This window comes from Pantherophis guttatus, chromosome 2 (assembly GCF_059756535.1).
Source record: "Pantherophis guttatus breed Tessera chromosome 2, ASM5975653v1, whole genome shotgun sequence".
Classification (NCBI taxonomy): domain Eukaryota; kingdom Metazoa; phylum Chordata; class Lepidosauria; order Squamata; family Colubridae; genus Pantherophis; species Pantherophis guttatus.
Window position 1 is genome coordinate 180,708,456 of NC_142064.1, and position 72,089 is coordinate 180,780,544.

Genomic DNA, 72,089 nt, shown 5'->3' on the forward strand with positions numbered 1-72,089 from the left:
GAAACAAGTGAGAAAGAGAAAGAACATTCCCTAACATTTGTTTCCCATACTGTAGTTTTAAGGCGTGAGGTGGTTTACTTGGTATTGACAGAGCACGTGCCATGCCCAGCAGTGAGATAAAGAGTCTTTCCCCAATGCCAAGTCAAAATGCTCCCCTCCCTTCCTTGAATTGGCAGAAAACCATGGTGACAGTAGTCATAGGAACATAGCAGAAACACACAGAAGAGCATGTGTACGGGCTGTGGTTAGCTGCAAGTTGGAACATGGCCATCATTAGGCTTGCGAGATAAGATTAGCCATGGGAACAACAGGAAGAAGAGTCATATTTATTAATAAATATTTTATTATCAGATTTATAATCTCCTCTAGATTTTGTATAACTCAAGGTGGTGTCCATAATGCTTCCCTGCCTATTTTTCCCACAGCAACAAGCCTGTGATATGGGTTGGGCTGAGAGTGAATCACTGGCCCAAAGTCAGCACCATGGCTAAGGGAGGACTAGAACTCAGGCTCTTTTGGGTTTTTCTGGAGCATCTTAATCACTATGTTAAAGTGGCTGTGGTTCTTATAAGCGTATCTTTTATAAGAAGGAGATTGACATTAAAAACTGCCACTTCTACTGTAGGTAAGACCCGCTGCTACATCAAGATTTGGTTATATTCCACTGCAGGCCTACAATGACATCAAATTCATCCCCCAGGTTGTCCCAAATATGTTTTTTTTTTCAAAAGGCAACTGGACTTTCTTTGTTTTTGGTTTGAAGACATTTTGCTTCTCATCCAAGAATCATCTGAAGAACAGAACTGAAGAAGCTTCTTGGATGAGAAGCAAAATGTCTTCAAGCCAAAAACAAAGAAAGTCCAGTTGCCTTTTGGAAAAAAGCATCTTTGGGACAACCATGACCTGGATGACTGACACTCTCCATAATCGTCCTCAGGTTGTTGTTTGCCTCGAATGTACATGAGGCAAGTTAAATTATTCTCGTGATTTTAGACTACGGTGTCCAGAATACTTTGCCATTGGCCAAACTGGTTGTGAGTTATGGGAACTGAAATCTAAAACACTTGGAGGGCACATATGTTTATTCCTGTTGCAATTCTTGAATATCCATGTCCATTTGGCAATATGCAACTACAAATCCCACTTGAGGCACATACTTTTTGGGACAGTGTAAATATTTACCAAATTCAAACATTCTCAAAATATAAAGTAATGAAATGATGTCATTAGAAGCATCAAGAAAAGGTCTGGTGCCTGATCGCATTGCAAATCTCTCACTGAATCCAGACCAAATAAAATTATGTTTGGGCATAATGCAAAGTGTGAACTCAGCCATTATCTTTCAGCCTAGGCCAGTGATGGCGAACCTTTTCGGCACCGAGTGCTGAAAACGGAGTGTGTGCACGTGCTTTGTGCATGTCTGGCTGCAACCTGGAAGGGTTGCAGCCAGGGCGCATGCTCGAACCCAAAAATGAACTTCTGGTTTCAGCTACTGAACTTCCGGTTTCAGTCAGCTACTCTTCCAGGTTTCTGGCGCGCATGCGCACACGACAATCAGCTGGCCGGCACATATGCTCACACAGGAAAACGGAAGACCAGCTCTTCTGGTTTCCATCACTGCCACATGCAAAAAGGCCAGCTGATCGTTGTGCACGCATGCACGCCAGAAACCCAGAAGAGGAAATGGCAATGCCACATATGCCATAGGTTCACCATCATGGGCCTAGCCTGTCCTATAGGGCTCTTTGAGATATAAAATATAGGTTATCTTAAGTTTCTTGGAGGAAAAATGAGCCACAAATGAATAAACTGATGAAGATTCCTGAGTGACCATAATAACATCTGTAAATGGGCACATATTTTCAGCTGAAACCTGAAGCATATCTCAGATAAACTACTATTTCTTTTCACTGTTTTTATAAAAGAAAGAATCAAGCAATCAATTATTTCAAAGAACCCTCTCAGGATCATTGTGGTAGGTAGAACAACGTAAAGTCTTGATTCAAAAATTACGTTAAAAAGTTCCTGTGTATAATGGAATTTGGACAGAACGGAACAGGTTTAATTGTGATCCACTTTTAAGAAACTCAATGCTGAGAAGGGTTGCATAAGAGCTGTAGGCAAAACTAGGCAACTCGTACTGGCATGAATAAATGCATTTGGCAAGCCATGGGACTAGACAAGTTTACCTTAAAAAAATAATAAACAAAACCACTTTTGTTTATAGGAGGATAACGCAAAACTTTAAATGAAAAGTTTTTAAAGACTTTGCTTCAGCAATTGGGAAACCACTTCCTGCTTTCAAGCTGAGAGCAAGCCAATGTAGCTATTTCTGTACTGTTTCAATCACACATAGATTGATACTGTCACAGCTGCAAGTAAGAAGTTTGCTTTGAAGAAATGTCCTTTCCTATTGAAAAACTTGCGTGCCGGAAAAAAAGTGATGGAAAACAGGAAGGGTGGATTGTAGAAATCCTTTAGGGTGTAATCGTACACTGACGCTTTACTAGCTGTGGGAGTATAGGAATTGGCAGAAGCTTTGCTATGCTGGCCATACACCAGCTATTCCATAGCCATTACTGATAAGGTAGTGGAACACTCCAGATGCACCAGCCAAATAGCTGGATGATGAGTGGGATGCAGAGGAACATCCCTATGATCCTGTAATCTAGCCTCTCCAGTCTCTTGCCATAATTCCATCTCCTGTGTACTCTAGATCTGGCTCAGTAGCTAGGGTAATGATACACAAAGTCAGAGCAGGCTGTGCCATAAATGCCAGATAGAATCAAAGTAACAAAATAAAAGTGTTGGAAGAGAGCATTTAAATTATCAGATCTGAGTACGGGAATCCAAATTAAAGGATCCCCAACAAACAGAAAACGAGGTGGCTGGATGGAGTCACCGAAGCTGTAGGCATGAGCTTAAATGGACTCCAGAAGATGGTAGAGGACAGGAAGGCCTGGAGGAATGTTGTCCATGGGGTTGCGATGGGTCGGACACGATTTAGCAACTAACAACAACAGTAAACAGTCATCAAGATTTGATTTGAACTTATCTACCAGGCACCTTAAACTGCTCTTATTTTTCTCTGGTCCTCTCTGGAAAACATAAACTGGGCATCTGGGTCTAGAGCCACAGCAATTGATTGTTTCCAGTTGTTTGCTCTCTGAGAAGAGTTCACATATTATACTAGGGCTTGCTTTGCGTATAAGATTAGTAAAATGTGCTGTGCGAATGCAAATACTAGGGGTTCACAAACTATGATTTATAACTTAGCATACAGTTTACTTAGTTCTTATGGTTTATTCAATATCTATGGTTAGACAATTATGGTCTCCACTACATGAAGACAATCACAGTGTCTTATGTTGCTTTTCAGAGGCAAGTTTTCTTTTGATACAATATTTATTCCATATACTTTAGACTAAGAGGGAGACACCAACAGTGGAGAGAATATATACAATGACAAAACATCTAAATAGTCAATATAAGACACTTCTTACACCAGCAAAGCCATCATATACAGTTTGTCTTTGTTTAGTGACTACAATTAGGACTGGCAACTCAGTCATTAAGTGAAGGAGTCATTAAGTGCAACCACAACTGACTTTACAGTCTTACTTCAGCTTTCCTTTGCTTTACAGACCTGCAAAGACCATGAAGGCAAGGACTGATTCAGGGGTGGGTTCTACTTACCTTTACTACCGGTTTGCAACGGGGCTGCACACGTGCGCGCGCTTTGCTTGCACGCATGCGTGCTCTTCTGCGCATGCGCAGAAGCATTTTTGTGACATCGAGGTCGGTGGGTGGGGCCTCCCGCCGGGGGCAACCCACCACTGGACTGATTGCTAAATGAAAACAATCTGCAAATCCATATTGAATAATAACCCTGGACTTTATTTGGGATTTTCCCTGTTTCAGGCCAGCCCTTGAGCCACTTCAAGACTAAACTGTTTGAACAAACTTTTCTATATTATAAAGTTGAACCTTTAAAAAAGAAAGAGGGGGGACAAAATGAGGAAGGCAAATACTGCATTTATAAGAATGCCATTGCTTGAGAACACATTGTCCTAAAGGGGAAAACGTGTCTGTCAACACAATGCTGTGTTTTAGCAAGCAAAGTAAAATGATTGCTAAAGCTATAAATTACTCAAATGACATAATAGGCCACAGGCAGATGAGAAGAGATATTCTCAGATTAAGTAATATTCATTTTCAATAAAAGTTGTTTTGTGGTCTTTTTTTTTTTTTAAGCAGTCAACCGCTCTAAGCCAAGACAATTGAAAAGCCACCATCTGCTGCTAATCCAATTAGACAGTTCAAAGCCACTTTCACAAAGCACACTGTTACTGATTTATTCCATAAACGTATTTTTCAATTAAGCAACATGGAGGTCTGAATTCCTTCTAATTAGGCTTTACTCAGAAATTATAATGATCCATGGATCGAGAAATTGGAGTGCTACAAGAAACAAACAAACATAAAATGAATTTGCAGTAACATTCCCTCAGACCGCATCCAGTCACTTATCACGACATCCACCCTTTGTTCTCTGTATCTTGGTAATTTATCAGCTCTACCATGTTTTTCATAAAAAGAGAAGGTCATTCTTGAAAGGATGAATATAATCATTCTAGCCATTGTCTATCCACTGCATGATGAAGGCCTCTTCTGCATGTTTCCAACAAATGCAGCCTTAACCTTTCTTTTGCCAATTGGGCCTGCAATGCTTGCTGATGTCATTGCTCTATCTTGTTTTAGGTTAACCCAGGGATCAGCAACCCACAGCTCTGAAGCCGTATGTGGCTCTTTCATCCTTCTGCTGTGGCTCCCTGTTGCTGGTCAGGTCCACAATTGATAGGGCTTTTGGTTAGGTACAGGTAGAGGAAAAACGATGTCGTGCTAGGAGAAGACTCTGGTGGGGGAACCGACTTCCAGTCGGCAAAGGAAAAAGGACACCGTGCTAGGAGGAGACTCTCTGGTGAGGGAACTGGACTTCCGGTCAGCAGAGGAAAAAGGACACCGCACTAGGAGGAGACTATGATGGGGGAACCGGACTTCTGGTCAGCTCCAGAATTGAATGGGGGCTTCCGGTTAGGACCTTTGTGGCTCTTTGAGTGTTTAAAGTTGCTGACTCCTGGGTTAACCCTTCCTAGCATAAATATGCATTTTTTACCAGGAAGGGTTAACCTTTTGGAATGGGGAGAGTGCAACTCACCCACCAGAAGGTGAAACACAAAATATTGTGTTTGGCCCCAAACTTTGTGGGATTCTGTGGGATGGTTAAGGGAATATGAGACCAGCTCAGTTTCCAGAAGACTTTTGCTCCCACACTATCCCTTAACATGAAGGAACAAGAAAATGGGAAAAAATGAATTTTCTCCCAACCTCCATCAAATTTCATTAGTCCATTACAAACTCCGGGTGCTTCACAACTACAAATGTTGCTGAAATCACACACAGCTCATGAAATGTGGCTTCTCTATGCAACATTTGCATCCTTGTTTTCAAAGGGAAGAATTATGTAAATCAAAGATCCCCAACCTTTTTAACAGAGGTGGGAATATTTGGAAAACATGTTGTGGGCATCCTCACAAAATGAGTGTAAGTGACCTCAGCACGCAGCCATTGGCTACCGCCCATAATTATGATATTTCTTTTCCAGAAGGCAGATTTGTGGGTTGTATTCTTTCCAACTTCCTTCTTGCTTCCCTGCCTTTTTTCTATTTTTCTATCATTTCAGCATAGTGGTTTTATTTTTATGCACAAGTGGGCATTCTTCTAAACCACCCGTCCTTTCCTTTCAGTAAAACTGCAGTCTATATGGGGGTACAGAGACATTCTAGAAATATAAAATATGACTGACATGGATGCTTTGCTTTCCCTTTATAAAATGACAGGTTGTTTCTTTTAATGAAAGCATTCTTAAAACAATAACATCAGGTGATTAAGGAGTGCCAAGAGAGATATCCATGGGTACATTAATGGCTGCAGGTGATACATTAAGGGTCTAGGTTATAAAATCATTCAACTGAAAAGATGATATAGCACTGTTCATTGCAATGGAATTTTTAATGATTCACCATCATTATACTTAGTATGCTACTGCATATTGGTTTTGTAGACTTCTTTACAATGCTTTATTTCAAATATACTTCTACTAGCTGGATACCCATGCTTCACTACGAAACTGAGATCAGGCTTGATAAATCGACACTTACAGCTTGAAAATTAATGAGTAGTTATGATTGGCCTCTTCTCTCCCCTTCTCTCCCTCAGCCTTGCCCCACAGACCCCTATCCTATCCTATCCCCCTTCTCTCCCTCAGGCTTGCTGCACAGAAGCGTCCCCTATCCTACCCTTTTTCCGTCAACCTTGCCCCACAGAAGCCTCCCCTATCCTATCCCCTTCTCTCCCTCAGGCTTGCCCAACAGAAGCCTCCCCTATCCTATCCCCTTCTCTCCCTCAGGCTTGCCCCACAGAAGCGTCCCCTATCCTATCCACTGGTTGCTCTGTGAAAGTAAAACTGAAAGTGAAACTCTTCTCCTCTGCTTGTGTTTTGCATTTGGAACAGATTTTTTTCAGGTGGGGAGGGGGAGTAGAGCTCCTTAGCATCAGAGCGTGTTAATCATAATATAAGAAATACTAATGCTCTGATGGTCATTTCAAAAAATCCTTTCTTAGTGAGCACTTAGAAGCCAAGAGGAACATACGTGGCAAATTTCAAGTTTGTAGGCTTTACGGTTCTGGAGATTTTGTGATTATGACGTGAGTGGTTTTCACTTATATATATATATATATTGATTTTTTTCCCTGGTCCCAGTCTATTGACTGAACCCAGCATAAAGGAAGAGCTATGTCTATCTGTGAAGTCTGTGGATCCAATTGGAGAAATCTGTTGGCAGAAGTGGAGAAGACCTCTTCTGACAATTCCTGGGTCATTCTGCAATTCTCTATGATCTTCTTCTCTCCTACATCCACACATCTACTCCAGAGGTGGGTTTCAGCAGGTTCTGACCAGTTCTGGAGAACTGGTAGCAGAAATTTTGAGTAGTTTGGAGAACCGGTAGTAAAAATTCTGACTGGCCCTGCCCCCATCTATTCTCTGCCTCCCAAGTCCAAGCTGATCGGGAGGAAATGGAGATTTTGCAGTATCCTTCCCCTGGATTGGGGAAGAAATGGAGATTTTACAGTATCCTTCCCCTGCCACACCCACCAAGCCATGCCATGCCCACCAAGCAACACCCACAGAACCGGTAGTAAAAATTTTTGAAACCCACCACGGATCTACTCTTGTGCATTGGAATGTCCTCTATCTCTCCCATCTATCTGTCGAAAATATGTGATCCAACAGAACCCATCTTTCAAAATCTCTTGCTCTTTCTGCAATTTAGTATCCCCTATCTAAAATCCATTCCAAAATGTCCTGTTAAAGTCTGGAGTGAATTAGCTCTTTGATTCTAACTGTTTTAATTAGTTTAACTATAAATCAGCTAAGTAGGTAAACAGATGCTGATGATTGTATATCAAACAGAAGCTTACACACAATGTAACACTCCTGAGTCTTTGCTTGTAGACTGGAGCAGAACACAAGTTGGTTGGAGCTGATATCATTACTTCTCCACAGATTTCTACAGCTCAGCTATTTTTTTAACCCTTTTTTATTTTAGGCATTTATCCAAGAATGGGATCTAACTCCTCATTATCAGGGTCAGCTTCCTTCTGTGCAGATCCTAAGCCAGTGGTTTCAGGAACAACCTCAGATTGTTGACAACCCACAACTAACATTCCACAAGTTCTTTCAGAGTCTGATGAGTTTATAACATCAAGGGTTGGGGGAGATTGCATGGTAGTTTCAGAGGAAGAGAGTCCGATAAGGCTGCTGTAGATCATCTTCCTCTTCCATCACTGGGACCACTGAGAATTCCATTCCGATTTTTCCCTTTATGTGGAAAAACAGATGAGAAAAGTAGAACTTCATCTAGGCAGATGGTTTCGCAAGCCCAGAAGAAAGACCCAGCCACTCCATTTCCCAGGATTAGGTATGATTTTTCCAACACTGAATATATTTTCTTGAAACGTGGCCTACAATCTCTGAAAAAAAAGTTTGGCGTAGAAAGGGTGGTCGCTTGTTAAAATGGGAAGCCCCTGTGCCTTTGTCCACTTGTGTAAGGATTGTGACTGATGCAGAGGAAGTATATTTTGAAGGTACTATCAATTTCTCTAGCATATAGCTAGAATTTGCCAGCATTTTGCACTCTGTGATTCCAGACAGTCCCTTTTAAGCATCTGAGGGCTGTATTGTATTTTATCATGGGTATGCAGGTTTATTTATTTTGGGGGACGGAAACTCTGATAGTTAATAGCTTTGTTTGTCCAATGTTCTGAGCTATATATGCTCTGGCTGTACTCCTACAAAATGTAAGGCCTAACAGCATATTTTCAATTACTTCCTCCGGATTGTTATTCAGATACAGAGATCAAAAAAATAGTTTTGTTAAAAAATTTTTTTGTTAGGATAAGATCATGTGAAGAGAAATTTGTATTATATATCCATCAGAAACACCCTAAATCTAATTGGGAAATTAAAGGGCAAGTGCTGAGAGAGGAAGAGAGTAGAGCTGATTGATGTTAACTTAATATTTTCTCAGGATGAATACTGAGGGGAAAAAAAATTGCAATTCTGATAATCTAATGGGTTGTAGTCTAAGCTATATACACAATTCAGTTATAATCTTTTCAGAAAAATGTTTGTTTGTTTCCTCTGAGAAGGAACTTCCCTGTGGAAATGGAAGCAAACTTTATAGATACTAAATGACGGTGGATAGAGCTGTCACAAGGGTGTGTAGCCTGAAGTTTAAAATTCTATAAAGTGAGCTCCATTAACTTGTGCATGCGTGAGCCTGCTTAACATCAGGGAAGTGGATGAGATAGTTCAGGAATCCTGTCTCAGAAAAGAGGAGTACAAGTTACGTTGGCAATGCTTCACATGGTATTGCATAAAAGTGTGAAAAAATTGGATCAGGTTCTTGGCAACCCAGAACAATGAAGCAACCCACAGTGACAAGAATGTGCTGTAGCATCCTGTTCCAATAAGATGCATGGATGTCTTCCAAGATCCTGTGCTTTTGATCAGAAAGGGATTTACAGAAATGATACCCAAGCAGAAAGGATGATGAGATGGGAAAGATCGGAATAGCAGCAATGCTCTCTTGTGGCTGAGAGCTGCCAGAGCTGCTTCCATCATATGTTTACAACTACAATATACTGAATAGAATTCCTAATCTGGCTGTTGAGACTTCATCCCACATTCCCCCTCATTATCTTGCTTTCAAGTGAGAAAGCCTTAACCTATGAGTCATGAAATAGTGTTCCTGTTGTTCAGCCTTAAGTGCAAAAGTTTCCAAGGAATAGTGAATATTTCTGTTAATGTGTCCAGAATCAAGAAAGTCTGCAAAGACCTGGATCATTCAACAACATATTAAGCAATAATAATGCTAGCTTTACATGACACAATAAACCAGATAATTTAAGGATGTAGCATTTTATTCAAGTCTGGAACAAGGGAGAAAAAGCAATGAATGACACATCTGTCTGGCCCTTTGATTTAGTCCTATGTTCTTTCCCTACAATAGGTAGAATAGATTGAAGCATCAGAGTTGTCCATATTTTTCTGGCAAAATGCTACATATGTGGCAACAGATCAGGGAGAACTTCTGGTAAAGTTCTATTGCACACTTCTAGTAAGTTTTTTTTTTAAAATTTGGCATATGACATATACAAAAGTCATGCCATCACGGATATAAAAGTATAAGTTCAATTAAAGCATCCACAGATAGAAACCCTGTTTCTCCCAAAATAAGGCATCCCCTGATAATAAGCCCAATCAAGCTTTTGAGCGCATGGCAATAAGGCCAAGCACTTATTTCAGGGTTCAAAAAAAATATAAGACAGGGACTTCTTTGGGGGGATAGATAGATAGATGATAGATAGATGGATGGATGGATGGATGGATAGATAGATGAATAGATAGATAGATAGATAGATACAGTCAGGTCCATAAATATTGGGACATCGACACAATTCTAACATCTTTGGCTCTATACACCACCACAATGGAGTTGGAATGAAACAAACACAATGTGCGTTAACTGCAGACTGTCAGCTTTAATTTGAGGGTTTGTACATCCAACTCAGGTGAACGGTGTAGGACTTACAGCAGTTTGTATATGTGCCTCCCACTTGTTAAGGGACCAAAAGTAATGGGACAATTGGCTTCTCAGCTGTTCCATGGCCAGGTGTGTGATATTCCCTCATTACCCCAATTACAATGTGCAGATAAAAGGCCCAGAGTTCATTTCAAGTGTGCTATTTGCATTTGGAATCTGTTGCTGTCAATTCTCAAGATGAGATCCAAAGAGCTGTCACTATCAGTGAAGCAAGCCATCATTAGGCTGAAGAAACAAAACAAACCCATCAGAGAGATAGCAAGAACATTAGGCGTGGCCAAAACAACTGTTTGAAACATTCTCAAAAAGAAGGAATGCACCTGTGAGCTCAGCAACACCAAAAGACCTGGGAGACCATGGAAAACAAGTGTGGTGGATGACCGAAGAATTCTTTCCCTGGTGAAGAAAACACCCTTCACAACAGTTGGCCAGATCAAGAACACTCTCCAGGATGTAGGTGTACGTGTGTCAAAGTCAACAGTCAAGAGAAGACTTCACCAGAGTGAATACAGAGGGTTCACCACAAGATGTAAACCATTGGTGAGCCTCAAAAACAGGAAGGCCAGATTAGAGTTTGCCAAACAACATCTAACAAAGCCTTCACAGTTCTGGAACAAGATCCTATGGACAGATGAGACCAAGATCAACTTGTACCAGAGTGATGGGAAGAGAAGAGTATGGAGAAGGAAAGGAACTGCTCATGATTCTAAGCATACCATCTCATCAGTGAAGCATGGTGGTGGTAGTGTCATGGCATGGGCATGTATGGCTGCCAATGGAACTGGTTCTCTTGTATTTATTGATGATGTGACTGCTGACCAAAGCAGCAGGATGAATTCTGAAGTGTTTTGGGCAATATTATCTGCTCACATTCAGCCAAATGCTGCAGAACTCATTGGACGGCACTTCACAGTGCAGATGGACAATGACCCAAAGCATACTGCAAAAGCAACCAAAGAGTTTTTGAAGGGACAGAAGTGGAATGTTATGCAATGGCCAAGTCAATCACCTGACCTGAATCCCATTGAGCATGCATTTCACTTGCTGAAGACAAAACTGAAGGGAAAATGCCCCAAGAACAAGCAGGAACTGAAGACAGTTGCAGTAGAGGCCTGGCAGAGCATCACCAGGGATGAAACCCAGCGTCTGGTGATGTCTATGTGTTCCAGACTTCAGGCTGTGATTGACTGCAAAGGATTTGCAACCAAGTATTAAGAAGGGAAAGTTTGATTTATGATTATTATTCTCTCCCATTACTTTTGGTCCCTTAACAAGTGGGAGGCACATATGCAAACTGCTATAAGTCGTACACCGTTCACCTGAGTTGGATGTACATACCCTCAAATTAAAGCTGACAGTCTGCAGTTAACGCACATTGTGTTTGTTTCATTCCAACTCCATTGTGGTGGTGTATAGAGCCAAAGATATTAGAATTGTGTCGATGTCCCAATATTTATGGACCTGACTGTAGATAGATAGATAGATAGATAGGCAGGCAGGCAGGCAGGCAGGCAGGCAGGCAGGCAGGCAGGAAGACCAACAGACCAATATAGATGAAAGACAGACAGCAGACAGAATATAGAGAATACAATATGTGAGAGAAAATATTAAATTAAGATAAAACCATAATAAAATAAACTTAATATGGCACCATAGAGTCATAATGGAATAGATGTTCTACTGAGATAACAGTTTGAGAATGGAGACAGCTGCAGCTTGACAATTTTCAGGCACCTCCACATCCAGCAGTTCTTGGCTGATCTGATCTCACAAGGTCAGTTAATTGGTGAAATAAGTCCATTTATTTCTGGCTCTTACTAATTCATTTGAAAACAGAACAAAGCTAGGTTCACCACTTACAGTGTTCCATCTATGCAGTTATTGATCACTATGAGTTCTTGTCCTACCTCTTATCATTAGTTCCTTAACTCATGATAACTTTCCTTGGTGCCTGCCTTTAGGCATTATTTAGAACAGGGCTGTTAAACTCGTGACCCACAGGCCAGATGTGTAACGTGCTGGCCACGCCCATGCCCAATTTAGTGAAGGGGCAAAAAGTTCCCATTCATCACGTGACACCACTGTGCCAACATGAGTATGACACCCCTGATTTATAATATAGTTCACACTTATGCTTCCAGCTTTGAGGAAAATATCTTTTTGCCCTATTGATGCCACACTATCTTCATTATTTGTAAGAGATTTTTTTTTTAACCTGACAGAAGAATAGTGACTCTACAACGAGAAAATTATTTCAGACAACAATCCATCAGGTAATATTTTTATTGATGCTCAAGTAAAAACATGTAATGAAAATGGGTATGTGGGAGCTAGAGCTATCAGTTTCTTTTGTTTCTCTCTTTCATGGAATGATTTACTTCCTGTGGTAGGGATTTCTGTTTTTTTTTTTTTTAGAATTTCTAGTAACTTGGAGCTGGCTCTGACTGACTTTTTTGCATTGTTCTATTAGTCAGCTCGCGAGACAGCACTGATGGGGTTATGATGGGCTCAGCATTTCTAAGCACAAAGGATGATAATGACAAGTCAGTTTTAAACCCTCCTACTATTTTACAAGCCACAATAAATATGAAATTTCCACATGAACCGATGTGCACATGCAAAATAAGAATCATGACACACAATATTTATTGGCAGTCTTACAATCTCTGCTTAACTTACAAAGCCCAACAAGGTTAACTGGATCCTGCCACTTGCTGAGATATGACTCTCTATAGCCAATAAACAAGATTAAGATTTAATTTTAGCCAAAGTAACTTCTGAATTGCCTCTGAGAGGACTGCCTCCAGTAACTTGGATCTCAATTAAGAAAAGAGAAGCTCATAAAGACCCTATCCATGGCATTATAGCTTGTTTTATATATATTCCTTTTTATGAATAGAGATGACCATCTACAACCACAAAGGCAGCAGGGGTGGGTTCTACTTACCTTTACTACCGGTTCGCAGCGGGGCCGCGTGCTCTTCTGCGCATGCGCAGAAGCGTTTTGATGATGTCAGGGTCGGTGGGCGGAGCCTCCTGCCGGTTTTACTACCGCTTCTATAGAACCGATGCGAACTGGGGGCAACCCACCACTGAAAGGCAGATACAATTTTTAAACTGGATTAATACATACCAGTTTCTAGACTATAATATATCATACTTTGAAGCCATTCAATCAGAGATGTACAGCATTATGGTTGCCAGGGTACATACAGAAAGCCAAATGGATATGGCTGATGTGGCAATATTGTTCTCTCAGAGTTTAAGGGAAAGTTTATACAGTATGTTCAGCTTATTTTAGAATATAATCCAGTTTTGCATGTCTCATGCTGATTAACTGACATGCAGCGTCAAGTTGGCAACTCTTAGCAGCCACACAGATAACTTTTCTCCATGACAATCTATCTCTCACCATTCAGTTCTTCCAGTGATGCACTTGATTGCCACTGTAATCGAGTCCATCCACCAGGTATTGTTTGTCCTCTTGTTTGCTTTCCTTCCACCTTTCTCAAGTGGAAGCTTTTTTTTTTTTTTTTTAAAGATCTTGGCCTTCAGATAATATGTTCCAAAAAGGATAATCTGACCCTGGTCATTTGTGCCTTGGGTGAGAGAATTAAGTGTTGATTTGTTTGATGATCCTTTTGTTTGTAATCTTGGCTATCCATGATATTCTCAGGGGCTGTTCCACAACCCCAAAGTTTATAAACACACTTCTTATTTTGCTTTCTCAAAGTGTAACTTTCACTTCATAGAATGTCACAGGGAAAAATATGGTTTGCAAGACTGCTTCTTCTAATAGAGGAAATTGCTGATGTTCGGTGGGCTCTGAAAGATGTAAAATGGTGGCTTAGAAGATCCATATTACTTCTTATCTTATTTCAATAGCTCTGAAAAGTCTACAATTGGCTTACATGTTCTGTTCTTGTTCTGACAATGCAGCCCTTTCTCTTTAAGTTTCATCCAGCAAAAAAACATTCCTTTTTCTAGACCTCCATATGTGTATAATATATTTCCCATACCTTCACAGTTTTACAAAATCTCTGTTTTACCAAAGCTCATACTGCAGTAAATCATTTTGACTTTAAAATTCCATACAGCTCTTTTCTCTGTTGGAATTAACAAGTTTTCAAAACATCCTTTTTGTTTTTTGATTATATAGCATAACACGCCATTTGTCAATATGAATCAGCATAAACCTTAAAATAAATTATGTACAGACAGATTTCAATATATCTCGGTTCCAAATACAATTGAAAGATTTTCTTTTTTGAAAAAGAATAATACTATGCAACTAAAACCAAGAAACTGCACTCTGGAAAAATCAATTTAAAATAAACAAATCTTTGCTTCATCACAGTCTGGTCTGTGATCTGTTTCCATGCTTATATTGTAAATCACATGAGTGTTGCTGTTTGTTACCACTTTAATGATTGCTTTTGGGTCTTGATGGACTGAAGACTTCCATTCTTTTGCAAGCTTTCTTTTGGCGAGCTCCAAGAATGTAGAATTGCTGCCAGGAATGTCTCCCGTAGTTCCGAGCTTGCTTGCATAACTCACGCTTGTCACATGCAAGCACTACTCTGTGGGTGTTCATACTAGAGGGCAAAATGCCTTGTGTTCCAAAAGAATTCCTCCACTTCTTCTAAAGTAAGGCTGTAGAGCAATTGGTGATAAGGATCCATACCAAAACATTTGTGAGACCTCAGGCAAATTGGTAAATCGGTTTGCACTGGGCAGACAGTGAGACTGGAGATCCAGATTTTTGGAAGGAATCAAGGAAGCTTTTCTTCATTTTATGGAAAAAAAAAATTAGGGCAGGAAGTTGAAATTTAACAGTGGTGGGGGAAGGATTTGGGGAACTGCAAGAAAGAGTTTGGAGGCTCTAGTGCAGTGATGGCAAACCTTTTTGCCATCGCGTGCCAAAAGCGGGGGGAGCACAGGGAGGTAACATGTGTGCATGTCCACACCTATAATGCAATGCCCTCTGCACATACGCATGCAACCCTTTGCGCTGCCCCGCCCCCTGCGCATGCGCCCACACCCACTCCCCCAACGCCTCATTTTGTGCCTAGCAGGCCTCCTTGAAGCCTCTGGAGGCCGGAAACGGCCCATTTCCAGACTTCCAGTAGGCCCATTATTCGCCCTCCCCAGGCTCCGGAAGCTTTCCTGGAGCCTGGGGAGGGTGAAAACAGCCTCCTTCAGCCATCCAAAGGCCGGAAACGGCCTGTTTCTGGACTTCCAGTGGACCCATTTTTCGCTCTCCCAGAGACTCCGCGAGCTCTGTACTTACCTGGCATCCAAGACTCCTAAGAGGGGAGGGGTGGCATGCATGTGTGTCTCCTGCATGCGCCGCAGAGACCCAAAAATCAGCTGGCCAGTGGGAGGTGCACGTGCATGTGCGGTGGATCTGATCTAGGGCAACGGCTCACGTGCCCACATAAATGGCTCTGCGTGGCACAGCCATAGGTTTGCCATCATGGCTCTAGTGGCTATAGTAATTAAAGACATTAACTCTAGTGTTTTAGTGGTATAAGTTATAGTGTCAAGAACCCATGTATATGTGCACTGAGAACTTGGAGCTTTCTGTTACACCAAGGGGCACATCAATAGGCTTATCTTTACATGAATGGGGCTTTAGAGCAGCTCCTACTCCAGGAACCCAAAAGCTTCTCTGATCTTAAAAGATCAGTCTAAAATTTAGAACAGGTAGACTTTACCTGGATAGTAGTAATCTTATCCTGTGTAGTCCTTATAGCTCACCAATGAAAATAAAGAGTTCAATCCAGTTATAGCCCTTTTTAAAATGTCAACCTTTTTTTTTTTCTTCTGCAGACATATCATTTGACCCCTTTCCCATCTTGTTGGCTAAAAGGAGAAAGGATGACTACAGGAATAAGTAACACACAGGAATGAAAGGGATGGCATTCTGTTGCACTGCAAAACTTGACTTAAATGATACAAGTAGAACCTGCAGTAAAACACTAGCCAACTTTTCACTTTGTGTTAACTGAGTTTGCTTAAATATGGCTTGGTAAGGGAAAGTCATTTGGCTATGTTTACATAAAAACAAGGAGTGGTGATGGACATAGTTCAGGTCTGATATACGTTTTGTAAGAATTATACTTGTATTCATAAGACAAATTACATCCTAGAGTATTGAAACACCTGATAAAAGTAACGTTAAGTATGTTTTGAAAACTGGAGGAATAATAAGATACCAAAAGACTTGAGTAGAGTAAACCCAATATTCAGATAGGAAAAAGAAAAGGTTGGAATAAAGCCGCTAGCCATTAATCTATTCATGTATTTAAAAGCTATCCAAGTTGTAGTTATGAACATGCTACTGTGGTAATAGCACACATTAATATGAATTCCACATATTAAGTATGCTCTGTTGAAAAAGCACCTTCTATTTAAATTTCCCTCCAATCATCTCTTTCCAGTCTGCTTTAACCAGCATCTCATCAGGAGTGCTTATCAAATTAGCATAAGAATGATGCAAGATACGAGATTGAGAGGTGGATTTGGTTTACCAAATTGGGAACTATACTACCAGGCAGCAATACTGACATGGTTAAAGGAATGGGTGGAGGTAAGAAATATAAGGTTGTTAACATTGGAAGGTTATGACTTGCAACTGGGATGGCATGCTTTTTTATGGTATGGTAGAAATAAGATACACATATATTTTCATAGACACTATGTAAGAAATGCATTGTTATTGGTTTGGGAAAAAGTAAAAGATAAATACTATGTGAAAATACCAACATGTTATAGATTATGAATGTTGGCAATATTGTTAGATATAAAGATTTACTAACAGATGAGGGAGAATTGAGAGGGAAACAGGAATTAGAAAAACAGGGGATTGAGACAGACTGGTATATGTATATGCAGACACAAACAAAATATGAGAAAGACGCTAAATTATATGGTTTTTATAAAGAAAAGACTGAGTTGGATAGGATACTCATGGGAACAGATGATAATTTAGTAAAAAAAATATAATTTTTTGCTTAGTATTGAATTAGAGGAGGAGCAAGTAAAAGAAACAATGATAGCTTGGGGAAGAAACTTTGGATATTCAATTGATTTGGAAAAATGGCAACTATGGGAAAGGAATTATAAATTAACGATGTCCACTGCATATAAGGAAAATAAATATAAAATGTTTTATAGATGGCATATGCCACCTGAGAAATTAGCAAAAATGTTTAAAGAAAAATCAGCTAAATGTTGGAAGTGTCATCAATTACCAGGATCATATTATTATATGTGGTGGACATGTCCGGAAGCTAAAAACTATTGGATTAAATTTAAGACTTAGTTGGAGGAAATGATACATCAACATATTGAATTTAAACCAGAGCTGTTCCTACTGGGTATCCTACCTGAAAAAATTAGCAAGGAAAATGTTTATTTGCTAATACATGTAATAACAGCTGCAAGAATTGTTTATGCACAAAATTGGAAAGCAGAAAAAATACCTTTGGATGAAGTAATAATTTTTTTTTTAGATTGTGCAGAAATGAATACATTAACTCTGATGATTAAAGATAAAGAAGACTCAGAATATTTTAAAATATGGAATGATTTTTATTATTGTTGGAGAAGAGATATAAATGATTAATTATATAAATATGTATACATATGTGATGAGTAGAATATTATGTTAGTAACGAATTGATATTGTGGACAGGATAAGGATCAAGAGAGAAGAAATGACAGCTATACAGAAGAAGAAAGAACTTTGGAAGATAATACCAAGATGTCATAACTGATGTATTAAATGTTTGTTTAAAAAAGAAACAACTTTTTAAAAAAAGAATGCTTATCAGATTGAGATTTGGTCTGCTAGGACCTGGTGTTAGAAGGATTTCTTTTAGGGCTTCTAGTTGGCTACTATTCTACATGAGTAAATAATGTCATGCAGTAGCCAAACAGTTGCATCACCATCTTTGGAGGTTTCATTGCACCAATACTGTACTGTGCCCAGTTTTGGGCATCACACTTTAAAAGAAAGATGGAAAACGGCTTGGGTTATGAAGATGAAAAAAAGCCTGGAAACCAAGCCCTGTAAATAAAGTTTAAATGAGCTGGGCACATCTATGGCTTGAAAAATAGAAGAATGAAAGAGATCACTGGCACTTACAAATATTTAAATTTAATATTTTGATCTCATGAGATACTAATTTGAAATCTAACCTATAAGACAGCATTGAATTCATGTCATCCGGATGTTTTGTTTTTACAGTTCACATAATTCTTTTGTTTTATAGCAAGGACAAGGAAAGGAGATTGATTCATGGTACAGTGGGAATGCAAATAGGATGTCTTAATTCAGAGAAGATGCTGGCTGCTGAGAGAGATTAGATTATAAGAAGATAGTGAGGAATGCTTACGGTTAAAAATTGTAGCTTAGCTGGTCTACAGAGTTTTTGATGTATGATGATATCTTAATAATGAAGGATTCCCTGAATGCTGATCCCTGCAAAAGCACCCTAGGATCTCTCTAGATTGGGCTGCACACAGGCTTAACTAAAATCCAGAGCATTTTAGGATTTAAGTGACTTAGGTTACAGCTATTAACATAAATCAAGAAGATGATGGGAGAATAGATTAAAAGAGTTGGACTGATATGCAGAATAACACAAGACACTGGGTGGATGTGAAATTAAACAAAGGAAATTCAAACTGTATTTTAGGAGGAATTTCATGATGATAGGAATGATTAAAGTTGGAATGCTTGCATAGAAAAATAAGAAATTCCCTATGCTGGAGGTTTTCAAATGGGGACCGATTCTTGCACTGAGTAGGAGGTTGACCTATACTGTTTTTTAAAAATTCACATAATTCTATAATTCTGAAATTCCTACAGGCTGGATTCATACCTTGAACAACACCATAATCTACTTTTCTTGGTTTTGCTTGGTACACTTTGTGAATTCAGCCATGGACGATAGAAAACTTCTTTATTTTTATTCTTTATTGGCCAAGTGTGATTGGACACACAAGGAATTGGTCTTTGGTGCATATGCTCTCAGTGTACATAAAGAAAAATAAAATACATTCATCAAGAATCATAAGATACAATAGTTAGTGATAGTCATAGGTTACTAATAAGCAATCATATCATACTAGGAAACAAATAGAACAATATAAATTGTAAAGATACAAGCAACATGAACATAGTCGTAAGTATTCACATTCAAAGTGACAAAGTTATTCTAAGTCTAAGTCTAGTGTTTCATGAATCCAGCTGTCTGTAATTTAAGCAACTATGGGTTAGTGAACAACATGTAGTGGAGATTGTATGTTCATTCTGGCTCTGTGCAGCCTTTGATACCATTAACCATGATATTATTCTGAACTGGCTTTGAGAGTTGGGAGTGGGAAACACCAAGTTAAGGTAGTTCTTTTCCTTCTACTGGAGTCAGTTTCAGTCCAGTATTTTTTTTGCAGGCTACTTCAGGGTTCTGTCCTATACTCCTTTCCCACTTTTAATCTATCAAACCACTGGTCATTCACTACTATGAAGTAAAGTATCATTCATTTATTATTGATATCCATGGGTACTTTGTATCAGACATCCAAATGAAGTTCTGTCCTATGTCTGCAGGCTTTGAGGGTATGGCTGGGGAAGAGCAAGTTATGACTGTTGGATTGAAGAAACCAATTTCAGTTACGACTCAACTGAGTGGTTGTGGTTTTCAGCTTCTCTGGATCTTGGGTGTTTCCATCTTTGACTCTGGGCAAGATGGCTCTGCCCTGTTCAGAAGTGATGCACAACCTAGAGGTCCTCCTGACCTCAAAAATCAGAGCTTCTTATTGCCACATCTTTGAGCCTCCTCCCCAAAGCACCCAAGAACTAGGGGTGAAAACCACTTATCTTTGGTACTGGTTTAGGAACAGGAGCATGCGTGCTATACGCGTGCCTCTTCTGTGCATGCGCACAGGGTAAGAAACCAGGACGTAATGACATCCCAGCGGGTGGGCGAGCCTCCTGCCACCAGTGCTACCGGTTCGGCAAGCCGGATAGAACCAAGCAGATTTCACTACTGCCAGGAACATGTTGCGAATTCACTCAAAGCATCTCAATTGTAATGCTGATTGCAAAAGGCACTTCTCAATCCAGCAAAACAATAAAAGAATGATACATCCAATCTGATTTCAAGATATCTATAAAAAGCAATATGTCTTTGTTAGGATGGGGTTGAGGGTTGTCCCTGAACCGTGAACCAGCTCACAAGCAAACACACTAGGACTGAAATAAAACTAGCAGAGGAGTCTTGTATAAAAATATATTTTACTTCAAAACGTTTAAAAAACACTATATCTTTAAAAAGGCATATTAACAACAAAGTCTTATCTTGGTTAAATGAAGCCAGGCCATCTCCCTAAATTCCTCTCCACAATACCGAAACAGTCCATAAGAAAAAACTAACATGACATTAAACAGCTTCGGTGTCGATACATCATCGAGATGGTAGAAGGGCAGCAGCGTAAGCTTCACAGCTAAAAGTCACCTGTGAAAAACAATTCAATCAGCAAACATGGCTTGAAACTCCTGGGAGGGAAACTGTCCAGCTCTCCCTCCGATCGTAGCTCCAACAGCAGCAACAGTTCAGATGTTGGGTTGCATGCTTCAACTCAGCAAAAGGCAAGCCGAAATTGGAGACTTCACAAGGCTCCCAGCTATCTCAACTCACAGTTGCAGCTAGCTCCGTGGGAGTATCTTTACGCAGCTCTTCGGCTCCTTTTCTGCTGCTATCTCTGCTGCAGCCGTTGGGACTCCTTTGCTGAGTTCTCCTCCCTTCTGCAGCTCTGCTCTGGGTCCAGGTGTTTCAGCACTGGCTCTACATCTAAGCCTAAACAGTGTCTAGGCCCGAATAGCAAGGAAAAAGGTCCGTGCTTATATGGGGAGTTAATCTGCAATTAACTAGGGCGGGGAAGGCTTGCAGTTAATTGCAAACAGGAGATGGCTTGATTGGGTCCTTACTGTTTGTGACTGATCAAGTAGCCACAGCAATTCTGAAAACACTCGTGACAGCCTTTAGGAAAGAATTATATGCACTTTTTTTGGGGAGGGGATATAAAATACATACATACATACATACATACATACATACATACATACATACATTAAAGATGTGCTGAAAATTTTCATTATTTGCAAGCCAAATGCCATTTTTTCATTTTTGTTGAAAATAGCCCATGCAAAAAATAAACTAGTAATTGCATCAATATTTGCTTTTAAAATTCATTTATAGTTCTAAAATACTTCATATAAGAAGTTAGTGTTGTTCCATATGATGTTTTTTCCTGCATGGAGAAAACAATATTATACAGCTTACGACTACAATTGAGCCCAAAATTTTTACTGTTAAGTGAGAAATTTGTTAAGTAAATTTTGTTCCATTTTACGACTTTTCCTGCCACATTTGTTAAGTGAATCACTGCAGTTCTTAAATTAGTAACACAGTTGTTAAGTGAATTTGGTTTCCCCATTGACTTGTCATAAGGGTGCAAAAGGGGACCACATGACTCTGGGATGCTGCAACCATCATAAATCTGAGTCAGTTGACAAGCATCTGAATGTAATTGACGTGACCATAGGGATGCTGCAATGGTCATAATGGTGAAAAATGGTCATAAGTCACTTTTTTCAGTGCCTTAACTTTGGTCACTAAATGAACTGTTGTAAGTCAAGGACTACCTGTACTAATGACAACAGGCTCTTAAAATGACTGTTACAAAAACTTTCACCTGCTATAGCTGAACAGATTTGCATCCTTAACTTTTAGATTCAATGTTGTAAGTCAAGATATGGAGATCAACTGCCACAAGGTGGAGCCAGTGGCATGATGCTTGAATAGAGGATCTTATTCAAAGATAGCATTCAAGGAAAAAGGTAATGCAATTTGGATGCAATTCTGATATGGGGGCAGAATACACAAAACTTATCTGACAGCAAGTGCTGCTCTAATGCTATGTTGAGTTTACCTCGTGATCAAGAAATAATTTGTTGTTTAGGCTTCACCAATAAAGGGAAGACAGGATGCAATTCCCAACTTTAATATATGGAGGGTCCCATGAAAATTTGTTTGGGCACTTTAAGCATAAGAAACCCAAATCCTAAATTTGTGTAATTATGTTGCACTTTGATGCATGCAGGGATATTGTTACCTTCTTCAGGAACTCAAAGGCCCCTTATATGGGATATTTTTATTACATTTTATGCCCCACAACCATATATGGGGAGACTGGGCTTAAAGGGTGTGACTAACCTAAAGCGATCCAATGAAAATCCATGGTGACACCAGCTGCATTGAATGGCATTTGAGGGCCTAAAGGATACACTGCAGTGATGCAAAATTGTGGATCCTGATAAGATTTCATATGAAATCATATGAAATAATTGAGCCTTTCTTAAACTTTTTTTCTTCCAGGACCCCTTCGTACTTTTAAAAAATTATGAGGGATTTCCAAATAGCTTTTGTTTGTTTGTAATATGTATGTACCACATTAACATTTAAAGTGATTCATTCTCTGATGTTTACCACTACTCAAAATTATTTCATGGGATCTTAATATTGTATTGTTTTTCAACACACGCTGGCAAATACGCAGATTCTCCTGCGGTCCTAAGACCCACAATTTTAAGAAACACTGAAATATTCAAATACAGGCCATTTTTTCCCTAGAAGGCTACATTCTGTAATGTCACCAGTATGTGATGATGATCTGGATGCAGATAATCAATTATAAGGATACATTTTAATATATGTATATCTATCTATCTATCTATCTATCTATCTATCTATCTATCTATCTATCTATCTATCTATCTATCTATCTATCTATCTATCTAATCTCTTTGTATCTATGTCTATATCCATTTCCCTTCCCCAATTCCTGGGATATCACTGGTTGTAATAGTTCTTTCCATGCAGATGAATGTAATCAGTATTTTGAATGGTCATTTCAGGTGGATCCTATGAACAAATACGGGGATCTACGAAGATCCGACTTCTCCTTTCTTCCTTGCAGCTGTTTGCAAACTGGCAACGGAGTCCACGGTCTTCTCCCTCCTAACCGACCTCGGAAATCCCGTCATTATCCTGGCGGCGCTCATTGTATGCTCACTGTATGCTCCATTTCCATATCATCACTGCCCGAAGGAACCTAAACCGCTTGAAAAGTCCACCTCGTCCGCCCCCCCCCCCCCAGCCAGCGCGCGTTTCTCTATACCGGGCATGCGCAGCGTCTTTCTAAAGCCGGTGTCGTTAAATATCGCGAGATCGAATCCGCCTGGCGCGGGCTCTGAGCCTAAAATTCAAATGCAGGTTCGCCGAGGTTCTTGCGCCTTTTACGTAAAGGCGAAGAAGAAGGTGAGTGGCCGCCGGTTTTCCCGGCACGAATCCTCGCATAGCAGGGGGTACATCTTAAAAAGTTAACAGCCAGAATACGCAGGAGCGGCAGGAACTGCAAAAGAAGAGGAGCTTTGCTTTTTGTCCAGATTTGTCTTTGCTACTAGCATTCAGTAAGACTGCATTAACCATTTTTTTAAAAAAGAAAAAAAATTAAATTTAAAAAAATTAAATTTTCCTGACTGCATGTCTTCTGGAGAAAGTGCCAAAGTTGGTTTATACCCTAACATTATAGTTTCCTCCTAAAAGCGAAGTTAGTTACTCTCAACTTGACCCCCTACCTGCTTCCTCTTTCCTCCTCCCCTTCCTGTTTTTTTACTCAGTGTAGCTGAAAGGCAGATCCCGCCTCCATGTGTTGGGCTCTATCTGCCTTTTTAGGGAATAGTAAAAAGCAGATTCAGCCTGATCTATCTGGAGAATTGGGTGAAGAAAGGAGGAAGAAAAAAAAAGGGGTGGTGGTGGAGAGCCTTCTTTATGCTTTGGGGCAGCCTTTCCTAAATAAGATCCAGTTACTCAACCTGCACTCATGTAGATTATTTCATGATCCTCTTTAATGGTTTAGGGCAAGAATCAGAAAAGGTTTTTAACTATATCGCCTTTTTATGCTGGCATGCAGTTACAGTTAATAATCCCACTACTGAAACAAATGTCCTTCTCATTTTGATTAATAATTACTTATAGTTTTTACACTTACATACCCATGACTCCATTACCCTAAAAGTAGTTAAATTCTACCTCATATTTAAAATGGATAGCCTGCCAATTGATAAACTGAGTTAGTTTTATGGTTTATTCTTTTTTTGTATGTAACCTTTTTTTTTTACTATTGTTTTATTTTAGTATAGTTTTATTTTGTGCTTGTCCTATAAAGATACTTGTACTAGAAGAGAACTGGAATTTTAAACAATTCTATATACATATAATTATATATTTGTTCATATATAGAACAATCTATGCATACAGACACTTGGATCATTTGGTTTGGGACTATGACTGGAAACGATCCATTTCCTCCTGGTTTGCATAATAAAGTTTCCCACAATCCTAACTGATAACTTTTTTCACTTTTTCCTTCTGTCCAGGGATATTTTATATGGCTGCTGCTCAAGTTTCTTTTGAATTGGAGATACAGATTTAGATTTTGATTAGTTTGAACTGAAGCATATACTCTGTAACTGAGGTTTTGCCACTGTATTTTTAAATATTTTAACAGTTCTTAACCTTGAGACTGTCAGTTGCAGACCTTGAGACATTTTTTTCTAGTTTTTGGAGGCCAATTTATATTTATATTTATATTGTCCTGAGTGCTGGAGTATCAGATGGTTGAAAGGAAGAATTGCCTTCCTCCAAACTTTTGCTAAAACAATTAGAGAAAGAGAAAGGAACCAAGGAGATTCTTTCATTGCAAAGAGTGATAAGCTCTAACCTTTTCCCCAAACTTGGACATAGAAAGGGATAAAAGTCCATAACCAAATTGTGTTGCACTTAGAGACTTGGTGCCTTCGTAGTTCCATCCTACAGAATATCTCTGGTTGTTTCCTTTTTCCAGAGTTCAAATAAGCATTAATGCTTATTAATGTTTAATAATATATCAGATATATCATGTCAAAACAATACTTCCATGTTTGGTACTGAAGAGGCATGCAGGAAGTAGCTTTGCAATAGCTTTAGCCATCCAAGGTTTCTAAGCCTTTCTGCAGCATAGCAACTTTAAATGGGACCTTTCCCTTCTGGTAATGGTTAAGTGAGCTGGATATATCTAGAAAGATATTGTAAGGACCGAGATGGAATCTTTACCTTTTGGGATAGGTTCCTAACCACCACAATTTTAGGCTAGTTAACAAAGTTCCCTGTAAGTATATGTATATAAAAATGATACAGTTATGTAAAAATCTGACTTTTTCACCTGAATACTGATTTAAGCTACACATGTGCTTTATTTATGACATCTCTTTGTTGGCACATGAAAATTCAATCCAAAATTGTACAGTTGGCTATTACGTTTTATATTTTTATTAGTTAGTTTGGACTATGGCATAAAGAAAATATGACTTGACAGCCAATGTGATATGGAGAAACATGACAATTAGAACTGTGGGTTGTTATTGGTCTCTGCTCTGCATTTGTTCTTTTGAGTTATATAGCAGAAAGGGATCAAACATAATTGCATTGTGTTCATATAATGTCAGGAACAAGCAACCAGATTGACCTGTGAAAGCTTCAAGTTAGCTATTTTATTGCATTCTACCTGTGTTGCAGAATCTTTCTGATCTGCTTACCTTCCCTTGGGAACAAACATGAGACTCCATGGACTTAAGGTCAAGTTTATGTCTCTGGTGACTATGCAAGGATTCAAGGCTAGTTTCTCGCTTCATTTCTCTTTGCCTGGCCTGGAGTTTTTTAACTCAAACTGAGCAAATAATTTTGTGACTTTTTTTCTTTATAGTGTTTTAAAGAATACACCATAAGTACTTACAAAAAGAGAATAATTAGAATAAGATGCTATAATAGAAGTGGGAAATACAGTGGCAAAGTTGGGTGAATATTTTTCATAATAATTTCTATAATAGAAATTACGTAACTTTAAGAACCCTTCGAGTATGGTCATGATACTAACGACGTATAATAAATATGACTAGAGGAAACCATAATTCTGCACCGAAGTATTTGCATTGTTTCAGGTTTGAAGGCACATTGGAAGGAGATTGGGCACTCATGTTCAAAATGGAGGCAGTAAAGACGTTACTCACAGACTAGGGCCAGAACAAGTTTAAATTAAATTTCATAAGATGCATTTATGAAATTGTGTAAGAAATTATTAAATACAGGTGTAACTGTAAAATATATTATTCTCCCCAATCTCATAAAATATTGAATTTTTAATCTGACGTTAATAATAGGAATAGCATATTTCCTTCTCCTAACTGTAAAATAAAATTATTTCCAAACTATACTTGTAAATCAGTTTCAATCACCTATAATTCACTCGTCAATTAACATAAATATTATTTTCCTAGTCCTCCATCCTTACTGAGATGAGAAGAAAAGTATTTTGAGTAGGAAAGATTTTCCCCCATGTTTCTACTATCCCAAAAATCCCTGTGAAAGGGCTGCAGTCTTCCAATTACTAAACAAGAATCCACAATCCCAACAGCCCTCTTCCCTCTTGCTTTTTCAAGTCATGTCAAAGGAGGCATCACGGGGGCTTTCCAGAAATTTTCATCTTTCATATCCCTGCCTCTTCTATCCAGAGGCAAGGAGATGAAAAAATGTGCAAGCCATTGATTTCTTCCCTCAGCCGGGTCCAAAGTACAATGGATATGTTAGTGGGCAAGACTGACTGTGACTAATAAGTGAAGTCTAGTAAACCTTAAGGAAGCTACTGCTGCTGCTTGCCTGCGTGACCTATGTTGTCCTTTTCCTGGAACCCTGTATTGTTCCTCTTTTTTCCATTGTCTTTATTTTTATTTTAAATTAAGAAAAAATCTTTTAATATATATATTTTAAAAATGGTAAGAAATAAGATGATGAGAGAAAGGGGAAGGGCTTTCTGGCCATGGCTTTGTAAAGTAGCAAAAGGCCAAAATAGTGAATGGAGAGTGCTATAGTTCCAGGGAGAAAAAAAGGATAACCTTTTTTCAGTAGCTGTCCTACTGAATTGTTATTGTCCTTTCATATCTCTTCCTTAGTGAGGAATCGGCAAGATATCTAAATGATCTGATCTTCCCTAAACAAAGAATAGCTTTCTTCAGAGCCAGATTTAATATTCTCCCCTCAGCACTTCTCCAGGGCAGGTAGCAGAACGGGTATGTATATGTGGTAAAGGAGAAGTCGAAGATATCTCACATGTTTTATTGTACTGTGAGTTATATAGAGTTTATAGGTCAGTATATATTCTCCCCTTACTAGAAAGTTTGCCAGGGAGGGCAGACAACTTTTATGTAGTCTTTCTCCTCTAGGACTCAAACCCAGCTACCACGCGTGCAGTGGCAAAATTCTGCGTTGCTGCAATGTCCACAAGAAAAAAAATTAGTTACAGAATTATAGCTGTCAACTTGTGCCAATTTTTTTGAGATATCTATAACAATTTTTGGAAAAATACATTTACTCACATACTTATCGGCTCTCCACTCACATAAATTAGGGAGTGACCGTAATGGTTTGAGATTATGTATTTTCATAAGAGGGATATTATTATTCACTATTAATGTCAGTATTATTTTTAATATATTGTATGTCTATTGCTGGTCGATGACTGTAATAAAGTTATATCCTATTCTTCCTTAGTGAGATCTTCACTCACTTTTGGTAAATATTGCAAAAACAGCAAGAAGCAGTGGCAGTGAAGAAAGTTGAGAAGCTGCTTCGTTTATTGCAAAGCAATAAAGATCCACAAACTGGGTTTGCCCAACTGAATAAACTCAATCTGTTACTATTTACCGCTGGCATGGTGGCAGATAACTAAAATACTAGAATTCCCAGCTAAGTAAATACATTTAGGGATGTATTTTAGTCCTGTGGCTAACGAATCCTGGATTTTTGTCAAAAAAAAAAAAAAAGTATACATAACTAAAAGTTAAAGAAAGGGAGAATCTTTAGCCAATTTTACCCGAAACAAACATCCTCCATGCATCCATGTAGGGTGAAAAATTAAACAAAAACCAGAGAGTGGAGTGTTTTGTGAGGTGAAACAAGACTTAAAATCTCCAAAACCAGAATCTTCTGGGTTTGGTCATCAGAGCTTGATCGCTCAGCATAGGTAGTTAATATAAATCTAAACAAATAAATAACTTGTACCCAAGAAATGATCAGCTTTCTTAATCGAGGCAGCATTCTAGGCCTTAAAATGATTCAATTAGTAGATGAATATAAAGTGTTCCCTTGGTTTTCATTGTTGATCCAAGACCTGGAGTGTCATAAAGCCTCATTGCTATACGTTTTGGTACCATGTACTAAATTAGAAACAGGTCAATAGGGAAGTCCTTTTCATGTTTGCTTAGAAGTAAATCTCACTGGATTAAGTGGTCCTTATTGTCTGGTAAATGGATCTAGGATTATAGCCTTAAGGTTCTTTGGCCTAGCTCTAAAATAGTCCTTAGTAAATTTCCTATTCAAATTCGAGAGTTGTGATTTTCTAGTTGTGTATGATTTTTTTTAAATAGCTGATTTAATGTAAAAAGTCTTAGTGAACTAGTGTTACAGGTTTGTTAAAACTCAGCAAAAATAACTGAAAATTTCAGTATAATAGTGCTGTCTTGATAAGTATTGGAAGAAATGAGACTGGAACTCTTCAGCCTTAGTTACAGAGAACCACTGTTCTTTGGCAATCTTATAGGGTTTGGCAACCATGGAAATAGTGAAGGAACAGATTGAAAAGGATTTGCATTTCAATTATCTCCCCTGGGGTTGAAGAAAAGCTATTCTAAGAGTGCAGTAATGGTGACAAAATCAAGGAACGATTTTCAAGATAAAAGTAAACAGATTTCCCAGTTAAAAAGGCATCATTTGGTTTAAATTTATACTTTCATAAGATGGAATGTACTTGAAGGTCAGTTTCTAGTTTTTTATTCACAAAATGTTATTGGACTGAAAAGATTTTGTTCTTTTAGTTTTTGACGTTTATTTGAATATAGTTTTAATGCTTACTAATGGCCAAGTGTTACTTTGTATGTAGCTTTCAAATATTTTCTATTTTAAGCAGTCTGCGGCAGCTAGTTCTGTTATGTCAAGTTGTAAAATGTTGTAAAAGTTCTTATTAGATATTAGAGTCTTATTTAGTTTACTATGACTCAGTATTATTTGATTTCTAGTTTAAAACATTGACACATTGCTGAAGGTTCTAAAATATACTACTTAATGTTATTATGCAGACTGAAGCTACATAGCTCAATCTGGAGAAGGAGGAAGATAAACATTCTTGCCACAATAGCCATTAAGTACTGCTAATCTTGATTGGAGTTTCATTACAATAATGAAATACTGAATAATGTTGAAAATTAAAAAATTTCCAGAGTCTTGAATTTCATAAAACCATCAATCACATTTATGATACAACTATTCATTTACAGTTTTAGTGGGTAAAAAGAAATATATTCATTATTGTTAATATGGCAGGATAAATGTGATGTTTTTGTTTTACCAGATCATGCCTCTGATGATTGATGAGTGCGTATACTTTTTTGAAATTAAGGTCTGCTGGTCAGAATCTGATCCATACTGAGTCTGTAAGCTTGGAATAAAAACTGGTTAGGAAAACAATAAAGCTCTAGAGCAGTGATGGCTAACCTTTTTGCCATCATGTGCCAAAAGCAGGGAGAGTGTGTGGGGGTCACATGTGCGCATGCCCACACTCATAATTCAATGCACACACCCCCGAACACGCACACATGGGCCCCCCCATGCTCTCCCTGCTTTTGGCCCGGTGGGCCCGGTAGGTCTGTTTTTTGTCCTCCCCAGACTCCAGAGGCTTTCTTGGAGCCTGGGGAGGGAGAAAACGGCCTTCCCCACCCTCCCGGAGGCTGGAAACAGCCCATTTCCTGACTTCCGCTGGGCCCGGAAGGCCTGAAAATCAGCTGGCCGGTGCGCGAATGCATGCTGGAGCTGAGCTAGGGCAACGCTAACGTGCCTGCAGATATGGCGTGCCATAGGTTTGCCATCACGGCTCTAGAGAATACTTGGCTTGCTTATTAAATATTTTAAAAGAAGAACATGAAGAATTTTCAGGAATGCTTAAACTTAGGTTACTGACGTGAGGACATGTGTTCTACCTCTTGCTCTTTCTGAAAAGTCAATACTACATTTCAGGATAAAAGTGATTTGTTTTCTATTAACATGCTCTGGGTTTGTATTAGTTTTGCAGTTTACTTGACATTTTCTTTGAGAAGTTACTATTATAAACTTTATAAATAAGCTTTTCAAAGCTACTAGGAAGGTGTGCCTCAAATTAGTTTCAATCAGCATTACTGTTTGGGCAATTTAATTATATGGCAATCTAACCTCGATTCTGTATGGATTTGTTTACAGTTTTGTTTCCTCTTCTACCTTTCCACTATCTTGTTTTTAAACTTTTTATATCTATTGGCGGTTTAGCAACTAGAATAAGCCTTCTTGTCTTTCATTTTGTCAAAGGTAAAGTGTCTTTTAATGTAAATTGGTGAAACAAGTATAATCCTAAACCATAAATGTGGTCACATTGCATGCAATGTGAGCCAAGCTGATTTTATCTTATCTAATAAACTATGGTTAAACAAACCATGGCATTTGATATCAGGCTAAGAGTACTAAGATCACTATGTTCTTTCCACTCACTTAATATATATGTCCCCAAATATAAGAGATCCTTCGTCTTTCATGCTGACTATGGAGAAAGAGCAATATCCATTAATATGATACATTAATGGATTGGTTGTTTGGCAGAAAACTGTAGATATCCTGTATTTTAAAAACACCAATTATATCATAGCCTATCTGATCTGAGGGTAATGAGTTCTTTGAGGGTAAGCTGTGGAAGCTATTAGTTTGTTTATAAAAATGTAGTTGGTCTGCATATGAGGTGGAAGATTTTTAGATGATTGCTGATTTTTTTTTTGATGGCACAATAATGACCCACAATGCCTTGAACCAATGAGTAGTGTCCACAAAGCAATGTTCTATCAGTTGGGAATGTGGTGTGATTGTTGGTCTAGGAACTTTGTAACCCAGGGCTGTCAAACTCGCTGCCCGTGGGCCGGATGCGTCGCGCTCTGCTCATGCCCACACCGGTTTGGCAAGAAGGTAAAAAAGTCATAATACATCATATGATGCTGCCATAACGTCGCGAGTTTGACACCCCTGTTCTAAGTATAGGATTTCTCCATATGGTTATAAAAAGTGACAGACCAGCTGAATGAATTGGTAGTAGTAGCAGGATGGGTGGCTTTGAAATTGGAAATCATCTGGCTGTCACAGAGCAGCCCAAAGTTGGACACATTTCTGCTTAACCTTTCAGGGAAGATTGTAAAGAGAATTGTTGGACTGAAGGTTCAAAGGGCTCTGGAGGAAACGGATTATCTGGACCTCTTTCAGTATGGCTTCAAACTGGGATACAGTACTGAGACAGCACTGGTCACATTTTTAATAACCTGAGACGGTTTTGAGATGGGGAAGTGCATTTCTCCTGACCCTCAATCTCCCAGAGGTCTTTGATATCATCAACCTTGGTATTTTTTTGGACCAGCTCAAGGCCCATAGTGAGTGCGAGATACAATGTTATGGTAGTTCTCCTTTCTCCAGGGCTAGCTCCAGTCAGTGTTGAGGAGGGGGGTCTGCTTTGTAGGTCATCCACAGGATTAAGTACCGTGAGTATATAATTCATAAAGCGGGGCTCTTCTAAATCCCATCAATAAACAGATATATAGATTTTACCCATAGTAGATTGATTGATTTTTAAAAGAGTTGTACATCATATATAGTTTCAGTGTTAAAAGAAAATGGAGACAGACAGAGACATCATTTCACGTCTTCAGTATCAACTGAAAGAAGCTGAAGAAGAAAGAAGAAAAGCGGCACAGTATGGCTTAAAGCTGGTGGAAAGCGAAAACTTGCTGCAGAATCGGCTAGATGAACTGCAAAATGAAATGGTTACCATAACAGAGGTGAAATTTTAAGCATTGTATTAGAGTGTTTTGATAGATTCTACTCTCTGACACAGAAGCATTACTGTTATTGCTGCGAAATAACGATTAACATGTTAACCTTAAAAAAAATGCAGTTCTCTCTATAGCTTTCTACACCAATTTTAAAGGTTCTGCAATGGAGTGCTGGGATTGTATTGCATACATTAATAATGAAGTTAATAGTTACAGGTAATCCTCAACTTACAACCATTCATTTATTGACTGTTCAAAGTTACAACGCCACTAAAAATGTGACAATCAGTCCTCGCACTTAAAACTAATGCAGTATCTCCACAGTCACGTGATAAAAATTTGCTTGGCATCTAGTATGTATTTACAATGGTTGTAAAGTCCTGGGGTCATGTGATCATCATTTACAACCTTCCCAGCAAGCTTCCAGCAAGCAAAGTCAGTGGGGAAAGCTGGATTAATTTAAAGACCACATAATTCACTGAACTGCATTGATTTGCTTAACAACCATGGAAAAAGGGTTGTAAGAATAGGTGCAATTTACTTAACAATCACTTTGCTTAACAATGGAAATTCTGATCTCAGTTGTAGTCTTAAGTTGAGGACTACCTTTATATAAGTAATAGTAATAGTAATAGTAATAGTGGGTTTTGTCTTCCAGTGACTGTGTGCAAATAATTAAATTTATAATTAGAAGGAGGTTCTTGATTTACAATGGATATTTTGGTCCCAGTTGTGGCTGTAAGTTTTTGCGGTCATAAGTTGAGTCACCACATGACTGGACAAAAATTTGTGATCATTTTTACAATTGTGATTAAGCAAATCATATGATTCCAATTTCCTCGATGGGCTTTTTTTTTGCCAGAAACCAGCAAAAAATGACATGTCATCGCAGGATGCTGTAACCAGTCATAAATATGAGCTAATTGCCAAATGCATAAATTACAATTATGTACCGGTAACTGAAGGGATGATACAATGGTTTGCAATGGTCGTAAGTGCAAAACAGTTTATAAGTGACTTTTTCCAAGGCTATGATAAATGAATGGTTATAAATCAACAACTACCTTTACCATCATGAAGAAAAACATTGCTATCCTATATGGTCAGCATCTCTAAATATAAATTGTGAATTATTTTCCAATTATTAGTATAACCAACCTATTAATATGATTCATTATACGAATAATTGAATATTCATTGCATTTTCCCCATGAGCAAGGAGGTAGAATTTAAACTTTCCCTCTGTGCTGATCCAGTAGCTCATGCATCTAAATCTTCTTCAATGCAGTTAAGAAATGGGCACAGAAGATACGTGCAGTCTTTTAGACTTTGCCAGGGTGAACACTTTTTGCTCACCACTGTGCTTCTATAGCAGATGTCTTTCTTTGTTATAACTCTGTGATACTTCTTTTTCAGAATTTTGAACAAGAAAAATATACTCTCCAGAGAGAAGTAGAATTGAAGAATCGAATGTTGGGAAGTTTAAATCTTGAATGTGAGGCTCTTAAGCAGCAGCAAAATGTACATCTGGATGCATTGCGTAGGCAGTTGGAAACATTACATGGGCAAGAAATAAAGGAGCTTAAAAATAAGGTGCATTATACAAAGAATAAGATCAATCTTATTTATAGCAATTGCTCGCTTCTATTAATGCTAAACAGTCTTTAAAATGTTCTGGACTTAATACATCTATTGAGAAATCAATTCTGACCAGGAATATCTTTCTGCAATGCTAAAGAATAGAATAGAATAGAATAGAATAGAATAGAATAGAATAGAATAGAATAGAATAGAATAGAATAGAATAGAATAGAATAATACTTATCCCTTTGAATGTACACTAATCTGCATACATTAAAATGAAATTACGTTGCATACAACTCTCAAAGGGTCTCCACCTCTAATATAAACAAACATGACAAGATAAATAAATAAATAAATACAAACCTATGTTTGTACCACAATATATATATGACACAGAGAAGGAGAAACAACACAGTCTGGTTCGGATGTATACATGTACATGGTGAAAAACAAATCTTGCAAGTTTACCAGACTATGTATTAATTTACTAATTTACATACTAAGACTATGTATTAATTTTAATTATACAACTTGATAGGATAGCAAGGAAAATTTTTGGGGTAACTGGCCATGTGGTGTGTGTGAAAGAGAGGGACTGATTGCATGAGTGGGTATATCACTTATATCTTCCATCTTTAAAATACTGCTTTAGAGCAGAAAGGAGGAATGAGATGGAAAAGATGCTACTGCTTCAAATTATATAGCGTGTTTAAAAACCTAAGGGACATGGGCAATCTAGAAATACGAAATGTAATAAATAAATAAAAACCGACCACTCAACTGCATGTTTGTTTTTTCAGCCTTCCTTAGAGAATGTGATAGGAAATTCCAGCAAATACAGTGTTGCTGTTTTTTTAAATATTGTTTTTTTTTTAAAAATGCAGTGATTTGACCAGCAAAAGTAGTAAAAAAAAAATAGTTGACCCTAGTTAATGTATGCTTTTTTAAGTTTTAGAATGGAATAAAAATGAAGTATACAGTAGAGCAATAGTTAGTGAGGATATGTTGGTAAATTTGAAGAAGAATGTATATAAATGAAAATTAAATGTAAAAGTTATTTCCCTCTTTGGAAAACCATTGTTTTACAGGTTGAAAAATTAAAATCAGAGTTAGACGAAGCATTACTTAGTGAGAAACAACTGAAGCATAAAGTGGACCATCTGAAAGACGTGATTGCTTCAAAATCAGAAGAACTACACATAATGTCAGAACGTGTACAAGAAACTATGTCTTCAGAAGTGCTCAGTCTTCAGCTTGAGCTGCTATCCCTTGAACAAGGAAAGGTATCGGATTCATTCTGAAACTCTTTAAGTGTCCTGTAAATTTATAGATAATTTACAGATAACAATTCTTTCTGTTGGCTTCTGATCTATAGCTGATCATGTTTAAATATCATGGAAAGTAATTGAAATTAAATGTTGTGAATTGGGCTGTTGTCCCTATAATTGTAGCAATACAGTGTAACTGCCAGTTAAAATCATTCACATGTTTATTAATTTTGTGACAGACAGATCTTGAGGACAAGTTATATGAACTGCAATACAGTAAAGAACAGCTAGAACTTGGAAATAGCAATTTGACGAATCGAGTGGCTCGGCTTGAAGAAGAGAAGGAAGAGAAAGAAAAAGATCTTGTTTCATTTTGCAATTCATTAGAGGTGCTGTATTACATTGGTATTTATAATGACAAAAGGATCTTGTACTATATAGTGAAGAATTTAATAAAGGGTTGCTTGTTTAAATGGAATATTTTTTCAAATTATGTTAGAAGTTTGAATAAAAACAATAAAAAAAGATAAAAACTAAGTGAGAATTTTTTTAAAAAAATTATAATTTTCTCCCCTAAAGAAAGCTTGTTTGTTTAAATAGAATTGACTTACTGAAATTCCTTGAGCTGGATTCTATAACATACAGTAAATATTTTTAGCAGTGAGAAATAAATTGGTATTGCTGGATTTGTTTCTTTTACAGATTTCACCTTAAAGGACATATGCTTAGCTATTATTTATTTTGTTAGGGATATATTTGTTTGAATCTGTAGATAGGATAAATTAAGCTAATCCTCTACTTGATTTTTGTCCTTCCAGGTTGTTTTAAGTATCAAAAGCAATTATCTAGATCTACTATTCTGAACAATTACTGGGCTGCCTTAAATTATTTTTCCCCCCTAAGACTAGTCAGTGATAAAACTTGTTTTTTCTATGATACAATGTTAGTGATATATGTATGTATGTATGTATGTATGTATGTATGTATGTATGTATGTATATATGTATATATGTATATCACTTTCATATTACTGCAAGGAAGACTTGAAGGACTTATCCGTGTAGTTGTTAGGAGCTGAGCAAAACTTGAGGGAAATATTTTTCTTAAAAGAAAAAATTTAGGATGCTTATGGGAAACTTTATTACAAATGTTACAAAGTCATATGCTTAGGTGCTATCTAGGTTTCATGCCCACCTAGTATTTTATTTGGATTCTTTCAGTTTTTAAAATATATAGATATGTTTGCTAGTGTAGGACAAAGCAAAATGACAACCTGGAGGATTGTCTATGGAGATTCTCAGTCATCCAGGTCATGGTTGTCCCAAAGTCCTTTTTTCAAGAGGCAACTGGACTTTCTGGTTTTTCTTTGAAGATGTTTCGCTTCTCATCCAAGAAGCTTCTTCAGCTGAGCTGGATGAGAAGCGAAACATCTTCAAAGAAAAACCAGAAAGTCCAGTTGCCTCTTGAAAAAAGCACCTTTGGGACAACCTGGAGGATTGCATTTTTTTTACAAGAACGTTTCTGCACCTAACCTGGTTTTGTCTTGGGAAATAAAATGATAGGCAACTACAGTCCAGCACTGCCTCCTTGCTCTGAAAAAGGATTAAAATAAATTGAAGCATAAGACAGCAGCCTGGGAAAGTATTAGAGAGCAATCTTAGCAGATTGCTTCTAGACATTTATCTATGGAGTGGTGGTGGCACAATGGATAGAATGCAGTATTGCAGGCTAGTTCTGCCCACTGCAGACTGATCCTGACCAGCTCAAGGTTAACTCAGCCTTTTAAGGTTGGTAAAATGAGGACCCAGATTGCTGTGGGCAATATGCTGACTCAAAACTGCTTAGTGAGGACTGTAAAGCACTATAAAGTGGTATATAAGTCTAAATGCTACTGTTGTTACTATTTATATCATGCCTTTATTATTTTTACAAGTAACTCCAGGTGGTGAACATGCTCAACACTTTCCTCCTCCTATTTTCCCCACAGCAACCACCTTGTGAGGTGGGTTGGGCCGAGAGAGAGTGATTGGCCCAGTTTCACCCAACTGACTTTCATGGTCTCCTGCTTTCTAGCCCGGTGCCTTAACCACTAGATCAAACTAGCTGTGGTTGATGCTTTGTGACATGTATTGCCATTATCATGTGTTTTTGAAATTTTGAATATTTACAGGATTGAAGAGTTGTGTAGCTAAGATGCATTTAGTTTGGGTAAATTTAAATTTAGTTTAGTTTGGGTAAATTAACAATGTTTTATTCAAATTCAGGAAGCCCGTGAGATCAACCGAGATCTTCAAGTTCAACTTGACCATGCACTACAGCAGGCCCAGGATTTTCCCAGTCAAGGCAATTCTCTATTTGCTGAGGTACTGATTTTCATAAAAGAATATATTACTTTCAACAAAGCCATTATTAGTTTCAAAGCCTTCTTATATTGAGTCACTTCTCAGTATCAATTCTCTTGAATTATTTTTTCATTCAAAGTTGATGCTAGATATTCTTAAAAAGCATTTTAATCAAAGTCTTAATACATTTTTAGTAAGTTATTACATGTTTGGAAACAATATAGCCCTGCTGAATCCTCTAGAACAGTGTTTCCTAACCTTGGCAACTTTAAGATGTATGGACTGCAAATCCCAGAGTTCCCCAGCCACTATGCTGGCTGGAGGATTCTGGGAGTCCATACATCTTAAAGTTGCCAAGGTTGAGAAACACTGCTCTAGACCCGGTAACAAAAATTTCTCAGTCCAATTATACATTAGTAATTTTGGCTAGGAACTAAAGCATGTGAAATTGCCCATCTTGATACCCTCCAGTTGTGTTGAAGGCAAGATTAAATGCTAAAAAAGCCGTGACAAGGTTGGGAGATATTTTTTTTCGTGCTTTAGATAGGGGTGTCAAACTCGATTTAATTGAAGTCTGCATCAGGATTGTGTTTGATCTTGAGGGGCTGGAGTGAGCGTGGCCTGGGTGGGTGTGACCAGCTCAATGTCACTCGTGTCGGGGGTGCCTATGGTAGCCTGAGCTCTTTGCCAGAGAAAATGCTCCCGAGCTCCCTTTTCGGCTGCGATGGCCTCCTGCAACCCTCTGCCAGCAAAAACAGAGCTCGGGAGGGCTGCATGCTCCATTTTCACTGGCAGAGGCACCATGGGCCAGTCCTTCGCTGTTTCCAGGGCGGCCATGTGAGCCAGATTTAAGCACCCCACAGGCTAGATCCGGCCCCCGGGCCATACATTTGACCTCTGCTTTAGGACAATATTTTATTCAAAACAATTTAGCTGTATAAGTGTATGTGGCATCCAAATATTTAGGAACTTGCTTAATTTTTAAGATACTAATCCCTACAGTGATAACAGTAATGATCAAGTAATGTCACAAATTCTTTCAAACTTCTCGAAATAATTGTGTTTGGCAATTATTTTAAAATAAGTTAGCAATTATCTAGAAGCTACATGGCTTTGATTTGGTGAATAATATGGCAAAGTTATTAACTTTCATTATTACTTTCTAAGCAACTTATATGATAATTTCTCTAGCTTTCCTGAGGGACTGTATAACTTGCTATAAATATTGAATGCATTAGAATGTGAACCAACTTTAAGTGGATTTTTTTTTTCAATAGGTAGAGGATCGTAGAGTAGAAATGGAGCGTCAACTAATTAGCATGAAAGTAAAATATCAGTTATTACAAAAACAGCATAATTTCACCAGAGAACAGTTGCAAAGAGTCAAGGTATGGTTAATTTAAAATTTATTTTGTTACAGGAAAATAAATCTTTGGATCATTTATGCTGGAATTTTATTCTTTCTAATAGCTAAGCATTTCTGTTTTGTACATATATAAAACTCTTATGGAATTAAGATGAGATACAGCTATGGAATTAAGAAAGTCGTGTTTAGGAAACAAAGCTGTTTCATCTGTGTAATATTAATGTCACTTGCTATGTAAATGCTACTTTTCTAGAAACAAGTCTAGCTCAAATTATTTTTGAATCCCCGAAATAAAAAACAATGGTACATGGCGCCTTCTTTAATAATGACTCGACAAAATGTATCATTACCATCCTGGCACAAATATCCACATCTTGCTTGGGGAATTCTGGGAGTTGAAGACTACACATCTTAAAGTTGCCAAGGTTGAGAAATGCTAATCCATTCTATTTCTGTTGTAGAAACAAAACATGTATTGGTGTGAAATATTAGGAAGTTTTTAGTATTGGTTGATGTGAAAACTATAGCTATTCTTAGTCAGAAAGTTTGCCAGAATACTCATGCTTGGTATTTTCAGCTTGTATTTTCAATACAGACTAATACTTACAAGAACTGGTGTTAAATTTCATAGAACTGACTTGGCTGAATACAGGTAGTCCTTGACTTATGACCACAATTGAGCCCAAAATCTATGTTGTTAAGTGAGAAATTTGTTAAATGAGTTTTGCCCCATTTTATGACATTTCTTGCCACAGTTGTTAAGTGAATCACTGCAGTCGTTAAGTTAGTCATATGATTGTTAAGTGAATCTGTCTTCCCCATTGACTTTGCTTGTCAGAAGGTTGCAAAAGGGGATCACATGACCCTGGGACAGTGCAACCATGGTAAAGTCAGTGGCTGAGTGTCTGAATTTTGATCATTTGACCATGGGGATGCTGCAATGGTCATAAGTCTGAAAGTTTTTCAGTGCTGTTGTAACTTTGAATGCTCACTAAATGAAAGGTTGTAAGTCAAGGATCACCTGTACTTTATGAACAGGTACTTTATGAAACAGTGGCCAACCATCTGAATTTTGATCATTTGACCATGGGGATACTGCAAAGATTGTAACTGAAAAACAGTCATAAGTCGCTTTTTTCAGTGCAGTTGTAACAGTCACTAAATGAACTGTTGTAAGACGAGGACTACCTGTATATTTTATAAGAAAGTGTGTGTAATTTAAAAATGACCAAAATTTGGTTTGATTTGTAGCTGCAGATGGCTACACTTCTAAGAATGAAAGGTTCACAGGGAGAGCATGACCAGTTGGAACGTTTACAAAACATGCTTCAACAAAAGAATGGTGAAATCGAAGAACTGCTCATGAAAGTGAAACAATTAGAAAAATCAATGGTATGTACACGACTAAATTATCAAATCCTTTATTGGCAGTGGGTGAAGGAATGGTATAGAACTAGACTGGAAAGCATTATATAGAATAAGTTCACGCAGCAAAAAGAATCATGAAATCAGAGCGAGTGACTTAACCATAAATACCCGGGATGCGCAACTGAAGAGAATAGATCTCCCATATAAGAATTTATGCAGAAAATAACATGGGGTCCATCTCTCTCTGACACACATGGATTAGTGGGGAGTACTCCAAGTGAGGGGTCCCCAGGAGATAGATAATGGAAGCAAGAACTATTAAATCATGCACCCAAGGCAAGAGGCACAAGCAAGGTTTCAGGAAAGGAGTGTGTGAAAGAGCTCCCCAATGCATCATGGATATCTAGCGGCAAAATGACTAAATTATAACTGTGCAATTTCTGTTTCTCGGCTTCTAATGTGCTTTTAAGAATGGAATAGAAGCAATTTGCTTTAGAGAGCCCCAAAATTGGGATAAAAATGAAATGTGGCCATGCTTCTTCCAATGATACTGTTAACCCTGAAGCAAACGTGGCTGAGGCCATCTTTGAGGCTTCAGGGTTGCCACAAGGAAGAAGAAGGGACAGGGACCGGGGAAATAGCTAGCTGGGGGTTTGTAGTCAAAACAAAACGTTTTCCTGTGGGAATCAAGGACATTCCAACAAGTGGCTGGGGGAGAGGAGGGGTGGAATAACCAAGCAACCGGCCAGGACCTCTATTGGACAATATGACTGATGACTTGGGGGAAAGGGGAACTTTTACTTTTTAATTAGGTGAAAACCTCGGGAACTTTCAGAGTCAGTTTTCACCAGTTGTACCAATATGATGTATCCAATAAAGTGTTCCTTGAGAAATCTACCTACCTTGGGTTCTGCTTTCTATGGGTGCATTACTTGGAATGCTGACAGATACAGAAGTATGACTTTGAGTGGCTTTTGTCCCTACCCCTATCCCAAGCATTGTTCATCATGATTGTAGATGATACTTGAAAGACTTGGAAGAATTCCATTACATTATTGTACATACAATAGTGTGCTCTGTTAATCTCAGTTTCAGGAAGTGCAATAAAGAAGAGAAGTGGTGTTACAACTTTGCATTTATATAAAGGCAAGCTTTAATATTCAATGAGCAAGCCATTTTGGGATAAGAACCCAAAATGTTTTTTCATGGTTGTGTTTTCTAGGCTGGTTTCAACAGATACCTATTTGGTGTGTAAGTTGTTAATTACGTTAATTGTTTGATACTTTTCCTCTATAAAATAGCTGAATTTATATATTCCCTTATATAAGTCGCATTTTTTGCCTCAAGGTATAGCATAATTTTGTTATATTTGAATGGGATGATTTTTCTTCAAAGATATTCTTATATGTTGCCATACCTTTTTGCCACTAACAGATAGCTGAAATTACCAAAGAGCAATATTGTATTAGTTTTAATTTTTTAAATAATTGTTTACCCAGAAGGTATCTGAGAACTCAAGAGAGCTGAAACCGTCGAATGCCTCAGAAGATGCTGAATTTGAAAATGGCTATTATGTTGATTTGCTTCAAATGAAACTTGAAAATTCAGAGTGAGTCTTGTGAATGCTAATTGTGGAAATTGACAGCTTGAGTGAGCCATGGCATTTAGATTACAGTATTAGTTCCTCCTTCTCTAAATGCTAAATTGTTAGATTTTCTTGATTGTTTTATTTTTAACTTTCTTGATTAAAATAACCATTGTTAAAGTTAACTATTAACTATTTTAGTAAAATAAGCCTTAGTTATATGTTACATAATGTCAACATTTTAAATTGAAACCAAGTAATACTATGGAGTATATTGTGTAAAATCAGCCACCATTGCTTATAATTGGTGATTTATGGTACAGCATGTTGTATGAATTTAGCAAAAACATAATACAGGTCATATTCAGCCTTCGTATCTTAGATGAATCACTCCAGGATCACACAGTAAGACACAGTTCGTTGAATAAGCTATAATGGCTGAGCACAATATGGGTTTCAAACAAAAGAGCTGAGTTCATGTATAGGTAGTCCTCAACTTACTGTACATTTTGACAGACACACTCCCCCTCCAAAAAAGTACTTATGATATAGATTCCAAGTGGTCCCAGTGGGCACGTTTTGGGTATTCAGCAACCCACTCGCATTTACGATTTTCAGTTCACATGACCATAATTTATGATTTTGTTGTTGTTGCTGGAAAGTGGTATTTATTTCTGATTTCTGAAAAAAGCTCATATTGGGGACAATGGGTTTGCTTGATGCCTGTGGCACTCGTTTAATGACCATGGTGATTTGCTTAATGATTGCAGAAAAAAAAAAAGAATTAAGTCAGTTACTTGATTTTAAAAGAACTAGCATTATTTATTATCGTAATTTCAGGCTCAATTACAGTCATAAGTTGCAAACTACCTATGTCTGCAACTAAACAAATTGTATTTTGCTTACCCTGTTGTATATGAACCAATAACCACGTGCAAATGTTTTACCTGGAAAAGTACATTAGAAGAGTACATACAGCATGAAATGTAATTTCTCTTCTTTATCCTGCCACTGATTCAACTTCCAGAGGATGAAAAAATAAATAAATGAAAAAAAGCAGACCTGCATGCAACAAAAAAGACGGAACTTTGAATATTAGTAGATATTTTAGAAATAAAAAAAACAATGCCCTTTAGAATATTAACATGAGTTCAGAATTCTGGATGTTTCTTCCTTGTTTCTCTTCCTTTACCATACACAGTACAGCTGGGCTGAGAGAAAGGCACTCACTGACTTTCCCTATCTGAAGGTGGACCAAAAGCTGATCTTCCCTGGTCTTAGTCCAATACCTTAATCATACATCATTTTCAAAGTTTTTAATGTTACTTTATGAGCCAAATTCAATGATATTTTTACTGGGAGAAGTTGTGCTCTTTCTTCAATTTTGTCTGATTTTTTTTTCCTGCATTCTCTCCTGTAAGCGACAGATTTTCACTGGCTAGAAAAGTCATTACTGTTCTGTACTGAGACCATCATAAATCTTTTTGGATGGTTTTGGCTGCTAATATTGCTTCATATACTACACATTTTTAAATCTAATGTGGTCTTTATATGGGGATTAAAAGACGGAAGGAATTGAGACCTGCAGTGTGGATGTTGACTTTTATGCAATTGTATGTTTTCTAATACTTATTTTTTGTTTCTTTATTGTTAGTAAGGAGAAAGAAAATTTGAAGAATGAATTATCTTTACAGCGGATGAAAGCTTTGTTTGAAAGTCAGCGAGTCTTAGAGATGGAGCGAAAGCTTTTTGTAACTGAAAAGCAACTTGAAGCTTGTCAGAGTGAGAACATAAATTTGCGTGTGCTGCTAGATGAACTGAAAATCAAATATGAACCAGAAGGTAATTATCCCTGCTCCGTAATAAATCACCATTTCCATCCATATATTGCCTTTTAGTGTGGGAACTGGCCAAGGTTCTTAAAGGCTTTTAGAGTTATACATTCCCTGCATAGTCTCAACTGGAATTGCTTAGTATTGTTTGTGCCATAGCTGAGAATTCAGAAGCCTGGGAGAGACCTTGGAACAATATAGGTTATTCATTGAGGCAAATGGACATAGAACAGGCTGCACAAACTCTTCTGTTTTCTTACAATGGGGAAGTGTATCTTGAAAATGTATTACTTCTTCGTCTTGCTTAGGGACATAGGAGATTCACATTTTAGCTCCAGTTTGTGAAGTGTTGTTGAGAGCTGTGTGCTGTCTTTTCATTCTTTTCTTTTTAATCTTTTATTACTTTCCCCAACAATTGGAAACCATGTAGAAAGCCAGGTGTTGTAATTCCACACTTTAGGGGATCTCTCTGAAACGTAGCAGGAATATTACTGTGGTTCAGACCACTAGTACTTTTAGAAAGCAAAGCCCCCTGCCAGGATAGATCTCTTTTTTCTCAGTAGCAATAAGCTTCATTTGTATAGGGAATGTCATCTGTGAGTTATGCACTAGTTCAAGCTGCAGTTGCTTCTGCCTTCCTCCCAGGCCTGAAAGTAGTAGCAGAAGAGCCTGCCAGGTCCTGTAGCTGACTGCGATAAAGAAGCTAATCAATCACTAAGGAGAAGGCCTCATTTCCTTCTCCTTTTGTTCTTTTTAACCTGGTTGAATGTTGGAGTTGTGTAAAAATTTTTTTATTCTTTTTTATTTTATTTTTTTAATTTGATTTTATATGCCGCCCTTCTCCGGAGACACAGGGCGGCTTACAATGCGCTAAGCAATAGTCTTCATTCTTTTGTATATTTATACAAAGTCAGCTTATTGTCCCCACAACTGGGTCCTCAATTTACCTACCTTAGAAAGGATGGAAGGCTGAGTCAACTTTGAGCCTTGGCGAGCTTCGAACCTGCAGTAATTGCAGGCAGCTGTTCTTAATAACAGGGTGCTTTAGACCACTGTACTACCAAGGCTCTAAATGGGTTAAGAAGTCGATATGGGCAAAAAACAGGCCCGATTTTGCAAAAAATGGGGCACGCAGAGGGTTTGGGAGGCCTGCAGAGTGCTCCTGGGGGCCAGGAAGGCCAAAACTCTCTTTTTTTCTTACTTAGCTCTTCCAAATCTTGGTGCATCTTGTACACCGGTGTGTCTTATAGTCCGAAAAATACAGTATTTAACTAGATTTCTTGTTTTTAAGCTTATACTTTTAAATTCCTTTCCTTACTACTACTGCCTCTTTTTCTGCACTTTGCATAATATTACTTATATAAAAGAGAATAACACAATTGGTGAACAAACAAATGAATGAGCTCTTATAAATATAATTATCTTAGGGAATGCTTTAGTGAGATTAGTGACTCATTTTGAAAACTATTCTAATATGAATTCTTGTGTGCAATTTTCTCCCAATCAGTTAAGTTTGTGAAAAGGTATGTCACCAAGGAGTAAATATGCATACTAACAATACCCCTATATAAATTGTATTCTAAAGAATTAATCTGATTTAATTTTGTATTCTCTTTCCTAGAATTAACGGGCCAACTGATCAGCCTCAAGAAGGATGCAAGGCATGGATTTTCAGACAGCTTCAATATCAGCAATTCTTTGTGTGAATCTTCTTGTTTGCCATTTCAAAACAAGGAACTGGCTAAAGAAACGAAAGATGATCTCAAAACTACCCTTCAAATTAAATCCATGAATGTTGTTCCTCTTCCGCCAATAGAACAAAGAGGAAAGAAGACCGTGAAAATTGAGGAGAAAGACTTTGACAGAACAGCTATAAATAAGAAAACTGGGAATGATGCAGGATTGCTTCAGACCACCAGGTCAGTGTCTACTAATATGTATGTGCAAGACAATCAGCACAGACCTGCATCTCTGTTTTTTCGCTGCATGCATTATGCTATACATTTCTTCATCTACTTTCTCAGTATTGCATGCAGTGTGCTACCCCAGCTCCAGTTGCCTAGTCTGAAACTCTCAACATTCTTTAAAAAGTCAAAATAATAGCAAATGGAAAGGACACGATTCTTATGGACTTCAGTATTCCTTACTGGTTTTTTTTTTTTTTTTTAATCACCTTAATGTAGTGCTCATGCTAGATTTCATTTGCATTAGCAATTGTGCCAACCTGGCATTTCAAAGTTAATTTGTATTCTAGTTCAGGATGGAAATCTGACCCACAGTTATTTCATATTGACTTGATAATATTGGCCTCTATGGATTTGTTTTTCTTTATGAATGTTTGAATGATTCATTTAAGGCTGTAAACATGTATGGAATATGTGAAAGTAGAGATGCAATTAAAGCAGTGGGTGGAACATGATAGCTATCAGAACATCTGGATGTATAACCTGGCAATGAGAGCTTTTGTATGAATTGACAGACATTTAAGATTTCTTTAGGACTCTAAAATGCTTTCAGAAGAGGTACTCTGGAAAACATTTGGGCAGTAACAAGCACCTCCTTTTGAACGATTACATTGTGCCTTTTCCCAGATTCACATGATTCACTGCCCTATGAGTATGAAATCATGTGAATTTGGGAAGAGGCTAGGCTGCTTCGAAGGCATGTAAAATGGTATTTCACTTACGTTTCCTGGCATTATAAAGCACTTACAAAGATTTGTATTACTCATTGCAACTATGAGTAATTAAGCATATGTTCATATGCTCTGTTGCCAGATTAGCATCATGCCTTCATAATCGTGCAATAGCTTATTGGGCAATGAGCTTTCATAGGTTCTGTTTCTGTTGTGATATATTTGAAAATACTTTGGAGGATTCTGCAGGGTGAATGCAAGAGCTTCATGGTAGTTACCCATTGGTTAACAGCTATCGTTGGCTAGCATTTTCATTTTGTCCTAACTCCTTGGCTCATTCCCTATAATGTTAAAATTGTAGTACAGTGGTGTTATGTTACCTTTCTGCTGCATAGTTGTCTTTAAAACTGGTCATTATAACCAGACTGCTTGCTTTGACATCATGAAGGAAATGGAGGATGCTAATATTAGCCAGCTGGACTGTCGTTTTATTTCATTCAACTTTTTCACTTTTGGAGGAGAAAGAACTGCAAGGTTTTGAAGGTTTTGAAAATATGTGAGCAGCATCTTTGAAGATGTTATTGCCAATTTAGCAATGGAATTAAGCAACTCAGGCAGAAAAGCTGCTGAGAAGCAGGGAGGGTTATACACCAGCAGCAATCCCTGCTGATCCCATAAACCGAACTTCAACCAGAGCACCTCCTAGCTGAAGACAAATAGGTACAGACAGCAACACAAAATAGACTTGTTGATCAATTGTTCTGTCACTTATAAACCTTTTTATTTTTATGTAATTTTTATTAAATATTTTTAAAAGAATACAAATTTTGAAAGAGAAGAGTAAGGGAAGTGAACTAATAAGAATAGAAAATACAAAGAAAAAAATAGAGAAGAGAAAGGGGAAAAAAAGACAGATAATGTTATAAACAAATGGCTTCCAATCTTAAAGGCAATTACAAATATATGAGCCGTGCTGTCGCAGTGGTTAGAATGCAGTACTGCAGGCTACTTCTGCTGGCTGCCTGCAATTTGGCAGTCCAAATCTCACCAGGCTCAAGGTTGACTCAGCCTTCCATCCTTCCGAGGTGGGTAAAATGAGGACTCAGATTGTTGGGGGCAATATGCTGACTGCAAACCGCTCAGAGAGGGCTGCAAAGCACTGTAAAGCGGTAAATAAGTCTAAGTGCTATTGCTATTGCTATTTTACCCTCTGTTTCTAAGATCGCAACATAACTTCTTTTTTTCCATTCTCTAGCTTTTCTAATCATCAAATCCATAAAACACAAGTTCATTTTTTAAAAAAAAAATCAGCAAAAAGCCCATAAGGAACTTCCTGCTAGCAATAAATATATTTTTGTCCTTTCTCTAATCAGACAATCATCTGTCTCTCTGCTAATTCTGTCACCTTTACCATTTATTTCTCCATCATATGTATTTCAGAATCTTCATTTTAGCATAAAATCTTGCAGTTACATATAAAATGATTTCCATAACTCTTTTCTAAGTGTCTATTAGTTCAAATAAGATTTCTGCTTTCAATTGAATATATTTCTATCACTATACATATTCGAACCCAAGATTTTCTAGCTTTTGTGCAGGTCTGCCAGCCATGATAAAATGACCTTTCATGTTTTCCACATTTCCAACATAAATTTGCAGCATCTTTATATATTTTAGATAATTTTTCTGGTACATCATTTTATAAAAGTTCTCATTTAAATTATAATGTAATTTTCAGTTCTTTCAGTTACATATTTTCCCATTGTTCTCCCTATATATTGATAGAGCCAGTTTGGTCTACTAGTTTAGGCACTAGTCCAGGGACTGTGAGTTCAAGTCCTGCCTTAGCCATGAATACCAGCTGGGTGATCTTGGGCCAGTAACTCTCTCAGCCCAATCCACTTCACAAGGGTTGCTGTTTTGGAGAAAATAGGAGGAGGAAGATGTGTTGGATATGTTTGTCACCTTGACTTATTTATGAAAATAATGAAGGCAGGATATAAATAAATGAATAAATAAAATAATAAATATTGTCTAAAGTTCTTCACTCACTTTATCATACTCTTCCTCTTGTTCTTCCATTTCAAATTTCAACAAAAGTTTATGAATTTTAGCAATTAAATGGTCCTCTTCTGTACATAGTTTAGTTTCAAATACTGTTTTGTGATGCTAAATTCTAAATATACCGTTATCTACCTTAAATATTAACTGTGTATACAAAAACCATTTGAAAACGAAATCAGCAGTCAATTTATCTCTTGATTTCATCTTACAATTGTTTGGTCACTTCTAAACTTTACTGAATGCCAATCTTTGACACAATTGTCTGTCATTAACTGCTTGAGTTCTTTTAAAGTCATATTGTGTCATCACTGATGCCATCTAGTCATGTAGGGTTTTTTTTTCTTCTTATCTCTTTTGCACTTTCCAAGTGCCAGGATATTGTCCAATGACTATAGATTTCACTTTATGTGACCACAATATTTAAACTGGATTCGTTATCTGTGCTTCCAGCAAGCATTCTGTTTTTACCTTATCTATCGATAAACTATTTGTTCTTCCAGTCTAAGGTATTCGTAGCAATTTTTTCTTACACTACCATTCAGAGGCATTGATTTTTCTTCAGCTTTTCTGTGTTCCAGTTTTCAGAGCTATTTGTTACAACTGGAAAAATAATAGTCTTGACAATATATACCTTTGTTGCCATCATGATATCTCTGCACCTCAGTATTTTGTATAAAGTTATCTTAGATTTTCTTTCAAGTAAAAGGCATCTTTGTTTTACTAAGTCACCATATTTGTGAATGCTTGAATCTGGAAATATGAAGACTTGAATAGCTTATCCATCTGTTTATGTATGTTGGCGTTGCCTTTTAGCATATTGGATTTGTAATAAATAGTACCAGCTTATTTCATTTTTTAACAAGAAATTCCTCAATTTTTCCTTCTTCCAGACCCACCATTTGCATAGCTGAGGCTGTTGATGTTTCTTCCAACATTTTTAATTCCTGTTTCTAATTCTAGTCTATCATTTCTCTGCATGTATGTTAAAGAAGGTAGTGTGCAAAATTAATTTTGAACAATTTAATTGCACCATATTTCACTGTAACTGTTGCTCCCTAGTAATCATGCAAATTTATGCAGTAAGGAGAAGAAATGGCCTGGGTAAACCAAATCTTATTAAGAGCTACCTTCAATTTGTTGTGGTCTACACAGTCAAAAGCTTTGGTGTAATCCATATAGCAATTATCGATTTCTTGTCGGTAACGTAGCTCTTTCCATTGTCTATTGGATATTAGTAATGTGATCTTGTGTGTCTCTGCTTTTTTTGAATCTAGCTTATACATCTAACACTTCCTGTTCATGTACTGTTGAAGACTAGATTGTGAAATCCTAAGTGTCGCTTACCAGCATTTGAGACAAGTGCAGTTGTGCAGTAATTTGAGCATTCTTAAGCAGTGTTGTTTGATTTTTGGAATATAAATTGATGTTTGTCAGTCTCTTGGCTATTGCTGAATTTTCCCTATCTATATATTAAGAAGTAAAAGTTTAACTCCATTATTTGGGAAGGTTTTAAACAGTATTTCTTTTATTTCATCAAACCCTGCAACTTTATTGTTAGTAATAGGGCACATTTAATTTCATTAGCCAGAAACCTCTGGCTTGGTTCTGAACCAATGATTAAGTATTCATATGTATCAACAAATTTTGGTCAAAAGTTGGGGTTATTGCAGTGCCCCCCCACCCAGTCACATGATCAAAATTTTGGCACATGATAAGAACTTGGAGCTGGCTTTATACTTAAAAAAAAAAGTACCTTCTGGGAATCTCCTCAGTGGTTTTAAGGAAAATTTGGCCTTGTCTTCCAAGGGTTAAAACATTGAGCAGATTCCTAGAGGAGATCAGCTTCACTGGAAGCTTTTGGCCCTTCATGGGGGGCAGTGGTTCCTTTTTTTTTTTTTTTTAATTTGATTTATATGCCGCCCTTCTCCGGAGACTCAGGGCGGCTTACAATGCGTTAAGCAATAGCCTTCATACTTTTGTATATTTACAAAGTCAGCTTATTGCCCCCACAAACTGGGTCCTCATTTCACCAACCTTAGAAAGGATGGAAGGCTGAGTCAACCTTGAGCCTTGGAGAGATTCGAACCAGCAGTAATTGCAGGCAGCTGTGTTAATAACAGGGTGCGTAGACCACTGTACTATCAAGGCTCTTTTGCCTTACTGACTCCAGGCCATTAAAAACTATTTTTTTCTTTCATTGGATAATCATTATCAAAAATATTGCTACTATTTAAGCTGCAGTGGACTGTTGATCTGCAAATAAGGTAAACAAAAATTCATTTGTGTGGTCTGGAAACAGAACATGATAAGTTTATCTCATAGAGCTGTATAATTTATAGTGTAGCATTTATTTGCTATATTAAATATATATGCTGTCAGATCAAAAGACCTCCAGCAACTAACCACAATCACAATCATACAAATATTAACATATAATGAAACACTAAAGCATCTGCAGTAGTAAATTTAAGAAAAATACCTGAAGCACTATTCATAGCATAGCAGAACAGCAATTCTACCAGTCTTTGAAAGTCCTATTGAATGAGGTTACAAACATGGCTAATTTATTCCTGTGACCAAAAAACATTTGCTAGCTTTAGACCTCTTTAACACCTGAGAATAAAAGATCACCAGGATTTTTTTCCCAAGAGGAATGCCTTGGTCAGGTTGACATTGGTTCAAGAAAGATCCTGCAAGTATCCAAGTGCCAATCCATAAAGAGCTTTACAGTTGAAAGCAATGCGTCTGGAAACTTATTGGAACTAGTACAAGATTCATAAAGTTGGCATTCATAGTGCTGAGCATCAATCAGCAAACAGGAAGCTGTAGTTTGCACCTATATCAGTTAGGTGATTTCCAAAGGCAATCCATGTAGACTGCATTGTGGTGATAAGGATGTGTGTCACTGTGTTGAGTTTCTTCAATTCCTTTTAGCTATAAGTAGCGCAGCAGCTAAAAAAAAAAGCTATCTTGTCTTCATATATGAATCCAGCAGTATTCATGAGTCCAGGAAGAGCTTTTCTTCTAGTTTTTCCGTTCCATTGTTGACCCCCATACAAGCTGAAATGGCCAAAGGGCCAGGAATGTACTTTGTCCTGTCAAACTATTTCTGTCTCTGGAAAAATGGAACTTTTTCCAATCAATATCTGATCAATTTTGTGTGCTAATAGTTTCCTTTCAATTCAGCCTTCTATAGTATTCTGCAGTATCTCAACTGCTAACCTCTTTCTTCAGTATATCCGTAACTACGGCTTCCACTTACTATCTCACTTTACTTCTCCTGTCTCTTAGGGTATAAATGATAAATCCCCACAATCAAAACTATCAAGTCTAACCCATTCAATAGTAGCATATTATACCCAACTATTTATACCACTCCTGATCCACAAGAAAATATGTATTCCTTGTAGAGGGTTCATTAAACCCTCTACAAGGGGGTTCTTAGGAGTAGTTGGAAAAAACTTGAATCCGAAGAAGGCACTGGAATAGACTGTTTCAAGCTGGTGTAATAATTTGTTCCCTGCAGAAACTGATTCAAGATAGTTCAAGTTCCAGAATCTGATTCAAGTTCCAGAATCTAACATGGTTCAGGATAGGATTCAACACATTTTGCTATTTTTAGGACTTTTAAAAGAATCCTGATTTTGTTTTAGGGGGGGAGTTGCTTGAGAAAGTCACACTTGGTGTCTTGTTTTTACTGCACATTTGTGACTAGAGTATTTATAGTAAGTTAAGCTTTCTAAATGGCATTGCTTAACTTGTGCATGAAATCGAATCATGTTTAAAGCAATCCTTCACAAAACCACTGTGTTGTTGTAGTGTTTGCTAAGCTTTACAAACCAGCATTCACAATGAACATTGAGCTTCTAACAATGAAGAGGGCACTCTAGTATGGGACGACTTAAAGCTTTATATGAGGAATCCATGCTAAGCTGCCTATACTCATTAAAAGATGCAGGTCCTCAGGGACATGAAATAATATTTCACTCTGGGAATACTTAAGCATCATCCATCCATCTTTGTCACTGTTGAAAATCCAGGCTGATGACTAATGACAAACTACTTGCTCCAAAGCAGAAAAAGGTGCCAATGTACTGAGTAAATCATCTGTCATTCTGCTATTAGCAAGGTAGTCCAAAGATGTCAGGTGTGACATATGCTATCAAACCACTGATGGTTTGGATGAGTGTTCTGCAGCATGGTAGAGAACTCTGTCTTTTGTCACTTCTCTTAGTTCTTACCTCTGGCCTCATGATCTCCCTCTGTAGCATTTTCAATCAGGATGTGGTAATCTTCCTGTATCACTAATACAGGGAGGAATACTGAGCGTTCAGTAGCAGGAACTCTTATCTGACGGGTTGGAGAGAATGTAACTGGTTCTGAGTGAATGATAGAAATGTGTGTCTTTGGGCAGTCAAGTTCAGGTCCAGTGATAGCAGTAATTTCTTGGGGTGATATTTGTTGTTCACACCTGAATGCTGATTTGGTGAAACTGCCTGCTGTTTTTAAAATGGGCAGCCTGTTCCTTAATACTCTTTCAAAGAGAACTACTAGCTAGCTGTCTTCAGTTGGCTGAAGGAGATCAGTGAATGATGTCCCTGAGATACCATTATCTGAATCCCATTTAACTACTTAGTGACTCCTTTGAGATGCCTAAGCATTGCCTTATATCCCCATTAGACATTTGTGTAATTTCTCCACTCTCCCCCATGAAAAGTAGCAGAATAACAGAATTGGAAGGGACCTTGATGGTCTTCTAGTCCAACCCCCTGCCCAAGCAGGAGACTCTGCCATTCCAGACAAATGACTGTCCAATCTCTTCTTAAAAACTTCCAGTGATGGAGCACCCACAACTTCTTAAGGCAAGCTGTTTTGAAGGCAAGCGATGCCTGTAAGATATTCCAATGGAGGAGAGTCTTTCTTGCAATTAGACACCAAGATAGTTGATGGATTAAGTACAAGAAGAACCTGCATACTTACCAACTTTATCATCTTTAGATACTGCAGCTTCTTTAGCCATCCCTCCTCCCCCCAATTCCCAATTATAAAACTATGCAGCAAGTTAAACCTGAAAAGTTCATGACTGATAAGAAGGAATAAAGACACAGAATTACTGAATTAAATAGAGCCGCTTATTTTTCATTCAATGAAATGATTTTTTTTTTTATTTAGTTAAATATAAACATATATTTCTATTTGGAGACATATGTCAAACTAGTTTGACATAAAAATTGTCTTAAAGGCACCAATTCTGTTTGGAGATCTACTCTAGAATTAACCTACATTTAAGATTATTGAATGTTTATATTACAGGGCTGTAATTATGAAAAGATTTAGATGTTTTTAAAATGTAAATACCATCCATTTTGCTAAGTGAATGGAACTGTGGGATTAAGTCAACACTATGCCAAGAATCCCTTTAAAGTATATGTTGCTGTTTAAAAATAAATTGAAGCAGATGGGCAGCCGTGTCATTATTAATGGTCAAAACAGGCAAAATGACACACACGTGCAAAGAGACAGGTTGTTAATTATGACACCATTTTGCTTCTTGCCTGTTTTGATGCACACACATACTATCAGGAGACCATTGCTGCAAGTAGTTGCCGGTTCAGGGCGTAAGTAGAGTGTGAATTGAATGCATATAAGTGATATGTGAAGTGGGTATATGGGAATGGAAAGCTTGATCTGTAAAACCCTCAGTGGTTAGAGAAGGCAGAAGAAATAATGGGATTACAGAGGAAGGATATTAAATTTAGAGGAGGACTATGGAATGGCATTTCATGTTTTATGGAAAAAGTTAATCTTAAATGTTGAGGTTGGTTTGCCCCCAATTGTGGGGTAAATCTCCCTGAAGGTGGATTAAAGTTATTTGGAAGACATGTAACAGTTCTCACTTAGCTGCAACTCATCTTTTTTCACTACATCCCACACATTCACTAATTATTTAAAAATTGCTTACATCTTTATAGCTAATAAAAATTAGTACAGATTTTAATTTATCTAAAGCTTTACAGAAAGAACGAGACAGAAATTAAAATAGGAAAATAAATATATGAAAAACTATTAAAAAATATAGCTATGAAATGTAATAGAATAAAAGAACATAAAACAAAAGGGGGAAATCATTTTTATAAGTGGCATATTAAACATCAAATTTCAACAATTGACCAAATTAAACTGAAGAACTTTTTAACAAAAATCAATGATTCTCCAATATTTCAAAATATATATCATGCACTTATGTGTGTCAAGTGTCTGAAGTGGCTGGCTCAACACAAATAAACCTCCCAGTTAGAAAAATATTTAACAACTTACATGCGTCAACATCCCAGATCAGCTTTTTCAAGAGCTTGCTTTGAACAACTGGACTCCATGGTAAGATATGGGAGGTTTAATGGAGTTTCAGTTGAAGAAAGACTGTGTATTTGTGGAGCATCAGCCACAGAAGACATAGGACACCTTGTTGACGGCAAATTATATTCTCCAGAAAAGGCTGCTTACGTAGACCCTTATTTAAAAACTAAAAAATATTTTTAAAAGACTAAAAAAGAGTTCCCTATTGCAGGGAACGAACCTGCATATAATGAGTAAGACTGCACTCTTCATTTCAAAAGCCATCTCAAAGAGGACAGAATACCAGTACTTAGATCAGATTGGGCTTTACTATAGGAGTAACTATTATCAATATTTTTTGTATCTATCTGCATTTTTGAATATATTTTACAGTCAATTGTCTTAATAAACTTCTCTTTTCTTCATTTTTGATTAGTGATAAACTTGCCATTTCAAAAACGATGACTTCACAGATCTCTTGAATTCAATCCTTAATATATCAGGAATATTACTACTTTTCCAATGCTTTTTTTAGCAACACTCAGGCCAATGCAACCATAATAAATAAATAAATAAATAAATAAATAAATAAATAACTCCTCAACAATAATCAAATTCCAAAATTTGAAGACATAATTTATCTTAATATGAATATCTTTAGATTTAAAACAATGTCAAAAACTATATGCATATCCATAATTGTTAATAAATAGTATTACTGTATATCATTGATTCCTGCATATCCATAATTATTTAACAATACACCAATAAACTGAACCCCCTCCTCACAGACACAGTGATACTATTTTCCGTTTTCTAAAAGATTTTCTGCTTATTTAGTTCTTGTGTTAAAAGGTGCATGGTTGTTCAAAAAGTAGTTTAACTTATGGAACACAGATTCTTTTGGTGTCTTTGAAACAGTATAAGCTTAATCTTTGATGCACTTTTTATACTAGCTCAATTAAGACAGATCTCAGATAAATCCATCAAATGTTAATTTGATGTGAAACCTAGGTTAATAAATATAGTATACTCTTAAGCTTCCAACTATATTTGTATGTAATGTAATTTATTAGCTAAATGATTTGCTTTGTTGCTGTTTTTTATTTATATTTGCGTGTTTGCTTTTTTCTATCCACTTTTTCCTCTTTTGACATGAACTTAATAGCATTCAAAAGCTAAGTAATATGGGAACTAGGAACTAATGGCATGCTTAATGTAGTTTGAAGTCAGGTTAATGTTTATATTTAATGTGAAACTCGAATGGTTGCTTTAACTATAGGTTAACTTCTGACCCTGGTTTAAAGATTGAAGAAAATCATCTTGGTGCAACTGAAGATATATCCAAGCACAAGAAGAAAACCAAAAAGAATGTTTATCCCATAACATATGTATCTTCCAAGCAAAACCTTGAAAATCAATGCACTCAACAATGAATGTTTTTGTCACTTTTGCGGGTCCTTTCAAATGTATGTGAAATAGCCTGCCCTAATCTGCAAGGTTCCAGATATGTGGAATCATTATCTGGTCAGTATGACCAATAGTTGTATTGACTTGGCATGATAAAAGTTCTAGACCAATTCGTCTAGAGAGTTCCAGATTGGGCAAAACGGGTTGCAGAATAAGTGATTTTGTTCAGTGCTTTTTAATAATATCATCTGAACATAATACCTGAAAAGTTTGAAATTGGTACTTCAGTTGTTAATCTCGTGTAATATATTTTGAAAACTGCAACAACAAAAAAATAAGTATGCCACTTACCAGCAGTATATTCATACTAGCATTTAATCCACTCTTTTTATGTGAATCCCAAGTGAACAGGTAAGACTAGATATAAATAAATGGATGTAATATATGGTAATGAGACTGTAACATAGTACTATTTTTGCTCTACTTGTATGTATGTATTAATTAAATAAATTTTTCAAATGGTTATTCATTTGTAATAAATATTAAATAAAACTTCAGAGTTGTATGCATTACATTTTTCTGATGGCTTCTCCCTTAGCAAAATTGTAGTTTCCTACTAAAAAGAGAATCCATATACCTTTATGTCAAATTGAAACATGTTTAATTTTATAACTATTTGAGCTGTATAATTATTTGAAGAAATGATTCATTTTGAATTAAAGTTGGTTGATGTTATAAAATCACAGTGGAGTTCCTGCCTTGCCTTATGCAGATAAGATGCAAGGGCTGAGCCTGGCAGATCAAGAAGCAACTTGTTGCCAGGCTACAAAGAACTACATAAACAAAACCTAGATGTCTCTTGAGGGCATCAAAAAAACTAGCTAAGCATCTGTTAACTTGGAAGGATAGAGAAAGGGGAAAAGCCTAGAGATTTTAACTTAGTTGTCTCAGATAAACTTAATGCCAAGTGCTGATTAAGGAACTGGGTATCTTTGGAGCTATGGAAAGAGCTGTGATTTCTTTCTCATTATTTGTATGGTTTTTGTATACACCAACTTGAGATAGCCAATCCAGGTGGAACAGACATACACCTGAATTTTACGGAAGTAAAATGCATCATATCTGCAAGGCAAAGGTACTCCATAATGAGGGTAGAGTGTAATCAGGAATATTCATGCAATTTCCCTAATGTGTGACTTCACCATCTGGACTTTTTGACATTCCCTACCCCAGGTATTGTAATGCAATAACAGTATTAATCACTAGGACCAAGAAATTTAGCTATTTAGTAAAGAGCTTCTGTGGGTTTATATCTTCTCCTTCCTTAAAACAGTTATCTCCAAAGTGAGGTGCACACACCTGAAAAGCTTTGCAAGGCAATCGATTGGAGTACGGGAAGCAAGTACAGACAGTGTTCAGTTAACGAGCACTTGATCAGTGACCATTCAAAATTACGCTGATGCTTAGCAATCGTATTTATGAACATCTCTGAAGTTCCAAACATACCAGCAGCCCTGTGGTCACATGATCACAATCTAGATATCTAGATTGTGATCATCACAATCTATATTTAAGACAATTGCAGTGTCCACATCACATTATCACCATTTGCAATCTTCCCTGTGGGCATTCCACAAGGTAAGTCAATGCAGAAGCAATAGGGAAGCTCTCAAGTTGCTCTGGTAAGTCACTCGCACTCCAGCAGCTTTTCTTTCTGAGGTGTCTCAGCATCCCAGCACTCCCTCCCATGGCACCCCCTTGCACGCCATTCCCTACATAGCACCAGCCACCCTGGATGCACTGTGCTTGTGTCATGCCCTGTCTGCCACTTAATATACCCTCCCGCATCCAACTGCACTTGTGACCTGCTTATACAGCCCTCATGCATCCAGCAATAGATGGCTGTGTGAGCTTTGGCCTCCTGTGTAATTGTCAGCCTGCTGCACCAGAGTCATACCCTGATAACTAATTGCACACCATGGGACATCAGGCATCAACCAGCCCTGTCACAATAGCCATCCATGCACGTGTCACACGAGCGCAATGGTTGGAATGCAGTAGTGCAAGTTACTTCTGAGTGCTGGCTCCCTGCAGTTTGATTCTTACCTGCTGAAGGTTATTTCGGCCATCCTTCCAAGGTCGGTAAAATGAGGACCCAGATTGTTGGGGCAATATGTTGACTCTAAACCGCTTTAAAAAACTGTGAAGCTGCATATACAGTAAGTCTAAGTGCTATTGCTATTCTAAGCAATTTAACCTATAATGTCAGTTCATGCATTATCCAAAACCATGTCTTAGCATGTTGTAAGACACTTTCTTTTGCTATTTATCAAAAGAATCTTAATTTCCTGTTAATGACATTAACAGGAAGAATAGCTACTATAAAAGTGAATATCTTACCAAGACTATTATATCTATTCCAAACAATACCAATACAACTGAAGAAACAATGTTTTGAAGAATTAAATAAAATGATATCAAGATACATTTGGTTAGGGAAAAAAGCAAGAATAGGCTTGAAAATGTTGCAGGAAGCCAAAAAAAGAGGGGGCTTTGGGCTACCAGGCAGGCCTCGGTACTCACATGGGTGAAAGAATGGATGAGCCTGAGACATACAAGATTATTAGCCTTAGAAGGTAACAACCTCCAACTAGGTTGGCACGCTTTCTTATGGTATGGGAAGAATAAGATACATAGTTATTTTCAAAGACACTATGTTAGGAATGCATTGTTATTAGTTTGGTTTAAAATAAAAGAACAACACTATTTGAAAATACCAGTCTGGCTTTTCACTATGGAAGCATTGGTAATATTATTAACATGGAAAAAACTCTAAGTTGCTAAGATATTTTGAATGAAAAAGGGGAATTAAAAACCAAGCAGGAACTTAGTAATCAAGGGATAGACATTGCATGGTGGCCACACATGAAGATACAATCTTGCTACGAGAAAGATGCTAAAATGTAGATGCTAACAAAGAGTTAACAGAACTAGACCAGATATTAACTGGATCAGATGAAAAACTGATAAATTATATTGGTATTTATTTCAGTATTAAACTTGAAAGTGAGCAGGTAAAGGAGACAATGATTGCTTGGGCTAAAAACTTTGGACATGCAGTAGAATTAGATAAATGGGATAGAAATATTAAATTGACTATGTCAACTGCATATAAAGAAAATTTGTATAAAATGTTTTATAGATGGCATTTTGCACCGGCAAGACTGGCAAAAATGCATAAAGATAGATCCGCTAAATGCTGGAAGTGTAATCTGGTTCATATTACCATATGTGGTGGACATGCCCAAAAGCTAAAAAATATTGGACGAAAATACATACTTGGTTGGAAAAAATGATAAAGCAGCATATACAGGTGAAACTCAAAAAAATAGAATATCGTGCAAAAGTTCATTTATTTCAGTAATGCAACTTAAAAGGTGAAACTAATATAGAGATAGACTCATTACATGCAAAGCGAGATAGTTCAAGCCTTGAATTGTCATACTTTTGATGATTATGGCTTACAGCTCATGAAAACCCCAAATTCACAGTCTCAGAAAATTAGAATATTACATGAAATCAATAAAACAAGGATTGTACATAGAACAATATAGGACCTCTGAAAAGTATAAGCATGGATCTGTACTCAGTACTTGGTTTGGGCCCCTTTTGCATCAATTACTGCCTCAGTGCGGCATGGCATGGATGCTATCAACCTGTGGCACTGCTGATGTGTTATGGAAGACCAGGATGGTTCAATAGTGGCCTTCAGCTCTTCTGCATTGTTCGTCTCATGTCTCTCATCTTTCTCTTGGCAATGCCCCACATAGGGCCTGAACCTGAACCTCTATGGGGTTCAGGTCAGGCGAGTTTGCTGGCCAATCAAGCACAGTAATCCCATGGTCATTGAACCAGGTTTGGTACTTTTGGCAGTGTGGGCAGGTGCCAAGTCCTGCTGGAAAATGAAGTCAGCATCCCCATAAAGCTCATCTGCAGAAGGAAGCATGAAGTGCTCCAAAATCTCTGGTAGACGTCTGCGTTGACCCTGGATTTAATGAAGCACAGTGGACCAACACCAGCAGATGAAATGGCTCCCCAAATCAACACAGACTGGAAACTTCACACTGGACTTCAAGCATCTTGCAGTGTGTGCCTCTCCATTCTTCCTCCAGACTCTGGGTCCTTGGTTTCCAAATGAGATGCAAAAGTTGCTCTCATCAGAAAAGAGGACTTTGGACCACTGAGCAACAGACCAGTTTTTTTTTTCTTTAGCCCAAGTAAGACGCTTCTGATGTTGTTTGTTGTTCAGGAGTGGCTTGACAGGAGGAATACGACATTTTAAGCCCATGTCCAGGATCTGTCTGTGTGTGGTGGCTCTTGATGCACTGACTCCAGCCTCAGTCCACTCCTTGTGAAAGTCCCCAACCCTTTTGAATGGCCTTTTCCTGACAATCCTTTCCAGGCTGCGGTCATCCCTGCTGCTTGTGCACCTTTTTCTTCCACACTTTTCCCTTCCACATAACTTTCTATTAATGTGCTTTGATACAGCACTTTGGGAACATCTAACTTCTCTTGCAATTACCTTTTGAGGCTTTCCCTTCTTATCGAGGGTGCCTTTCTGCACAACTGTCAGGTCAGCAGTCTTTCCCATGATTGTGATTCCTACTGAACCAGACTGAGAGACCATTTAAAGGCTCAGGAATCCTTTGCAGGTGTTATTGCTTAATTAGCTGATTAGAGTGGGACACTTTGAGCCTAGAATATTGAACCTTTTCACAATATTCTAATTTTCTGAGATTGTGAATTTGGGGTTTTCATGAGCTATAAGCCATAATCATCAAAAGTATGACAAATCAAGGCTTGAACTATCTCGCTTTGCATTTAATGAGTCTATCTCATATATTAATTTCACCTTTTAAGTTATATTACTGAAATAAATGAACTTTTGCACGATATTCTAATTTTTCGAGTTTCATCTGTAGACTTGAAACCAGAGACATCTTTGTTGGACATCCTACCGGAAAAGTATGATAAAAGTGAATATGTTTTTGATATCGGACGTATTTTATCAATGGCTATACAATAGAAACAGAAGTTAGAAAAGAGGAGACATAATAAGAGGAAGTTAAAGTTGAGAGTTGTTAAAGAAGATAATATTAATTATTACTGCTATTATTATATTATCAATACTATTGTGAAGAGTACTATAACAAATATGTGGATTATGACTGCTTAAAACAACTATACCCAGATCACACACTGTTTGATGGAAATTGATTTTTTATGTGTTATAAATATAAAATAAATAAATAAATAAAAATAATCTTAATTTCAGGGTAGCTGCATTTATATGAATCCAGTTTGATTGTGGCCACACAGCTTCTCCTTAGTTGTGCTCTTTAATTACAAAAACTCTGTTTCTGAGGGAAGGTATTTGTGCTGTATTCCATAATACCTATTGATTATGTTGGTTCAGGTATGTTGGTAGAAAATTAAGTCACTATGGCAACCACTTACAGTAAAACAATCCATGCAGAATTTTTGAAAGAAGCACTTGAAAGAAGTTGACTATAAAATGGAGCAGTGTTACAAATATTTGGAAAATTGAGCTGAAGCTGTACAGTTTCCGTGGAAGAGAAAGCATCTTTTTGTGTGAGCTTACATTACAATTTCTATATTGTTAAGTTGTATCTTTACAACATAAGATGACTGCCATAGCATTTCCTGATAGATCTACCATTTCCAGATAAAATTAATTTGATGACCCCAAATGATTGATTGAAGAATTGACCTCTGAGAGGTTTTGTATGTGCTATAATGCTGAGTGATTTGCTTAGACTAGAACATGACTCTTCCTCCTCTTTCGTTCTTCTGTCAAGCAAGCCATGCCTGCCTAAGTATCACTTTCATTTAGTGTAAGAACTTTACACTGGGGGAGAGTGCGCAGACAAAAAGAGGAAGGAAGAAGAGGAACAGGGAAAGCCACACAGCCCAAACCTGCTGTTTTTCAGCAAAGTTATCATCTGATTCATTTGTATTAATTGGAACAGTCCACCCCAGCATCTTGAATCACGGCTTATTGCTGGATTTCCTAGGAATGACTCCTTGGCATAAAAGTGAAAAGAAGACTGGAGTGGGTATGTATCACGCAGCCTCTTTTTTCTGAGCATGTCTTTCTGCAGAGAGGGTGGATAACAATGCCCAAAATGGCTGAAAAGCACTTCTTTTTTTAAAAAAACAAAACAGAAGCGAGCAGGTTTTTCTAATTTTGGAATCCCCATATGCACCGAATTAAAATTCTCAGAATTTCCCCTCAGGATGGCCATTGGTGGTTAAGATTTCTGCGATTGTAGTCTAGAAGGTTCCAGAAAAACTGGGAGAGATCTTTTGAGCTGATTGATTCATAGTAATTAAAAATAAGATTGATTCCAAGTAACTCCTCAGTTTGAGCTGTTCTTTGAGACTCACAAATACCTTTTTGTGAAAATTATTCAGTTGTCTTTAATTGAAATTTAAGCTATCAAAATTAAATGGGAGAGTTCAGTAACTTTTTCTGATGTTTCAGCTTAATTATACAGGAAATAGCAGGTTTTTTAAAGAAATGAGTTCTGTGAATTGGTAGAGACTTCTTAAAAACTGCAATCTATTCTTTGTAGTAGATTTGACTTTACTTAACTGATAGTTATTTAGAAGGTGTAGACTACTTTCTACAAAGTCTCCTTATTTGCTGACATTGTTTGTGCTTTTTCCAGTAATAATGTAAAATTATATTCTATGCTAAACTCCCCAATGTGGCAACAGCATTAAGAGGATTTGCATCTGAGAAAGCAGGAAGACAACACATCTGTAGGTTGAACTTTTTTAAAAAGAATTATCCCACCTTTTATAAATAATGAAGGCAGCAAACATACCTACCATGTTTCTCTGAAAATAAGACCCTGTCTTATATTTTTTTGAACCCTGAAATAAGCGCTTGGCCTTATTGCCATGCACTCAAAAGCCCGATTGGTTTTATTATCAGGGGATGTCTTAGGGTAATATTCCTTCGTCCTCCTATTTTCCCCACAACAACCCTAAGAGATGGGTTGGTTGAGACACTGACAGGCCCAAAGTCACCCATCCGGCTTTCATGCCTATGGTAGAACTAGAACTCACAGTCTTCTGGTTTCTGTCTCTAACCACTTGACCAAAATGGCTTTGTTTTGAAAGCCAGCTTAGTATCTGCAAAAGGTCAAGAGTTTCATTCTCCAGCACTGCCATGTTGTAACTCCAGAGAGTTGCTGCAAGTCAGAAAACTGATTTTTGGGATAGATCTTCATGACTCAGAAATGGAGAATTATTTCATTTCGACAAGACATATCCATAACCACAGTGTCCTAGGGTGACTTTCTCACAGATAAAGCTATAGAAGTTAGATGTGAAAATAGAACATTTCAAAATCATAGTTAGGTGAGGTAATATTTTGTGGACACAGCAATGATATTTTCAAATCCTTTGAAACAAATTGTCCCTCAAGTTAGATGCATCAAGTACAGGGGCAAGTCTCAGGCTTGAATAAAGGATCTCTTGTTCTGTTAAGAATTTCAGTCCCGGTGTCTGGGTTTTGCAATCCATACAAGCTCTATCCCAGCAACACTTTAGTCTCATGGCTGGGATAACATAAAGAACATAGAGCCTCATTCCAGGAATCTGGATATTGATGCCTTGTTCCCTGAAAACAGGAAGGGAAGAGTGTTAGGTCAGAGCAGTAGTAAAATTCAATTTTTTTTACTACTGGTTCTGTGGGTATGGCTTGGTGGCTGTGATGTGGCTTGGTGGGCGTGGCTTGGTGGGCGTGGCAGAGGAAAGATACTGCAAAATCTCCATTCCAACCCCACTCCTGAGGGAAGGATACTGCAAAATCTCCATTCCCACCTCACTCGGGGGAAGGATACTACAAAATCCCCATTCCCTCCCCACTCCTGGGGGAAGGATATTGCAAAATCTCCATTCCCACCCCACTCTGGGATCAGCCAGAGGTGGTATTTGCCAGTTCTCTGAACTACTCAAAATTTCTGCTACGGGTTCTCCAGAACTGCTGGATTTCACCCCTGCCTCAGAGGCCCTGAGAACCCTGTGATCATAATAATAGACTGAATCTTTCAAAATATCACTAACCAAAATATCTGTTGAGCTATATAGTAAAGCATTAAGAAAAAGATATTTCATTCTCTATGTTGCAAGGAAATAATGGGCTACTTTGTACTATGTAGCAGTGCTTTGACTATTGTAAAATCTAAATTATATAATTTAGCTCAATTCATTGGGGAATTAACCTGGTTTCACTTGGGGAAACCAGTTCCTTTTAGCTCTGATAAATAAACCCTGACACTTAAAAGCATGTGAATTTAAAATTAGCTGTCCTGAAAATCTTCACCTGTAGTAGTAGCAGTAATAAAAATTGTTATTATGGTTGGTCGCAGTTGGCCAGAAGTTTAGACTGGATTTGGCATTTTTATCAGCCTATCAACTTTTCCCAAGGACCTGGGATAGGCAGATGTTGATGTTTGATGCTGTTAAAGATATTGTTGCAGGATGTAAGCTGTTGCAAGTAAAACTGTCTTTTGCAATTGATGGATGGTGATTTGGTCAATGCCAATAGTGTTCAAGTGGTGCTCCAGTTATTTTGGGATTGCACTCAAGTCGCCTATCATTATTGATACTATCTTTGCTTTCTTTTATCCCAACTGTCCTATTTCTGTTCGCAGGTCTTTGCATTTTATTACTTTCTTCAATTCTTCCTCTTCTTTTTTTGCTGTCTTCAGCACATGTATTACAGTGTCCGTTATGTCCCAAAGCTGCTTTTCAAAGGCAATTGGACTTTTTTTGTTTTTTCCTTGAAAACATTTTGCTTCTCATCCAAGAAGCTTCTTCAGTTCTAACTGAATGGTGAGGACTGGAAGGATTTATATTTGCAGTCATCTGGTTGTTAGCACTTTAAAGATCAGTTGTTAGCTCTCTGAGAGTTGTTGAGGCCATTTGGGGATTTATCTGGGTCACCTGAATCAGAGTGCAAATGGGAGTAGAATCTTCTTGTGACTGATGAAAGTTCTATGTTGTAAACAGGAGATAGGCATTGTATCCATCCCCCTCTGTTGAGAGAGGACTGTTCAAATTTAACACAGAAGGCCTCTTTTACTCTTTTTTCAAAGCAATAGTATCAATAAATAGTGTACATTATCCAGGCTTCTTTGTTTTGCTTATCAACAGCTATTACATCTGAGTTTTGCCTAGTTCTTGCTTATGGTCAAATGATACTGCCTTGCAAATATTCCAAGGCACCATTGTTATTACTTTTTCATGACATTGTTTGTAGTCACTATGATTTTCTTGCAGCAATTAATTAGGTGTTTCTTCAGCTTCTTTGCAAAGGTGGCACTTTCCGTCTGTTGCTGTCTTCTCAATTCTGGCTTTATATGAATGACGTCATCTTGTGCAGCCAGAATTATCTCCTCTATCTCTTTCTTCAATTTCCCTGTTCTTAGCTATTGCTAGATCTTATTGTTATCTGCTTTGCCTGCTATTTTATATGCGCTGGCCATGTAATACTTTGTCTTGTCATGTCTCTTTTCTATTATTCATTTAGTTTTTCTCTGTAAGCCACTTTGGTCTCTCCAATATTCAGTAAGCTTCCTAGTATACTTGTCTTACTGCACCTTCTTCACTGTCCTTTAGATATTCTTCCAATGCCTTTTATTAATTGTTCAACTGTCTGGTTTATTTGCAACATTCAATATCCTCTTATTTTCTTTGGTAAATAGAGCCTATCAATAGTCTAGTTCTGTGGATGAAGGGCATGATGATGATGATGACAATTTATGGTTCAATATACTCAGTTTTCAAAAGCCAACTTGAAAAAAAGCCAAGACTAAAATTGCGGCATCTTTGCTGCAGTCTAAGGTGGCACTGAGAACTTCAGAATGCTGATAGCTTTTCATAAGACCTTGTCTAGTGGCTCCTCCTTCTCGTTTCTAAGCAGTCAATTATCTGAACAGGCAAGAAAAGAGAAGGTTTATCTGGTAAAGAAGGCCATGTGTCCAACCAAGAAAATTTATGTTGCTTCTTCACCAACTCTTTCAGTACATCCTTATCTAAATGCATGAATTAGGGCTGATATTGAATGACTCTTTAGAACACAGCCCTTAATATATGATACTCATTTTGTGAATTGAATCCCTCCTTTTGAGTAAGCAAATGAATCAATACTAAGTAAGGTTTAAAAGACATATAGGGATATGTGTTGGTGAACCATTCTGTTTGGCTATATTGAATCTGTTTATTTTACATACTAATAAAATTCTTCAATAGCATAGCAACACACTTTATTTAGTTCAATCAATAATGTAGGTCCAAAGTGTCCATTGTAGTTGAATTCAGTTAATTCTTCCTTGCTGCCTATTTTCTCCTTCCAGTATTTACTCCTATACCATTATCAAAAGCCATTTGCCAAGAAGAAACAGAGCTCCTATTTCCCCAGATACAGCCAGATATAAAATGCTAGTAAGGCAATATTGAAACAGGGATTAATATACTTGATTCAAGATAAACAAAAACCACAACACACAATGCTTTTGACAAATGGGTATAGCAACTCCATGTTATTGCCTAGAATTCAGTTTGAGCTTCATCCATTGCCAATGCTTTGTATTGTCATACTGTTATGCAGTATTGCTATATTTGTAATTTATTTATGTTCTTATATGGCTGCCTGGTTCATATAATTCTAGGCAGTTCACAACAATCAATAAAAACACAACTACACTTCTCCCACAGGTGCCAGACCATACTACCTTCCAACTCAATCTCCCATCCTAGCCCAACACCTGGGGGAAAAGCCAGGTTTCTGCATTTCTGTTCCATGCTGCTTATTTCCTTCCTTCCTTCCTCCTTAGCATATATAAAAATGCCTATAATAAGCAATTATTTTGAGAAGAAAGAAGACTGCACCTAGCACAGAAAAGTTCCCCTGTGAAAATGGAAAAAATTGTATAAGCAGGAACATTTCATAATGTCCACTATTAGATTCCAAGGCACATTTTTTATTTATTTATTTATTTATTTATTTATTTATTTATTTATTTATTTATTTATTTATTTATTTATTTATTTAGTTAGTTAGTTAGTTAGTTAGTTAGTTAGTTAGTTAGTTAGTTAGTCTCATAGGACTATGATTTGTTATAATTCTTAGTCAATGTCTTGAATTTCATGAAAGAAACCTGAAATAATGGTAATGATCATCAAAGATCAGTAGGAATTAATTGAGGGAATCTCAAGCTTCTGGGATGAAAAGCGAAATGTCTTCAAAGAAAAATCAGAAAGTCCAGTTGCCTGTTGAAATAGCACCTTTGGGACAACCATGACCTGGATGACTGAGAATCTCCATAGACACTTAATTGAGGGAATGTTTATTCACCCTTTAATGATCAAATAAGACAAATCAATTTGAAAATGAGCATATTCAATCTTTACATAGCATAGCGATAAATTATGTGCTCTAGTGTAGAAAATATCAGCAGAATTATACCGAGAACTATGAACTTAAGTTGGGGAATCCTCACTACTACTATCTGGAGATGCAGGAATTTCTTTCTGCAAGTCAAATGTAAGGTAGTGCAATATTTAGTCAGCATCTTTTATGCACAACTTTTACAACTGAAAATAAACTACCATATCTACACTTGTCTCTTCTTCCAAAATAAATCAAGTAAGGACACATTCTGTGCTCTGGAGTCTTGAGAACACATAATCAAGTGGCTTGGTCATTCATTTACAGTAATACTCTTGATAATTTACACAGATAATCCTTGATTTACATCCACAATTGAGCCCAAAATTTCTGTTGCTAAATGTTGTTAAGTGAATTTTGCTTCACTTTATGACCTTTCTTGCCACAGTTGTCAAGTGAATCACTGCAGTTATCAAGTTAGTAACACGGTTGCTAAATGAATCTGGTTCCCCCATTGACTTTGCTTGTCAGTAGGCTGCAGAAGGTGATCACATGACCTCAGGACACTGCAACTGCCATAAATATGAGTCAGTTGCCAAGCTTTTGAATTTTGATCATGTGACCATAGGAATGCTGCAATGGTCTTCAGTGTGAAAAACAGTCATAAGTCACTTTTTCAGTGCCGTTATATCTTTGAACTGTCACTAAGTGAACTGTTTTAAGTCAAGGACTACCTATATAATCTTAGGTTAATACATAAATTTATTGGTTTAAAAAAGCTCTGCTCCACTTGTTTAAAAAAAGGGGAAAAGTTTGGAATTATGTAAGCACAAAGAAAACATTCACTGATAAAGATTTTTTAATTTTTTTTTTCATTTGGCCTCCTGAATTCATACATAGGAATTCACAGTGTTCAAACAGACTGAATCTCTTTCCTTTTTTTTAAAGAATCAGATTCATAGTATCAAATGACGTGGCAGAACTTAGCTGTAAGTTTCCACTTGTTCAAAAAACATCAAGGCGGCAAAACCACTTCCTTTGTTAGTTGTTTGGATGTCATCACGCTAAAGCCCTTTCCTAAGGTACCATCAGCAAACAAAGAATTATTCTATTAAGGTAAAATTGCTAAATACTGAATATTAAGTTCTATACTGTTTTCTTCCTGGCACAAGCAAAACCAATGCTGTGACTACAGGGTAGAATCTACATTTATTTCCTCACACCTCCTTCATGGAATTGTTTTCTTTAAGAACAAAAATGGAAAAGAAATACATGAAATAAAATGAGTGCAACGTTAAGAATGAGACAGACTTCAACACTGGTTGGCAGACTGAATTCTACGTTTGTAATAAATTAATATTATTGTCAACCCTAAAGCGAACCTGGCTGGGGCCATCTTTGAAGCTTCAGGGTTGCCACTAGATGGGAGGGGGAGAGAAATGGTTAACTGGGGTTTTGCAGTCAAAAACAAAAGGTTTTCCTGTGGGAACCAAGATCATTCCAACAGGTGGCTGGGAGAGAAGGAGCAAAGTAACCAAGCAACTGGCCAGCACTTCTATTGGACCATGTGACTGATGACTTGGGGAAAGGGGAAAACTTTCTCTTTTAACTGGGTGAAAACCCCAGGAACTTTTAGAGTCGATTTTCACTAGTTATGCCAATATGATGTATCCAATAAATTTGTTCTTTGAGGAATTTACCTGCCTTGGAGTTCTGCTTTCTAAGGGAGCATTATTTGGAATGTTGACATTAAACTGACTCTCCTAAAAGCTCTCCAGTTCAACTGGAGCTCTCCGGTGTCCTGAGCCCTGATTGCTCATCCGATCTACCAAGAGAACAGTAAAGACTCAGGGAAGATAGCAGAGAGGGAGAAAAAAGAAGTGGAGGTCAGAGGAGCCAGTTTTCCCCCCATGGAGAGCTTGCAGGCCCCCATGAAAAGCCAGCAAATGGTGACTGCGGTGGCATAAATCGCTTTTCAAGTGGCAACCCGGCCAAGGGTCTGTGCAGAATGGCCAACCACTGGGGACTGGTACCAAGCCAAGGAAGACTTCAGACATTGGTGCTCAGTCCAGGGGCTGGCGAGAAACTTCCCTGTGACTTCAACAAGGGAGCCAATGGCCACCATTCTTCAGTGTAGGACGAGGGAACTTTTGGAGCTGAGTCTGGGGACTGGAGATACCAGATGGTGTTTTACAGCCAAACCTTGGAAAATCTGCTGGAGAGGTTTGACCGGATGAGCCTTGAAAGTCTGGGACAAGCATGCCAGGTGGACCGAGACAGAGTGAGCCAGCCAACCCTGACATTCCCTCCTCGATGGATCCTCCAGTCTCCTCCATGTCCACTCCAGCAGTTAGCCCTCTGCCAGTCTCAGCTTGTCTTCAGCTCTGAAGAAGCTTCTTGGTGAAAAGCGAAATGTCTTCAAAGAAAAACCAGAAAGTCCAGTTGCCTCTTGAAAAAGAACAATGTCTAGATGGCAACAAAGAGAGGCAGAGAATTAATTCTTGGCAGGCTGATTTATGGTTGTCTGGATGTTTGCAGCCCAGGTTTGCTAGCCCTAGTAAAAGAGAAATAGAAATATACACTAGAAATGGGTTCTGTGCAGTCATTCCGACTGAAACTATAAACCACTGTGCTGCTGATTTTCAGTGGTATGATTTTTCATCCTAATTTGCCCCCACAAGTACTTTTAAGACTTTTGTCCCCATCCTGGGTGTTGATAGTGTCATCTTTGTGGCTCTTGAAGCTCTTGATGATACGAAACATATTATCTCCTTCCTGCAATAATATAATATGTAATGGAAATATAATGCAAACAGCCCCCAAACTATCTTTAAGCTTTTAGGGTGTTATTGACCTTATAATTGATTGGGTGCTGGCATGGGAAAGGCTTTTAATTTAATCAGTAATTAATGCTACTGATTAGCATGGCTGCCTTTTCCTCTCTAACAGTTAATTTTCTTTTTAAAAAAAGAAACTAAAAAAAAGATATAGGAAGATTTTTAAAAATGGAAGATGATGTTATCTGGAAGCAGATTTGTAATATTGTGAATAAGTCAAGGCAACAGTGAAATAAACGTCTCCTTTAAAAACTTCCTGATCATTGAACATTTAGTATTTTAATGTAAAAATAGTGCAAATTATTCCCATTGTGCTGTAGGAAACAGCTTGTTGCAAGATGGCTGTAAATGTGTTTTGGTTGGGAAGCTGATTAACAAAGAGAGTCAAATCTGAGAACAAAATGTACTAACATGATGGCCTTAATTGTTGTTATAAGGTAATTATTGCCATTGAATTGTCTTGGCTATCTCTTGAAACTGCTTTCTATGCACATTGGCTAGCATGCTGGAAAGAATGCCAAGACACATTTTAAATGAAATAGGTGGTAAAGAGAAGAATTTGGAACAACCATTTAATATGTGCTTAGGATTCAAGTGTCTGGATTCTTTTGGAGAACGCAGCACAAATACATTTATTTCAGACCAAAAGCCCAATTTACACTTGGTAACAAATCTAATTCTTGTTTTTGCCCTTGGCTGGCTTAATAGAACTCGTGGAGGAATTGTTTCACAAGTGGTACAGTTATGCCCCAAACATAATACATCACCTAAATTGTTTTGTACTAGCTGAAAACACTTTTGTTAATGAAAGTTGGATCCCTGAATTCTCACGACACATTTTTCATCATCTAAGTGCAGATTTTATTCCCTAAATAGCACAAGAGTGCCTAAACATACAGCTCTTTAATTATATCGTTCGGAGCACCAATACTCTTGTATTTGTATTTCCTACTTAGCACGTGTATTTCTTATGTTCGGATGCAGCTTTCCAAACTACAGTACAACCAAATAATCGTGGCTTGTGAATCAAACTTTTTCATACAGCTTTGGTTCCTTTTGATATGGAGTTCACATAATTTGACTGAAAATCAAAGCGACTTTCAAATCATTTTATTTTTCATTGGTCTGTTTCATTCCATACACTGGGATTTCATACCAGTGTCACAAGTTTCAGAGGACTCTTTTTCTCTCTGCTCTGTGGTCAGGAAATAGGGTTTTTCCCGTTCCATGGGAAGCTGAGAGTAATTACTGTTATGCCCAAATCCAAAATGATCCCATCATTCACCAAAATTCAAGGCATATTTATTTCTCTCATCCAGATGCGAGAGTTTTTTTTCTTCTTTTTTCATAGGGTGAAAATGGTGGTGGAGGCCATGATGATTTATCCTGCAGAGCTGCAGAGAATCTGGCTAGTGTGATAATAAAATCTCCAGAGGCAAACTTTTTTTTTTTTTTAATTTGATTTATATGATGCTCTTCTCCGGAGACTCAGGGCGGCTTACAATGCGTTAAGCAATAGCCTTCATACTTTTTGTATATTTATACAAAGTCAGTTTATTGCCCCCATAATCTGGGTCCTCATTTTACCTACCTTAGAAAGGATGAAAGGCTGAATCAACCTTGAGCCTGGTGAGATTTGAACTTGCAGTAATTGCAGGCAGCAGATGTAAGTGGATGTTAATTAGTCTGCT

At 37.5% G+C, this 72,089-nt stretch overlaps 2 protein-coding genes across 9 annotated transcripts in view; both read left to right on the forward strand.

The window, feature by feature from the left end:
- Positions 1–23,493: 23,493 nt before the first annotated feature.
- Positions 23,494–56,629, forward strand: SPDL1 (spindle apparatus coiled-coil protein 1). Of its 8 annotated transcripts, none has more exons than XM_034406099.3 (12): positions 23,494–23,620; positions 32,110–32,292; positions 33,703–33,879; positions 34,959–35,153; positions 35,378–35,527; positions 37,403–37,501; positions 38,758–38,868; positions 40,098–40,238; positions 41,714–41,823; positions 43,454–43,641; positions 45,253–45,550; positions 55,949–56,629. In XM_034406099.3, exons 2-12 carry the CDS (start codon positions 32,128–32,130, stop codon positions 56,100–56,102), a joined length of 1,788 nt encoding a protein of 595 aa, XP_034261990.2. In that variant the 5' UTR covers positions 23,494–23,620; positions 32,110–32,127; the 3' UTR covers positions 56,103–56,629. The 8 variants fall into 8 exon arrangements, with proteins under 8 accessions (XP_034261990.2, XP_087743505.1, XP_087743511.1 ...); XM_087887385.1 differs by having other exon boundaries at positions 23,525–23,620; positions 41,717–41,823; XM_087887384.1 differs by having other exon boundaries at positions 23,594–23,772.
- Positions 56,630–62,089: 5,460 nt separating this feature from the next.
- DOCK2 (dedicator of cytokinesis 2) overlaps positions 62,090–72,089 on the forward strand; it is a 306,359-nt gene continuing 296,359 nt past the window's right edge. Inside the window, exon 1 of the mRNA XM_034406030.3 lies at positions 62,090–62,213. Coding sequence (XP_034261921.2) covers positions 62,174–62,213 — 40 coding nt within the window. The 5' untranslated portion in view covers positions 62,090–62,173. The remainder of the gene's footprint in view (positions 62,214–72,089) is intronic.

Bases quoted from the DNA above. Each gene is read 5' to 3' on its own strand.
- SPDL1 (XM_087887379.1), top strand. From the start codon at position 32,128: ATGGAGACAGACAGAGACATCATTTCACGTCTTCAGTATCAACTGAAA. The intron at 38,869-40,097 runs GTATGGTTAATT...TTTGATTTGTAG, and splicing joins AACAGTTGCAAAGAGTCAAG to CTGCAGATGGCTACACTTCT. The intron at 40,239-41,713 runs GTATGTACACGA...TTGTTTACCCAG, and splicing joins AACAATTAGAAAAATCAATG to AAGGTATCTGAGAACTCAAG.